The sequence below is a fragment of the Gossypium raimondii genome, chromosome 3, assembly GCF_025698545.1.
Source record: "Gossypium raimondii isolate GPD5lz chromosome 3, ASM2569854v1, whole genome shotgun sequence".
Classification (NCBI taxonomy): domain Eukaryota; kingdom Viridiplantae; phylum Streptophyta; class Magnoliopsida; order Malvales; family Malvaceae; genus Gossypium; species Gossypium raimondii.
In genome coordinates this window covers 20,670,144-20,742,232 of record NC_068567.1, presented here as the reverse complement: position 1 = coordinate 20,742,232, position 72,089 = coordinate 20,670,144, and the positions used below count along the sequence as shown (strand labels likewise).

Below are 72,089 nucleotides of genomic sequence, written 5' to 3'. Positions count from 1 at the left end.
AAAACATGTTAATAATTTGAAAGTTTTAATTTAGATGAAGTTTTATAACTCGGTTAAATACTTTTACAAGTGTATGTGTTCTAGTAATGCCTCATACCCTATTCCGGTGTTGAATACGGGTAAGGGGTGTTACATTGGGGGCGGGGATATTTTTCCTTTTGGTTCTTCTATGTTATTTGTGCTTTTCAATGTGGTCCCTTACCTTATTTTTATTTCCGATTCTCCCCAATTTTTTTCTTTTAAAAGTTCGATTTGGCCCCATTTTGTTGTTGCTTTTTTTTTTGCTCTTTTTGCTATTTTATTACTAAATTAATTAATTTAACATTATTGTTACTATCATTATATTTTCTTTTTTATTTTACTAACTTATTAGTATCATTATATTATTAAATTAATTAGTTTAATATTGTTATTACTACTATCATTTTCTTTTTATTTATTTATTTACTTATTATTATCATATTACTAAATCAATCAATTTTGCTTATTTCTATCACATTTCTTTTACATTTATTTATCTAAACTTTTTCTTATATACATTTATTTTATCATTTATTCATTTATGTCCTTTATATAATTTTAAAAAAACTTTAGATTGTTAATATTATATTATTATTAATATTATCATCGTTATTACTAATGTTATTCTTAAATTGTTTTACACAATACTTATTTATTTTCTCTAATATTAAGTCTTTTAACTTTAAATTTTTAGTTTGTTATCCTTATTATTTGTTTTGTTATTTTTAGCTTGTTTATTTTATTTTATTCTTTATATTGTCATCCATATAAACGCATTTATTATTATTCCATTATGTATATTAACACCGTAATTTATTTTTACACTTTTACTATCAATTCGTGTTATATTAATCTTTACCTGATACATACTTTTTTTTTAAAATAAAGGCAATATTTTGTATTTGAAAATTCAAGAAGTCGTGCCCTAACTTACTGGGTTTCGATTTTTCTCGCGTTGAACCTAAATGACCGAATATCCTTTTAAAATTAAAATACGCGAGTCTTAAAAAATAAAAGAAAAGTTTATTTTCTAGGATTCGAGGTGTTGTAACTTACTCGACATGACATTTTGTTATCTCAAGATAGAAGGGTCTTTAACATACAATTTGATTTATTTAAGAAATTTTGCATTTATTCTCGTATCGGGGTTTAAGAAATTGTGTCCTAACTTAAGGGACGTAATTTTCTTTCTCGATTAACGTGAAATATGCTCATTTCTCGAAAATTTTTAATATTTTAACAAGGGGTCATATTTTAAATTCTTTTTGAGTTTTTAGTTTTCGACATTAAGACATTAAGTAATCAATTAGGTACCAATTTTGGGCGTATCGAGGGTGCTAATCCTTCCTCGTGCATGATTGACTCCCGAACCCATTTTCTGGATTTTTGTAGGCCAAAAAAATAATGTTTTAATAAATCAAACTATTTATTAAAACGATCAAACTACGAGGTGATCCGATCACACCTAATAAAAAGGATTGGTGGCGACTCCTATTTTCGTTTTCAAAATAAAAGTCGACCCCCTTTTATCAAAAAAACGGTTTCGACAGCTTGACGACTCCACTGGGGACCCAAAATAAGAGAGTCAAGCCACGTGTTGATTATTTCTATCTTTTTGTCAAAAGTTGATAATTTGGTTTAATTTTACTATCCTTTCTTTGCATTCCATTTTTATAGTCCACATCATTTTGTTATGTCTGCTTTATTTGTTCAAATTTCGATATATTTTTTGGCATATTGCATATGCATAATCGTTCAATTTATCCTTTTAAGTGGGAGTGAGAAACTATGACTTCGTGAGGTTTTCACCGCCGCATGAGATAGTGAATCGCTTTCGGGATACATCCGTACCTATGTCTTCGTGAGATTTTCATCTTCGTGCAGCCATAGGGAAATGTATTCCCCTGAACTGAACTCAGTCCATATGAGCCTATAATGGGTGAAGATCGAGGAATCTGCTAGTTCGGTACCTTTACTTTAGAGCCAAACCGCATATAGTGAGCCCTAAGAGCCCGCATTAGGTAGGACCATACCAAACCCTAATGGTCAATCGAATAGGTGCTCTGTTTATTTTTTCTTGCTTGCTTTTTCCTTGTACTAATCTGTTTTGTTTTGGTTATGATTGAATTGCATTTTTATCATAAAAAAGAGGTGTTGATTAACGTTCAGTTACTAAATAGAGAGCTTGTCATGGAAAATGGATTTCTTGATAAAGTGAAAGACAATACAGTTGTCTGAATATGGTCCAAAAAAATGTGACAAGAGAAAGATGATAGTTTAATGGAGGACTACACAACTTTGCTTCTTTGCTCGAGGATTCAAGTTGATAGAGATTATTCGAGAGTCGTCAACGTCTCGACCTTTTAAAGAGGCTAACGAGCATCATGAGGATGAATGAGCAATAATCCGCGGCTCGGATCAAGCAAAAAGGAGCTAGTAGAGGCATCCATTGGAAAATTCGCGAGATTTATCCCAACATCCGGATGAAGAAAATGATTGATGTCTTCACCTGGAGTATGAAGGCGAAGCCGTATATATATCTGTTTTTTGTAAAGAGATTTGTTTTCTAGTAAAGTTGTTCTAATAGAATTGAATCAAAATCAACGCCTCTTTTTTCCATTCATCCATCTACATTACATTTCATCATATGCATTAAATTTCACAAAAGGATCCTAATTAATTAGAATTATGGCTGTTATCCTAGAATATCGATACACGAGAAAAAACTAAAGAAATGGACCAAAGGTTGGAGAGATTAGAGCAAAGGAAAATACAAATGCAAGAGAAATTGGAAAAAATTCAACAAGATATGAGGGATCAAATGCTAGAATTCTAAAGAAATGTGATGAGCCAGTTAACCCAGTTGCTGGCTAGAGGGTTAGAAAAAGGAAAGGGCCCTATGGTCAATTCCGGGGACGATAACGAGGACCCTGCTTATCCTCTAGGCTTTACCCCAAAAATCACCCAGGTACAAGAAAATAGGTATTCATAAAAGGTGTTTGTTGACATCAGACCCAAATACCAGACCGGTACCTCGACACAAATAAATTACCCGACAGGCTCAAATTCTAGCTTGGGGAACAAGCTAACCAATCCTGTGGTCCTTAATGATCTAACGAAAATAAAACAGGGGAGAATAGAGTTCCCAAAGCAATTTGAAGATCGTTACAAACAAAAAAGGCAAGAGTGGAGTTCCCAAGTCAATACTTTAAAAGCTCCGGGGAAGAGGAAGAATGAGGTAAATAACGCAAGCATGCATAACAAGGGATAACCAAAACTAATTACTGTAGGCCAACCAAAGATAGTAATCGCTAGTCATCATGGCCCTTCAAGGCAAGAATCTTACTCGAGGACAATCACAGAAAGGTCTCAGTTTACGCCTATACCAATGACGTGTACAAAGCTATATCAAAACCTATTTGAAGCACATATAGTATCCCCTTTCTACTTGAAACCAATGCAGCCCCCATTTCCTAAAGGGTATGACGTAAACGCCCAGTGTGAATACCATACAGGAATCACGGGGCATTCGATAGAAAACTACACTGCTTTCAAAAAGCTAGTTGAAAGACTCATCAATATGGGTATTGTCAAGTTCGATGACGTATCTAATCTGATACCCAATCATGTTGATAATGGGGTAAAAACGATGAGTGAAGATATGGGGAGAAGAATCAAGACAGACATTGGAGAAGTAAAAACTCTTTTGAGTTGGGTCTGGAAGGAGATGGCAAGAAAGGGATTAGTAATTTCTGATTTAGGAGGAAGCCATAGAAAGACAATGAACTATTGTGAGTTCCATCATGAGAAGGGGCATGAAATCCAAGAGTGAGAGGAATTCAGGGCCTTGGTTTAAAGCATGATGGACAATAAAGAGATGGAGTTCTGTGGAAAAATATGCACAATGTTGAGAAACATTCACAACTGAAAAGAAACATTGTTAGATATTCACCTTTATAAACCTGGGAGTGTTCTAAACAATCTGACTGTGGAAGAAATCTCTGTAGTATTTAGAGTCTACTTAGAGTAATATTCAGAACACACTTGTTGCTTTCAGCCTAGAGGCAATAAGAACTTCTTTATGAAATAGGCTCATGTCTGAACGTCATTATTTTAATGAAATACATCTTTGCGATCATTTTTGAGCCAACATTCTTTACGAATAATTATTTTTGATTCTTTCATTCTTTTGGATTTTCTTCCAAATAAATCTTTCATTCATTCATAATCATACTGTACAGATAATTATTCTTAAATTCATACATTCTTTGTATATTCTTTTGTACCTACAATAGGTCCCTGGATATCAACGACATGAGTGACGCTGCTACAGACTCAAAATATCCTTTTGAGCGAGACATGTGTTTAGAGGGATCTCATGACTTTGAAGATGACATAGATTATAGCCTATATTTGGACTTGTTGAGGATGCTAGAACAGGAAGAGAAACAAATTTTACCTTATTAAGAGACAATGGAGATTGTGACCTTGGAAGATGGAAAAGTAGTAAAAATCAGAACATGCATAACCAAAAAAATGAAGCAAGACCTTGTTAAGTTACTTCAAGAGTTCAAAGATGTCTTCGCATGGTCATGCCAAGGTTAAGCACTGACATTGTAATCTGAACAACAGCACGATATAAAAAATTTGTAGTATGTTCAAGATTAACATCATGAACGATGTAGTGAAAATTCTTTACCGGGGCAATGCCTTTCTCTTTGACTTATCATAGCTTTGCCCATTGAAGTCGAGTTTCCATCTCTCCGAATTTTTGTTGGATTTTATCCTGATTGAAGAGTAAGATCCAAAATTTTCTGTCATAGTTAAATTTCACCCCAAAAGGCTCTTTGAGAGAAATGTGATACCAAATAAGATCTTTAGCATACAAAATGAAAATGGAAGATCTTGTGTGGAAGACTTTATCTAGAAAAGCATTGATTCTAATCAAAAGGGATAACAAGGAATTGTCTAATCCTATGAATTTAGATCCGATCAAAAAATATTTCAAAAAAAATCAAAATAAAAATAAAAAAATATTTCAAAAAAATGAAAATAATGAAAATAATGAAAAAAGAAAAGAAAAAGAGAAGAAAAAGAAAAGGAAAAGAAAAAGGAGAGCCCAAGGTGAAAAATCGCAAAGGGCGCATTGAGACCAAAGGGGATTTAAGTTGAAAACCCGAAAAGGGTGTCTCAAATGTTGATCAGAATGGGGCATGAGGTGATCAGAGTAGCTCAAATTTCGATCAGATTGGGGCATGTGGTGATCTTGTTATACCTAAAACAATAGGAAAGGGTAGGCGACATCTTAGGGCATTGACAAAGAACTCTAGATCTCCTAAACACATGTCAAACATAAAATGATCTTCAGAAAGTTTGTACAGAGAAGTTTAAGCTGCGATATCTAGGGCACCTAGTCTTCATACTATTCATATTGAATTTGTTGTTCTTGGAATACTTCATTCTTTTTCAAGATATGTGTTCCCAATTAATTCATTTGTTATTCTTACTCTCTTTGATAATTTATCCATTTCGAGTCATGCTCCCAAATCAATCCTATTTTATCCATCGTTATGATCTTTTGCAAGCATGTTGCATTGGAATAATGATTAATGGACTAATGATACTTTCACAAGGGAAGTTTTTCATATTACTCTAGGAGTTTCTAAATTATATAGGAACCTGAAACAGGACTATTGTTTAGGACGCACCAAGTTCAAACATTGAAATATCTAATAAGGAAAAGTCTAAATTAAGACTATCCATTCGAATTTTATTGTCAAAATATCGATTGAACAAAATGACAAGATGTCATGTTGGTGACAAAACTTCAATGAACAAATAAGAAATGATCACTGAGTGATAAGAAGAGGTTTCTTGGAAGAGAAAGTTCTACAATTGTGCATAAACATTTGGTACGACACCCTGGGAATGGTGTAGGAGACCAAAGAGATTCAGATCCTGTATCTCTGAATTATAGTGGGAGAGGATTGAGAAAGAGTCAGATCTTATACTTAGTGAAAGGAAGATGGTTCAAATTTTATGTCCCAAAGGTACAGTGGATTGAACCTTAAAGATTACAGTGTTATCAGCCGAACAAGATAGCATTCTGACGTGTTTGTAATGAGGCCTTAATGAACAACGAGCAATAACAATTCAAACATTAAGATATCATTTTCATGACATTTTTTATTCATGCATACACATCTGGTTAGGAAATTTTGATTCATTCTGATCATAACATTCTAATCACTAGGCATAAATAGACTCATGAAATGGAACCTATAGGTTATGTTCCCCAGAACAGATCGGTGAAACCACAAACTCTATACCACTGAAGTTGTAGTGGAACGGATTGAAGAAGATGGCGAATCTTATCTCCCTGAAATTGTAGTGGAGTAAATTAAATCCAATAATCCTATCTCCCTAAAGTTGCAGTGGAACGGATTGAAGTTGCAAGTCTTATCTCCCTAAAGTTGTAGTGGAGCAAAGTGAAGATAACATATCTTGTCTTCTTGTATTGGCAGCGAAGCAGATCGAAGACACCAGCCTCGCCTCCCTAAGTTTACAGCGGAGTAGACTGAAAATAGCAGATCTTGTCTTCCTGTACTGGCAGTGAAATAGATCGAAAACACCAGCCCTGCCTCTCTAAGTTTGTAGTGAAGTAGGTTGAAGATTGTAGATCCTGTCTCCCTAAGTAGTAGTGAAGCAGATCAAAGACGGTGAATCTTATCTTCCCAATGTAGTAGGGAAGTAGATTTAAGCCACCAGTTATCTCTTTGAGCAACATTGGAGTAGGTTGAAGATTGTAGATCCTGTCTCCCTAAGCAGTAGTGGAGCAGATCAAAGATGAATCTTATCTTGCCAAGGTAGTAGGGAAGCAGATTTAAGCCACCAATCCTATCTCCCTGAGCAGCAAGGGAGTAGGTTGAAGATTGTAGATCCTGTCTCCCTAAGTAGTAGTGGAGCAGATCGAATACATCGAATCTTATTTCCCTGGCGTTGCAGTGGAACAGATTAAAGCTAAAGGTAGCGAATCTTGTTTCCCAGGCATTACAGTGGAATAGATTAAAACTGAAGTGGAGCGGATTAAAGCTGAAGGCGGCGAATCCTATCTCCTTGGCGTTGCAGTGGAAAAGATTAAAGCTGAAGGCAGCGAATCTTATTTTTCCTTGCATCGCACGGATTAAAGCTAAAGGTAGGGTATCTTGTTTCCCTGGCATTGCAACGAAGCAGATCAAAACTGAAGATAACAAACCTTATCTCCCTGAAGTTGTAGTAGGAGTAGGTTGAAGGTACCAACTTTAGCTCCCTAAAGTTGCAGTAGAGCAGATTGAAGCTATTAATCCTATCTCCCTGAAGTTGAAGTGGAGCGGATTAAAACGATGAATCCTATACCTCTGAAGTTGCAATAGGTCAGATTAAATCTACCATAACGAGTCTTATCTCCCTAAAGTTGTACTGGAGTAGACTGTAGATAGCGGATCTTATCATATCAAACATTATCTCCCTGAAGTCGCAGTGGAGCAGGTTGAAGCAACAAGTCTTATCTCCATGAAGTTGCACTTGAGCAGTCTAAAACCACAAATCTCATCCCCCTGAAGTTGCGGCAGAGTAGATTGAAGCTACAAGTCATATCTCTTTCTGAAGTAACAGTGGAGTATATCCAAGCACTAAGTCTTATACCCCTGAAGATGCAGTGGGATGGAATGAGGCTACTTGAAGAAGATGAGCACCAAGAAGTCAAGATTCGACAAGACCAGGCAAAATTGGTTCTCCTTAAGGTCTTTGCTCCATTCTTGTTACACGACAATGAGCAAAGAGGGGCAACTGTAGAGGCCTAAATTTGCCCGACCCGCTAGAAAATCAAAAAACAGAAAATAAACCAAAAAAACAAAACAAAGATAAAAATTAATAGTCCAGTCCATTTTCAACAGGCTCAAACGGCCAAAACCCAAATCAACCATAGCCCAACACTTAAACATTTTCAGTAAAATCAAAGAAAAACCTAGCCCCCAGAAACCCTAATACGTCGCACCTTCACTGCCACCCATGTGCCTCCGCAGTGCGCCCACCGCCCGAGGACTGACAACCTTGCACCAAAATGGCAAGACTTGAGTCCTGTCATCTCCATTAACCTCGCCAAGACCTGCAAACAAGGCAAAAAAAGAGACAGACACAGAAATAGCAATAGAAACAGTAGCAGAATGAAAGCAAATTGTAAAAAAAAAACAGTAAATATAGCATGTATCATTCGGCTATAAAATCCAGCATAACGTATCTTTGTGGTGGGGAGATTTTTAAAATAAAAAAAACAGAGAAAGAAGTTCATAAAATACAAGCAAAGAAATACAAAAAGAGAAATCGAATTAGAAACTAAAAGGTGGTTTTATTTTTATTTTCCTTTTTTTCGAATCTGTTTTTTTATACATATACATATATAATATATAAAAAATGAAGAAGGCTCACCAGTTTTCGATCGCCAAAAAAGAGGAAATTTTTAGTTTTTCGATTAGCCGTGAGCGGTGGTGTCGTCGTTAGCGACCAAGCAATTTAGGTAAGGTGACAAGCCGGTCGAGTTACGACCGGAACTCTGGAGACTGAGAGGGTTTCTCAGTTTTTTTTTTAAAAGTGAAGGCTGAATGATTTTTTTTTTTAAATTGAGCTTTTATAGACTCATTAAACGATGTCGTTTTAGGGCTAGCTTCCATAGCCCCAAAATGACGTCGTTTTGGCTTTTAACCCGAGATCCGACCCATAGACCCCAAGATCCGCGTGTTTTTTTTACTAAGGCTCTATTTACCCTTTTAGTCCTTCCACATTTTCCATCTTTTTAATACAGTTTATTTTTATTTTTAATTTTGCTCTATGATTTTTCTTTTATTTCAATTCGGCCCCGTGTAAAGCTCTGTGTTTTGGGGGGCGGGGATATTTTCCCTTTTGGTCCCTCTATGTTATTCACGCTTTTCAATGTGATCCCTTACCTTATTTTTATTTCCGATTCTCCCCAATTTTTTTTGTTGAAAAGTTCGATTTGGCCCTTTTTTGTTTTTTTTTTTCTGCTCTTTTTGCTATTTTATTACTAAATTAATTAATTTAACATTATTGTTACTATCATTATATTTTCTTTTTTATTTTACTAACTTATTAGTATCATTATATTATTAAATTAATTAGTTTAATATTGTTATTACTACTATCATTTTCTTATTTATTTATTTATTTACTTACTATTATCATATTATTAAATCAATCAATTTTGCGTTATTTCTGTCACATTTCTTTTACATTTATTTATCTAAACTTTTTCTTATATACATTTATTTTATCATTTATTCATTTATGTCCTTTTATATAATTTAAAAAAATCTTTAGATTGTTATTATTATATTATTATTAATATTATCATAGTTATTACTAATGTTATTCTTAAATTGTTTTACACAATACTTATTTATTTTCTCTAATATTAAGTCTTTTAACTTTAAATTTTTAGTTTGTTATCCTTATTATTTGTTTTGTTATTTTTAGCTTGTTTATTTTATTTTATTCTTTATATTGTCATCCATATAAACGCATTTATTATTATTCCGTTATGTATATTAACACCGTAATTTATTTTTACACTTTTACTATCAATTCGTGTTATATTAATCTTTACCCGATACATAATTTTTTTTAAAAATAAAGGTAATATTTTGTATTTGAAAATTCGAGAAGTCGTGCCCTAACTTACTGGGTTTCGATTTTTCTCGCGTTGAACCTAAATGACCGAATATCCTTTTAAAATTAAAATACGCGAGTCTTAAAAAATAAAAGAAAAGTTTATTTTCTAGGATTCGAGGTGTTGTATCCTAACTTACTCGACATGACATTTTGTTATCTCAAGATAGAAGGGTCTTTAACATACAATTTGATTTATTTAAGAAATTTTGCATTTATTCTCGTATCGGGGTTTAAGAAATTGTGTCCTAACTTACGGGACGTAATTTTCTTTCTCGATTAACGTGAAATATGCTCCTTACTCGAAATTTTTTAATATTTTAACAAGGGGCCATATTTTAAATTCTTTTTGAGTTTTTAGTTTTCAACATTAAGACATTAAGTAATCAATTAGGTACCAATTTTGGGCGTATTGAGGGTGCTAATCCTTCCTCGTGCGTAATTAACTCCCGAACCCATTTTTTCGATTTCTGTAGACTGAAAAATAATGTTTTGATAAATCAAACTATTTATTAACACGATCAAATTGCGAGACGATCCGATCACACCTAATAAAAAGGATTGGTGGCGACTCCTATTTTCATTTTCAAAATAAAAGTCTACCCCCTTTTATCAAAAAAATTGTTTCAACACGATTAACATAGATAAGCTACAAATTCTATGATGAGTGCATGAGGTATCCGCAAATGGGGTACTAGAGGTCGAGGTAGAGGCCAAAGATGGGTTCGAGTTGATCCTTGTCGTTAGGCAGCACGTCGAATCTGGATACGATTGAGACGTTGGTTTCACCTACTACAGAAACTGGGTCTCATGATCACATGACCAGGGACGACGCCTTGTCCTAGGCTATTCTGAGGATATTAGAGAGGGTCGCAAGGCCCAACACTAGATTTGGAGGCTGAGGGACGGTTATGGAACGACTCTGGTCTAATAAGGCTAAGCTATTCAGGGGTGTCACTGAAGTCGCCCCTAGCGTACCTGAGTACTGAATGGCGGCCACAGAAAGCATCATGGACAATCTGGACTTTACCCCTAAAAAAATTGAAATGGGCTGTTTCCTTGCTTCGTGATAAAGCATACCAATGGTGGCTGACCGTTAAGGAGGGCACTTAGCCCAAACAACTGACTTGGGATTTCTATAAGTCTGCTTTTCAAGGTAAATATGGGGGAAAGCTACATTGACACTAGAAGACGTGACTTTCTGAATCTCACGCAAGGGGATCGTTCAGTGGCAGAGTATGAGGCTGAGTTTTTGAGATTGAGCCCCTATGCGCGAGGCATGGTGGCGACTGAATATAAGTGTTGTGTCCAATTCGAGGATGGATCCATGAGGATGTGTATCGACTACCGACAACTAAATAAGTTGACTATTAAGAACAAGTATCCACTTCTGAGGATTGATTATTTTTTTGATGAGTTTCGAGGGGCGTCTGTGTTCTCCAAAATTAACTTGTGTTTTGGGTATCATCAGTTGAGGGTTAAGGAGGCCGATGTGCATAAGATGACATTTAGGACTCATTATGGTTACTACGAGTTCCTAGTGATGCCATTTGGACTGACTAATACACCGAAAGCTTTCATGGATCTGATGAACCAAGTGTTTCAACTCTACATGGATCGATTTGTAGTGGTTTTCATCGATGACATATTGGTTTATTCGAGAACTGAGGATAAGCATGATGAGCATCTTAGGATTGTTCTTTAGATTTTGAGGGAAATGCAGCTCTATGCTAAGTTCAGCAAGTGCAAGTTTTGGTTACATAAAGTAACATTTCTGGGTCATGTGGTGTCTGCTGAGGGGATTCAAGTCGATCCTCGAAAAATTAAGGCTGTATTGAACTGGAAGTAGCCTAAGTTTGTATCTGAGATCCGTAGCTTTTTGCAGCTGGTAGGTTATTATCGAAGGTTTGTGGAATGATTTTCACTGATTGCAGCACCCTTGACTAGGCTGTTACGTAAAGGTGTACCGTTTGACTGGACTAATGCGCAGTAAGAGAGCTTTGAGAAGCTTAAGATTGTACTGATTGAGGCTCCTATTTTTGTACAGCCTGAACCTAAAAAAGAGTTCACGATTTATAGTGATTCATCACATGTCGATTTGGGATGGTAAGGTGGTTGCATATGCATCTCATCAGCTTAAGACACACGAGATGAACTCTCCGATGCATGATTTGGAGTTGACAGTCGTAGTCTTTGCATTGAAAATCTGGAGGCATTATCTGTACGATGAGAAGTGTATTATCTACACTGATCATAAGAGCTTCAAGTATCTCTTCACTCAGAAGGAGTTAAATCTTAGTCAGCGTAGATGGGTTGAGATACTTAAGGATTATGATTGTACCATTGAGTACCATCTTTGTAAGGCCGATGTGGTGGTCGATGCGTTGAACTGTAAGGCTATGACCAATCTGAGAGCGATGTTTGCTCGACTTAGCCTATTTAATGATGGAAGTCTATTGACAGAACTTCAGGTCAAACCGACATGGATTGAACAGATTCGAGGTAAACAGTTAAGGGATAAGTCTCTTAGGTTTCATTTTCGTCAGGTTGAGAATGGTGGCACTATTGATTTTGGGATAAATAGTGATGGGGTACTTTGTTTCCGCAGTCAGATTTGTGTACCAAATGATAAGGATTTAAGGCAGTCAATTTTGAGAGAGGCGTATGGTAGTCCCTATACTATGCATCCCGACAGGAATAAGATGTACCGAGATCTTCGGGAATTGTACTGGTGGCCAAGGTTGAAGCGTGAGGTTACCGACTTTGTTGCTCACGGTTTAACTTGTCAGCAGGTTAAGGCTGAGCATCACTTACCTTCGAGTTTGCTGCAACCGGTTAAGATACCGTTATGGAAATGGGAGCGAGTAATGATGGACTTCGTTAGTGGGTTGCCTCTAACACCCACTAAGAAGGATTGTTTGGGTCATCATGAATCGATTGACAAAGTCTACTCACTTCATCCCAATAAGGACAAACTTTTCTCTTCAGAAATTAGCTAAGCTCTAGATATCGAAAATAGTGAGACTGCATGGGGTACCTATCTCGATCATTTTCGATCGGGATCCTTTTTTCATGTCTCAGTTCTGGAAGAAGCTTCATAAGGCTCTGGGTTCAAGATTAAACTCCAGTACTGTTTTCCATCCTCAGACAGATGGTCAGTCAGAGAGGGTGATTCAAATATTGGAGGACATGTTGAGGAGCTGTGTTATTGATTTCCAAGGTAGTTGGGAGGAGTACTTGTCGTTAGTGGAGTTTGCCTATAATAATAGCTTGCAGTCTAGCATCTTGATGGCACCTTATGAGGCACTGTACAGTCATAAGTATCTTTATGTTGGATTGAGTTGGGCGAGCGATATGTTCTGGGTCCTGAGTTGGTTTTTGAGACAGAGGATAAGGTTAGATACATTCGAGATCGTTTAAAAGTGGCTTTTGATATGCAGAAATTGTATGCTGATTTGAAGAGGCGTGAGATCGAGTATTCTGTGAGGGACTTAGTTTTTCTCAAGGTCCCGCCATAGAAAAAGGTTCTGAGGTTCGGTCGCAAGGGCAAGCTGAGCCCTTAGTTTATTGGACCTTACCGCATTCTAAAACGTGTGGGACCTGTCGCTTATCAGTTGGAGTTACGTCTAGATTTGGACCACATTCATGATGTTTTTCACGTCTCGATGTTGAGGCACTACCGATCTGATCCCACGCATGTTGTTTCTGTTGAGGTGATTGAGGTTAGACAAGACTTGACCATTGATGAGAAGCCGGTTTAGATTCTAGAGCGTGATGTAAAGGTCCTTCGGGAAAAGTCTATTCCCTTAGTGAAGGTTCTGTGGCGTAATCATAGCACTAAGGAGGCCACGTGGAAACCTGAGGATGCGATGCGTCAGCAATATCCTCATTTGTTCTGATCAGGTATAATTTCGAGGACGAAATTTTCTTTTAGGGGGTAGAGTTGTAACGCCCCAAAATTTTTTAATTTCATTATTGTTAAAATATGCCACAAATATCTGTCAATTTTAGTGGTTATGTGTTCTGGGAGTGTTTGGGACGTCCCAAGTTCAAGCTTTCGCTTGGGAAAATTTTGGTATTCTAAATGAATTAGGCCATACTCTTGGTTATTAGGCTTTTATTTGATTTTGGGTAAATTACATCAGAATGGGCCTACTGGTCTGGTGGTTAAATGGTGTGTTATTATGATGGAGGTCTTGTGTTCGAATCCCTATGCATGCAAGGGTATTATTTTTTTGCTCAGATTTAGAGATAGAGTTTTGTAATAGGGGGATTCTGAGTAGTGGATGTGTAGTGGGAATTAGGGGAGAAGATTAAGGGATTTTAGGGGTTATTGTGATTTTATTTTATTTTTCCCATAACCGAATTTTGACACTCTTTTCCAAAAAAATTCTGCTGTATATTCTTCTCCCTCTGCTCTTGCCAAAATTCTTTGAGTTTTTCCATCTTTCTCTTCTTTTTCTTATTCTTGATTTTTCCCTAATCCATTTATTTTACTTTGTTTTCGCACGTGGTTAGTGCTCGCTTAGTTTCGGTAAGTGTTTCTCTTTGTTTCTGTTATGAATCTCTTAACGACTGAAGTGGTAATGTTTTTTCTCTGCGATTTGGGCGTATCATTGGTGGTAAACGGAGGGTTATCGTTGGTGGTAAACGGAGGGTTATCGTTGGTGGTAAGTTGGGTTTCTGTTTTTTCTTGGTTGTCAATTTGATTGTAAATCCACTAAATTGATGTTAAGTATCTTGATTATAGTCTTTGAAGTGCTTGGGGACTATTTTAGCATAAAAAAAACCAGGTGTGTACCCGAAACGCAAAAAAAAAAGGATTCGGTGAAAGGCCGAAATTGCTTGCTGTTTGGACAGCAGTAGTAGGCTAATTTTGAAAAATCGCCATAAATTGTGGAAATCAAATTAGAGGATGAAAAAAATATGTAATTAAATCTTATTGAGTCTAGTTTCTCATAGAAGAAACAGTGTATGTAATGGAATTGTAAATATTGCTGTATAATAAACTTTGTGAGACAATGTCAGATTGAATTCGAGTTCCCCTGTTCTGATTTTGGAAAATTATCAAAAATTGGAGAACAATAATTAGGGGTTAAAATTTACATGTTTAAATTAATAATGAGTCTATTTTCAATAGAAACAAATGGAAACATCATCAACTTTTGTACTAAGAGATAATTAATATTTAGCAAAGAAGGAACAAAGCTGTCAGATAGTAGAACAAGGGTAAGTTTGAAGATTTTATTGTACTTATTGGCTTAACAAAAAATTCTTAAATTTTTATGATAGAAAGGTATTTGAGTCTATTTTCAAAAACATCAAGCGGATCTTAATTCAGAATTTTTTAGCTCAAGATATAAACTATTTAGTAACAATGACTCAAGTAGACAACTTTGAAGGAAGATATAAGTAAATAGTGAAAACATATATGAATAATTAACTAGCACGGGTTACATTAAAAATGGATCACGTGGCCAAGGCCAGTTTGGGTCAAGTGGGCCACATGGGCATGTGAGCCCATTTTTTTGAAAATTTCTATAAGGTTGCACAGGTCGCCCAAATTGACTGTGGACCTATTGTAGGGTCGGTAAGCTTTACTTAGACCCCTATATGTGTGATCTGTCTGTCCGATTTCTATACCGAGCATGACTTATGATATCTGAAGGTATGTAATATTAATTGCATAATGGCATGACATATTTTGTATGTTGCATTGCATCGGGGTGGGTTGATGGTATTTGGAGGACGTGTCTAAAATGCTATTACGCCTGTTATCTGGCAACTCAGCTGCAACCTTCTGATTATGTGCGGTATTTCGGTACAGCATGGTGTGTACGGATGAGTGGGTTGATTTAATCCCCACATGGTTTGTAGGGTTGGACGGAGATGGTCTGTAGAGGCTGGTGGGTAGGATTCTGATTTACTGTATCTGCATTCTATATCTGATATTGGCCAATGCCCTAATGTATTTTTGAGGCTGTATCTAAATGGGCTAAGACCTAAACTGATTCTGTAATTGGCACGAGCCCCAGACTTTATATAAATGAATTCTGTTGATTATCTGTATGCATGTTTTCTATGGGGATTACATACTGAGTTTGTGAAAACTCACCCTTTCTCTGTTTAATCTGTATAGGTAATCTTCAGACTTGACTGGTCAGTGCAGCAGAGGACTCGACGGTGGACACACGTAAATTTTAGACTGTTTTCCGTTAATTCCGAGAATTTATTACTTATTTGAGGTTTTTGATATATTTTCTGGACTATGGATTGGTTGGCTTTAAATTTGGGACTTTATACTGTTTTTTATTGATTTTTTTAAAAACTGCAATTCCACAAAACACGGTTTTTTTCTAAAAACTAAGGTTTTTCATAAATAGAAACGATTTTCCCTAAATTAATTAGTTACAAAAGCTTCCGCTAAGAGACAAGTTTTAAAGCAAATCAACTAGTTTTTTTTTAGAATTAAATAAAAGTTAACTTACTGTAACGGCTTTGAAACTCGACAATCTTGTCTTCAAATCCCTTTGCATGTGACATCGCCAGATTCGGGCATAACGTCTAAGCCGATTTTGGGGTGTGATAGAAGTGGTCAAAATAATCCTTCGAAGATTGTTGAGAATATATGCTACCAATGTGGTATGAAGGGGCATTGGTCACGTACCTGTCGTACGTCTGAGCATTTAGTGAAACTTTATCAAGCATTCATTAAAAATAAAGGAAAGCATATGGAGACAAATTGTATATCCCTAAATAATGAAATGGAGGCAAAAGATGAAGATATTCACTATAATACTAAAATTGACCATGCCTATGAGGGTGATAAATTTAATGACCTTAATAATATAACTCACTTAGATGTGGTAGATTTCTTTGAGAATCATTAGAAAAATTTATGTTATTTTGACATTTTTATGTTGTATTAATTATGTTTTATTTTCTTGCATAAAGAATAATTTATATATTTAATAAATATTTGCAATATTTCTCATATTATATTTTGTTTGTTTTTCTGAAGAATATGAATATTCAACAAAATTTCGATGGACCCAAAATCAATGGAGACACATGTCTTGCAGATAGTGCTACAACACATACGATAGTCAAAGATAAAAAATAATTTCCTCATTTGACAATGAGTAATGCCCATGTTAATACAATATTGGGTAGTTCAAAACTTATTGAAGGCTCTGGAAGAGCTATTATATTATTACCTAAATGTACAAAATTTGTCATTGAGGATGCTTTATATTCCACTAAGTCTCAAAGAAATTTATTGAGTTTTAAAGATATTCATTTTAATGGATATCATATTGATACTATGAATGAGAAAAATATTGAATATCTATATATTGCAAATGTTGAATGTGGAAAGAAATATGTTTTGGAAAGGCTGCCTACTTTTTCATCAGGTTTATATTATACACATATTAGTGCAATTGAGTCACATATTACTAAAAACAAGAGATTTGTAGAACCACATACTTCTACAATTTGGCATGACCGATTAGGCCATCCCAGATCTATTATGATGCGAAGAATCATCGAGAATTTACTTGGACAGGCATTAAAGAACCAAAAGATTCTTGAATTCAAGGATTTATCTTGTGCTGCTTGTTCTCAAGGAAAATTAATTATTAGACCATCACTAGCTAAAGTTGGGATTGAATCTCCCGCATTTCTAGAACTTATCCAAGGTGATATATGTGAGCCCATTCATCCACCATGTGAACCATTCAGATATTTTATGGTATTAATAGATGCATCTAGTAGGTCGTCACATGTGTGTTTATTATCGACTCACAACCTGGAGTTTGCGAGACTACTTTCTCAAATAATTCGATTACGAGCACAATTTCAAGATTATGCAATCAAAACTATTCGTCTTGATAATGCTAGTGAGTTTACATTCTAAGCTTTTAATGATTATTGAATGTCACTTGGGATAAAATTTGAACATCCTGTAGCTCATATTCACACACAAAACGGTTTAGCTGAATCATTTATCAAACGCCTCCAACTAATAGCTCGACCATTACTTATGATAACAAAACTCCCTATTACAGCTTGGGGATATGCTATTTTGCATGCAACAGCACTTGTGCGCTTAAGGCCAACAAGTTATAATAAGTACTCCTCATTACAATTGGTTTTTGGTCAAAAGCCAAATGTTTCCCATCTTAGAATTTTTGGGTGTGCAGTATATGTTCCAATTGCTCCACCACAATGCACAAAGATGGGTCCTCAAAGGAGGTTGGGAATATACATTGGTTATGAATCTCCTTCTATAATTAAATATGTTGAACCATTAACTGGAGATTTATTTACTGCACGATTTATTGATTGTCATTTTGATGAAACAACATTCCCAACATTAGGGGCAGAGAAAATACAACTGGTAAAAGAAATTATATGGAATGAATCATCATTATCTCAATTAGATCCTCGCACAAGTCAATATGAACAAGAAGTTCAAAGGATCATAAATTTGCAAAACATCGCCAATCAACTGTCAGATTCATTTACTAACCTAAAGAAAATTACAAAATCTCACATACCAGCTAAAAAATGCTCCAATATGAATTCATATCCCAATAGGGCAAATTGTTAGTGCAAAAGAAAGTAATCCACGCCTGAAGCGTGGAAGCCAATCAGTTCCAAAGATAAAAATCCTCGTAAAAGGAAATGAGCAATTATTCAAAATGGTAATATTGTGGAGGCAAGTTCCCAAGAAGAGGCCAAAGATATAAGTAATCAAAAAACCCCAGAAGAGGTTCAGGTACTTGAAAATGGTGATAACGAAGAAATCTCAATAAGTTATGTTACTTCAGGAAAAAGATGGAACCGAAAAAATTCAATTTTCGACAATAATTTTTCTTAAAACGTTGCTATTGAAATAAAAAATAAAATAAAGATCGTAAGCCTAAATCTATTGAGGAATGTAGAAATAGAAAAGATTGGCCAAAATAGAAAGACGCAATTCAAGCAGAATTAAATTCACTTTTTAAATGTGAGGTTTTTGGACCTATAGTCCAAACACCTAAATATGTAAAGCCGATAGGATATAAATGGATATTTCTTTGAAAATGAAATGAAAAAAACGACGTTGTAACATATAAAGCATGACTTGTAGAACAAGGATTTTCGCAAAGGCCCGACATTGATTATGAAGAGACATATTCTCCTGTGGTGGATGCAGTCATGTTTAGATACCTTATTAGTCTGGCAGTACGTGAAAAACATGACATGCGTCTAATGGATGTTGTTACAGCCTATTTGTGTGGTACACTTGATAGTGAAATTTGTATGAAAATCTCAGAAGGATTTAAAATTCCTGAAGGATATAGAGTTTCCTGGGAAAATTGCTCAATCAGATTAAAGAAAAGTTTATATGAATTAAAACAATCTGGATGTATGTGGTATAATCATCTTAGTGAATATTTGTTAAAAGAAGGTTATAAAAATGATCCAATCTACCCATGTGTTTTTATAAAAAGGTATGGATCAAACTTTATGATAATTTCTATTTATTTTGATGATCTAAATATTATTGGAACTCTTGAAGAGCTTCAAAATGTAGTAAATTATTTAAAGAAAGAATTTGAGATGAAAGATCTTGGAAAAACAAAGTTTTGTCTTGGCCTGCAGATCGAGCATTTAAAAGATGGAATTCATGTCCATCAGTCAAATTATATGAAAAAAATCTTAAAGAAATTTTATATGGATGAAGCACATCCATTGAGTACCCCGATGGTTGTACAACCGTTAGATGTGAATAAAGATCAATTTCGTCCTTGTGAGAATAATGAAGAGTTTCTTGGTCCTGAAGTACCATATCTAAGTGTCATAGGACCATTGATGTATCTTGCAAACAATACAAGACATGATATAGCTTTTGCTATAAACTTGTTAGCAAGATTTAGTTTTTCTCCAACATGTAGACATTGGAATGCAATTAAATATGTATTTAGATATCTCAAAGGAACCATTGATATGGGGTTATTTTATTCAAATGATTCAAAATCCCTATTAGTTGGTTATGCTGATGCTGGATATTTATCGGATCCACATAAAGGTTGATCTTAAACGGGATGCTTATTTACATGTGGAGATATTGTCATATCATGGTGTTCGACAAAGTAGACATTAGTTGTTGCCTCTTCAAATCATGCTGAAATAATTACAATGCACGAGGCAAGCCGAGAGTGTGTTTGGCTAAGGTTATTAACCCAACATATCCAGAAGATATGTATTTTGCCTTTACAGAAAAATATGCCAACTATCTTATACGAAGATAACGTAGCATGTATAGCTCAATTAAAAGGGTGGTTATATCAAAGGTGACAGAACGAAACATATTTCACCAAAATTATTCTTCACTCATAATCTTGAGAAGAAATGTGACATAGAAGTTTAACAAATTCGTTCTAGTGATAATTTAGCAGATCATTTTACCAAGGCATTGCCAAGTTCAACGTTCGAAAGAATACTACACAAGACTGGAATGCATCGACTAAAAGATGTAATGTAATATTGCCATTAGGGGGAGCCAAAAACACGTACTCTTTTCCTTTAACCAAGGTTTTGTCCCACTGAGTTTTCTTGGTAAAGGTTTTTAACAAGGCAACTTGCAATAGGAGATTGTGTACTCTTTTTCCTTGATTAGGTTTTTATCCCACAGGGTTTTTCCTAATAAAGGTTTTAATGAGACACATTTTTATTTAAAAGACATCCAAGGGGGAGTGTTGTAAATACATTAAATGGATGTCTATAACCTTTAAACATTTATGAAAGTAATAAGTTAAAATCCCCCATTCATTATTAAAAGATGCTTAATGTACGTGTTAATGAAGCAGTTAAATAAGCTTCATTCATTTATGTTGCATTGAATGTCAATGGCTTATATATAGCTCTTTTATAAATGAAAAGAGGAGACGAGAAAATTCTCTATTTATTTAAGTGTTCTTTTATTTAATTATTTTATAACATATAATGAGTTTTAACCACCACTCATATATATTCATATATAATGGTTTATTTAGTTTATAAGTTCTATATATTAATTTCTAATTGTAATTCTTTAATAATTCTTACTTTAATTACTTAAACGATTTAGTCCTGTACTCTAATTAAATCTTGTTTCGATGAAATTATCTATCTGAAATTTAATCCACTTCTAAAATAACTCCGTAAATATTTAATAAAAATATTTACGAATCTGGTTTACAGAAATGGGGTCTCGATACATGAATTTCCAAAAACACTGACTTTAGAACCGATACACTTGTACTTTTACTAATTGTTTAATTAGCAAATTTATTCGATCAAAATTTAATATAAAATTATAATTAACTCGTAAATATTATTTAATAATATTTACTGACTCAGTTTATGGAAACGAGATCTTGGAATCGTAATTTTGAACTCCACTAACTTTAGCATCATTACACTTGTACCTTAATTTACTATTAATTAAGAAAAAATGCTAGACCAACTTTAATATGTTTTCATACTAGTCTCATAAATATTAAATATTAATATCTACGAACACATTTTACAAAAATGACATTTTAGAACTGTAATTTTTGACACCACTAGAAACTGGGTCATTATAGTGCCCCTCTATATACATGAAACAACTGTCGCACCTGCCTCTGGAGTCTATCGGTATCTGGCTTGGTCTCTCCACTCAATTTTTGAGTCTTTATCTTCCATGCATACACGTAGTAAATCTTGTAGGATCTAAAGAATCTAGTGAGATCTGTACATGAGTAACCATGAAAACTGTATAAAAATTTAGGGAGAGGAGATTTTATGTGCCAAGTTTAAACTCCCTGAATTTCATGGGCAGATTAGTAAATTTTGTGGGTGTGGCCAAAGTCTTCCTCTCTCCTTTTCTCTGATTCAACCTTTGGCAGAGACAACCACTGGTCTGATTATAACCATGATCCATGTACAAATGCTCACTTACAGGCTTTGTTTATGTCTATCGTTGTTCCAAACTTTCGTTATACTCTTATTGATAGACCTCTTCACTGCGACACATATTCACCATTCCAGGCTGGTGATAACTATTGGTGTTTAACCAGTATTTTCCATAATCGCAGATCCTTACCTTAAACCCCTTACCTTACACTGAACTCTAAATGAAATCATCGAACCATTTCATTAATTACCTACTTTCTTTGACGTAGACTACGCTTGATTTCCTTTTTTTTAAGGTCACTTCTGGACTTAGTTACGATACTGTACTAACTAAGCATCACCCTATTTTCCCTTAGTAGACCCCATAGTACTTATACTTTTATTCCAATCCTTGAAGGTACTCCAATAGATAGGTAGTTCTCGATATATTACCTCCTATTCAAGTATCCCTTGACAGTTTCCACCATTGGTAGACCTACAAGATCTCCCCTATGATGCATAGCTCTAATAGACTCCTGTTTCAGACTATATTCTGATGGACTTTATTGGTCATTCAACCTTATATAGGCAATTTCTTCCATAAGGTCTCTTGACGGGCTATTCAGTCTTTCAGCTACCTCTTTGACAAATACCAAATTAATATTTTAACCTGTAATAATCCATTATATATCTGCTTAGCCAATGTGGGTTCTATAACTTCTCTGACGAACTTTTATTAGTGGGCACTATGTTGGTCAGCTCGTCTCAGGAATTTCTCACTCCTTTTCGCGCATACCTATGTTAAGATGCTTCCTTGGCTTCACTTGCCATTGCATTATGGCGAATCCCCTTATTATCCTGTTTGTTTGCATTTCCAAACACACACTGACCATTCAATTATACTATTTACGATCGAGTTATTCAACGATGTCCCCTTTTTATGCCCTGTAAGTTTACTGGTTCATCACCTTGGCAAACTTTATATGCTGCCACAACCTAGCTATGGTATTATGCAATATGATCCCATGTTTATTATCCTACTGGACTTTATATGTTTCCATAGTTGAGCTACGGTCTTACACAATATGATCTCTTGTTTATTTTCCCAGCGGACTACTGATTCCAAGGAATCAATAAACTATTTTGAGGTGTAGCCTTGAAGGACCTATAAATCATCATCATAGTCGCTCAATAGAGTCGAAAGACTATCATCACGATGTTGTTCTAGCAAGCTAGTCGATACCATTGCATGATGTCGCCTAAACTCTCTTGTATCCCTTTATCAATCCGCTAATCCCTCCGTTACGCCAAATACTCCTATCTTCTTCTACTCCATTAAGGTAAATTTCCTTCACACCCCCGCATACATTAAAAACATGTATTTCATGTAATTCATTATGCTAGCTATTTTAACATACAATATGGCATCCTTCTATTCGCCAAATCATAACTAAGTAAAATTCAACAAACAGATTTGCAAAAGTGTATACACTCACAATATCATGCATACATAGCTTACTCATTTTCCATGTTCATGCATAGTCATGGTCCTAGGATTTCACCTCAAGAAAGTTACTAAGTTAATTCTAAAGACTTAAACCTTCATACATGTCTATTTCTAAAGAAATAAAATTTTCATGGCAAATCCTACATTAGACTAAGATCACATACGAATAACTTAGATAAAATAAAAAATCATGCTTGCATTTGAAAATACTTATGAACAAAAATTCTTTCTAAACATTCATTTATTTCAACATACTTAAGTAAAAATATTGAAAAATACTTCAAAATTCATGCAAAATATCTTATTAAAAATTCATGCGAAATGCCTTACCCCCTTTAAAAAGAAGCAATGTTCTCATTGCGAAAACAAACTAATGTATAAAAACTGAACACCAAGTAAGGTTGCAAGAAAGAGAGGTGAGTCATAAAGACTGCTTAAATACCAAGTCCTTCTCACAATCCAATCCTAGACATGTGCATTTCCATTACCACATCACTTTATTTTCTTTCTATTGAAGAGGCATTGAGCTTATTTTATTCATGCTTGCTATTTTATTATGTGAAAGAAAAAATTCTAACTAGGAAATAAAAATAAACATATAAAAATAAATAAAAACTAAAGATAAGAAATTCCCCCTTTTATTTATTTGACTTATCCTCCTCGTCTTCCTCCTTTGGTGCTTTGTCCTCGCTTGCATTCTCATCTTCCTTCCATGACTTGAAGATATAATCTAGGAACTCGTGAACAAAATTTTTAGAGATATTTTTAAAAGTATTTCTTATAGAATCACCTCTAACTTTTGCATATTTCCAATAAGCCTGTTGTTGGTTATTGTAACGGATTTGTAACATGTTTACGTAAGTGTACGTAGTCCTTCAAGTAATAAGAAAGTAAAAATAAGTTATTGCCTCCATACGGACTGTATAAGCTTAAACAATTAATTGCAATCTTATAATTAACAATTTGATGTAAAAAAATCAATAAATTTGGATAATGATGATTAGATTAATTAAATGCAAGACTGGTCCCTAATGCAATTTCTAATCTAAATGGAATTTACCTAGATGTATGAATGAAGTCTTGAGGAACAAAAACAATCAACATTAAATGGGCTAGGACAATTATATTAATGAAATCAACTTACTTTCATCATGCTACATGTTCAAAATTATTTCTATGGCAACTCGATCTCTTATAGGTTTGGAAACCAAATTAAGTCGTCTCAAATCTTTTACTTAGTTAAATATGCATGTTACTGATCATATTAGACTAAGGGTTTCTTAGCATTTATGCAAGGTCACAGGGATATTTATGTTTGCAACAGTTTAATTACATAAATCTAAAAACCATGCAAGACAATAGAGCTAACCAAAGATATTATGAACTTGAACTTAGTCAGTTTTAATGACCTAAATTATGCATTGCACTTTTCAATTATGCGTCTACTAGCCATCGTCTAGTTAGGATCGCTCAGCTAATCTGAGTGCACGCAATCATGTATGAATGAAATGCATCATGATATTAATTGAAAACATAATCAACTAAGGCACAAAACATGTTAACATGAATTAAATAAATCTCATTAACTTAATAAAATTATCCCAACAAATAGGATTTCAAACTTCATAGTTCATGTCAAAAGCATAAAACTCAAAGAAAACATGTTAAAATAGATAATCAAGAGGAAATATTAGACTCAGTTCAGCAGCCTTTCGGATCTATTCTGACTAATGTGTTCAACTCTATTCCATTCAGCTGCCTTTCGGATCTATTATGACTGAAGCGCTCCTTTGTTCTAATTGAAGCTTCATTTGCTAAGGTTTTAGAAGGTAGCCGGCTAAATAGTGCTTTTGACAAAGCTTTTGAGGCTAAAGCAGAGAAAAGGGATGGACGGCTATGCAAGGGAAAAAAGGAAAAAAATTGAGGGAAAACTAAAGTGAGTGAGAGAGGAATGTTGAGGAATGAGGGATGATTTAGAAGTGAGGGATGACAAGGTATTTATAAGTGAAGGTGAGGGTTTGAGTTTACTAAAAATAGGTTTAAATTTCCTTCCTTCCCTCTCTCATGTGGCCAGCCATGCTTCAAGGAAAAGGGATGACCAAGTCTTCTCAATTTGGATTCAAATTTCAAGTTAAAAATAGCTATAGGGTGGACAATTTCAACAGGGAAGTTGTTGGGATGAATTCTAATTATTTTCCAACTACAAGGACCTTCAATTAAATATCCCAAAACACATTTTGGGCATCCAACATCAAGTGCCAAAATTGGGCTTTTAATTCCCCTTGTTGGATGGTTTTTAGCAAGCATATCCATCTTTTATCACCTTCTTTACTGGGTCAAGTAGTTAACCCCGTGCCCAAAATTGCATGGTCTTACCGTCCACATGGATAATTTGTGCATGGCCATCTTTTATTTATTTAAATCATGTCTTCAATGGACCTCCTACATAATGAAAAGTACATAGATTAATAAATTAACATGAATTAATACAAAATATGCATAAAAATCATGTAATTAAGCATAATTTCACATACTTTCCAAATTCATGTCTAAAATTACTAATTAACTAAAATTCACTTATTTCAATAATAATTACTTGAGATAAACATAATAATTAAGTAAAAAGGTGGTAAAAACATATAGAAAAACCCTATATAATTTCGAGTTTATAAGTTATGCATAAATTTGATCATATCATCATAGTTAACAATTTTGATTTCTTCGGCACGCATTGCACCGAACTTTCCCAAGAACTATCTAAGATGGGGTAACTAAGTCTTCTTTAAACATCAATCTTACCTTTTTCACCTTCCTCTAAAATAATTTTATGCATACAAAAAAAAGGGCATATACATCGTATATCAACTATAGTCCAACCAATTGCCTTTTTAAACTTTTTTTAAAATAGCAATCAATTACTCCTTTTGATGTTCTGTCAGGTCCGTTGAAATAATCACAGGCAAAGTAGAACTATTACTGAGATAAACGTATTTTAAGTGAGACGGGAGTACCTTTAGTTCAAGTTTAGGCGGTTCCTCAATTGACAATTTGGGTTGTGTAAATTTCTGAACTTCCACCTCTAGCGGTTCGAACCGCGACGGTTGAATATAACTCCTCGAATTGGCTTCCATCAAAGCCATGTCTTCATTACCTTTTTCATCTTCAAATGGTTCAGACTCTAAAACGTTCTCCAACAGTTCTTCTTCAAAATTGCTTCCCATAGAAACTAAGGTTTCTAATTCCTCCATTACTGAACACTCTTTCATTGAATCGGGAAATTTTATTGCCTTTAGAACGTTAAACATTACCTTATCATCTTGAACTCGCATAGTGAGTTTGCCTTTTTGCACAGCTATCAACATTCTTCCCGTGGCTAGGAAAGGTCTCCTCAAGATGATCAAAACTTTCCTTGTCTGGTTCAAAATCTAAAACAATGAAATTAGCAGGAAAAATAAATTTATCGAGTCTTACCAAACATCTTCAATTTTTCCTTCGAGATATACTAATGATCAATCTGCAAGTTGAAGTGTTACAGTAGTTGGTCTTACTTATCCTATTCCCAACATCTTGAAAATGGATTTGGGCATCAAGTTGATGATTGCTCCTATGTCACACAAAGCTTTACCGCAATATGATTCACTAATGTTGCAAGGTACCATAAAGCTTCTAGGATCCTTCAATTTTGGAGGTAGTTTGTTCTGTAAGAACACACTACACTCCTTCGTCAAAGCAATAATATCATATTCACTAAGTTGTTTCTTCTTGGACAAGATATCCTTTATAAATTTTATGTAATTGGGCATTTGTTCTATAGCCTCTACCAACGAAATGCTGATGTGTAATTGCTTTAAAACAACCAAGAACTTCTTGAATTCTACCTCTTATTTCTGCTTCTTCTGCTTCAGTTTTTAAGGATGTGGAACTCTAGGTTGATATCGACAACTTTTCTGATGAGGTAAATCTGTAAAAAGGGGTGTTAGCCTTTCAGAATTCACTAGTTTAGGGTTTAACTCATAAGGTTTTTCAGCATTTGATTTTTCTTTTGTAGGAACTTCAAATGTTGATTAACTTTCCTCCTTTCTAGTAGACTCATATTCAACCATAACCTTCTTAGGCTCCAAAGTCTTATCATTTTGTAACTCTACCACTTTGCAATATTCCTTACCAAATTTCTCTGATTTTTTATACTGCTCAACAAGGCTCCTTGTGGCCTACTACGAAGCTCATTAGCTAGGTTCTCTAGATTTTTCAGTGTTGTTGCTTGACTTTGGATCAAGGCGTCATTTTTCACCATGTACACCTTCAACAGGTTCTCCGAACTATTTGCTGATTCAATTTGAGGTGGTTTTGAGGCTTGTTCGTTAAACCCTTGGGTTTGGTTGGGTCTATGCTGCATTTGATTATTGTTTGATCCATTTCCTTGATTACTCCAGCAAAAGTTCAGACAGTTCCACCATGATGGAATATAGAAATTGGATAGCGATCCTTATCCACTTCTATTTTGATACTGGTTCATTACATAGCAAACTGATTCAGGATTAGAAGGGGAATTCTCGAAAGAATGGCCATCCCCACTGCATACACAGAAAACTACATCATATTGACTTGGTGATTGAGTGGCAGAATTATTCAAACCATTAATGGTAAATTGTTTTAACATAGAGGAAATAAAAGATACATGAGCAGAGAGTGAAGTCAGTGCGTCCACTTCATGCACTCTTGCTACACGTCTTCCTAAAACTACTCGATTCATCAGCCATTGGTAGTTATTGCTTGTAATCCTTTCAATGATCTCATAAGCCTCGTTATAAGACTTAGACAAAATCGCACCACTCGTAGAAGCATCCACCATTAATCTTGTGTGTGCATTGAGACTGTTATAAAACGTCTTCAATTGGATACAATGAGAAATCCCATGATAAGGACACTTACGAAATAATTCCTTGAATCTTTCCCAAGCCTCATACAAAGACTCATCATCCAATTGTCGAAATGCAATTATCTCATTACGTAATTTTGCGTTCTAACTCGGTGGAAATATTTAACCAAAAACCTTTCTGCTAATTCTTACCAAGTAGATATTGAACTTGGTGGTAATGAATTCAGTCATGCTCGTGCTCAATCTCACAACAAGTATAGAAACAGCTTCAACCTCAGTGCGTCTTTAGTCACACCAGCTAACTTAAAGGAATCGATTACCTCATGAATAATCGAAGGTGTACGTGTGGATCTTCTGCAGGCATACCATTGAATTGGCCCACCGTTTGGAGCATTTGAAACATCACTGGTTTCAATTCAAATTGGGGTGCCTCAATATCTAGCCTTCTAATTCCCAGATTTAACTCATTGAAGAGTGGCACAGCGTATTGTCTACTAGCACAATCCCTATCATTAACAATAAGGATTGGGTTGTGCACTTGATTGACTCCATTACCTTGTCCATCATTTTGATTTTCAAGGTCCATTTCGGCTTGTTTTTCAGCATATCTCTCATGTCTTCTTTTTCTAAAAGCCTGCTTGATTTCAAGGTCCACGGGTAATAGATTAATGATTCGATCTATGCTCATAAAACACCTAAAAATAAATCATAAAAAAGAATAAAGAATATATTAGTAGGGTTTAAAATAAAGAAATAAAAATAAAAACTGTAACGCCTCAAAATTCTTATTTTTTGTTATAGTGAAAATGTGACACAATTGTGTATCGACATTTGTTGTTAAGTGCTCCGAGTGAGTCTGGGAGGTCTTGAGTTCAAGCCCTAATTTTGGAAAATTCTAGTATTTTTCTAACTTAACCCCTATTTATGACTAGTAGGCTTTTAATTACAAGTTTGTAAGTACTTACTAGAATGGGCCTGCTAGTCTAGTGGTTAAGGGGAGTGTAGGTTGGCAGAGGGTCAGGAGTTCGAGTCCCTGTGTGAGTGTCAAGACAAATATATTTTTTATTTGCTCATCAGTTGGAGAGTTTGAGTTGTATTGGAAATCTGAGTAGTGGGAGTTTGGTAGAGAGAATTTAGGGGAGTGGATTTTGGGGTTATCACATTTTCTAAGCATTATCATTTCTTTTTTGTAAAATTTTGATTTTCCCAAAACTCCCCACCTTTCTAATGCCATCTCTTCTCCCTTTCTTCTTCACCTTTTATTTTTTTTTGTCAAACCAATTTTTTTTCTTTCCATTATTCTTTATGTTTCCATCTCTTTTGTTGGCTACCACACCTTCGTTCCGTTGGGTCAATTTTCGCCGCACGTTCTGGAAAGTGGAGGTTTTGCTCTCTTTAACTTACAATTTTTTTTCCAAATTTGATTCGGGGGTTTGTGGTGTTTGGAAGCAGCAACTCGCGTGGATTAGGGGTCTCATCATGCTATTGCGTAACCAACTATTTTAAGGTGCTAGGGTAAGCTTTTCATCACTTAAGGGATGCGTTTCTCGTTTCGGATTTAGTTTTAGTTTGATAGATTAAGTGATAAATTGAGTGTAATTGGTCAATTATAGGTTCTGGAGTGCTCGGGGATCATTGTAGCATCAATAGGTACCAGGTGTGTACCCGAAACACAAAAATAAGGGATTCGGCGAAAAGCCGATATTACTTGCTGTTTGGGCAGCAGCAATAGGATAATTTTAAAAAATCACCATAAATTGTGGGAATTGAGTTAGAGGGTGAAAAAAATTGGATTAAAGATATTTGAGTCTAGTTTCTCATAGATGAAATGAAGTAAGCAAAAGAATTTCATATTATGAGATAATGGAATTTTACTGAGACAGGGTCAGAATGATTTTGGAATCCCCTGTCCTGACTTCTGAAATTATTAAAAATTGTATAAAAATAACTGTGGGTTATATTTTATATTTTTAAAATCATAAATGAGTATATTTTCCAGATATACAAACGAGAACATCATCCAAAATTTGTATGAGAAGATAATTAATTTTTAGTGTAGAAAGGTTGAAACTACTAGACAGCAGAGTAGGGGAAAATTTAAAGAATAAACTGTACTTACTGGCTAAACCAAAAATTCTAAAAATTTTATGATAAGGAGATATGTGAGTCTAGTTTTAGGGAAAATTTGCAGACCTTAATTCGGAACTTTGTAGCTTAAGATACAAATAATTTAGTAACAGTGACTCAAGTAGACAACTTGGAAGGATTATAAGTAAATAGTGGAAACACATATGAATAATTATCTAGCATGGGTTACACTAAAATAGATCACGAGGCCAAGGCCAATTTGGTCATGTGGGCCACACTGGTGTGTGGGCCCACATGGGTGAACTTCTTGGGCTCGTAGGCCCCTTTTCACTCTTTGACTGATAAGGTTGCACGGGTCGCCCAAGTCAACTGTGAACCTACTGTAGGGACAGTAAGTTTACCTAGATCCCTAATTGACTGAAATGACTGTATGACTGATATGATGAAGCCTGATGATGTCCCAATGATTTGATACTGTATGCTCTGTTTACATGCATGATATTATGTTACAGCATGTCATATATACATATTGTATTACATCGGGTTGTGGAATTATAATGTTCGGAGGAAGTATACTGAAAGGCCTCAAGCCTAAGTTACTAGCAGCTCTGCTGCGAACTACTGTTTAGTGCCGCATTCGGTACTGTTTGGAGTGTAGGGATGGTGGGTTGATTATATCCCCACATGGAGTGTAGGGTTGGACGGAGTTGGAGTGTAGAGGCTGGTTGGGTAGGATTTGAAATCGTATATCTATTACTGCACTGAATATTGATATTGTAATGGGCCAAGGCACAAATGCATGACTACTTCTGTATTGTAATGGGCTAAGGCCCTATTTTGAAATTGAAACTGTACTAAAATTGGCTTAGGCCCAGATTGCGATTGCCTTCTGACTGTTTTCTTTATATGGGATTACACAATGAGTTTTCATAAACTCACTCTTTTGATTTTACTGTACAGGTAATCCCTAGACATAGGCAGATCGGTGCGACGGAGGACTCAACGGTGACCACACGACCTATTTAGCTCGACTTAGTAATTAATTATAATTTTGATCTTATTCTGGGGTATTTTACTGTAATAATGGCCTCTTTGGGTTTTTTTTTTAATTTGGGGTTTTTATTGTTTTAATTTACAACTTCTAGTAGTAGAGATAATTGAGTTTTCAAAACGGATCAAACATTTTAACAAAATTCGCACAAACATGCAAACTGTTTTGAAAAGCTTCCGCAATAAGTGACGTTTTTAAAATTAATAACGTTTTGGAAGAGAATAACTTCTGAATACGAATCATGTTGAAATTGATCGACACGTCTTGGAATTAAGCATAAGTGAGTGTAAAGAGAAAGAAAATTATTAAGGCAACAGTATCCTGCAATGGCGTCAAAAACTTGTATGATTTATAACGTGTTTAAGCAAGTGTACGTAATTGTTCAAGTAATAAGTAAGTAAAAATGAGTTATCGTGTCCACAAGGACTGTATAAGCTTAAACAATTAATTGCAAAATTGTAATTAACAATTTGATTTTAAAAAACTCAATAAATTTGGATAGTGATGATTAGATTAATTAAATGCAAGAGTCATCCCTAATGCAATATCTAATCTAAATGTAATTTACCTAAATATATGAATAAAGGCTTTAGCGACAAAAAAATCAACATTCAATGGGCTATGATAATTATATTAATCAAATCAACTTACTTTCATAATGCTAACATGCTCAAAATTACTTCCATGGCAACTCGATCTCTTATGGTTTTATAAACCAAATTAAGTCCTCTCAGAACCTTTACTTACTTAAATATGCATGTTACTAACCATATTAGACTAAGGGTTTCTTAGCATTTATGCAAGGTCACAGGGACATCTGTGTTTGCAACAATTTAATTACATAACTCGAAAAGCCATGCAACATAATAGAGCTAACTAAAGATATTCTGAACCTTAACTTAGTTGATTTGAATAACCTAGATTAAGCATTGCACTTTTCAATTATGTGTCTACTAGTCGTCGTCTGGTTGGGATTGCTCAGCTATTCTAAGTGCACCCAATCACATATGAATAAAATGCATCATGATATTAATTGAAAACATAATCGACTGAGGTAGAAAACATGTTAACAAGAATTTTAAATAAATCTCATTAACTTAATAAAATTATCCCAAGAAATAGGATTTAAAAATTCATAGTTGATGTCAAAAGCATAAAACTCAAAGCAAACATGTTAAAATAGATAATCAAGAGGAAAGAGTAGACTCAGTTCAACAACCTTTAAAATCTATTCTGACTGATGTGCTCAACTCTACTCAATTCAGCAACTTTTCGGATCTATTCTGACTGAAGCGCTCCTCCGTCCTGATTGAAGCTTCTTTTGCTAAGCTGGCTAAAGAGTGCTTTTGACAAGGCTTTTGAGGCTAAAGAAGGGAGAATGAATGGAAGGCTAAGCAAGGGAAAAAGGGAAAAAGAATTGAGAGAAAACTAGAGTGTGTGAAAGAGGAATGTTGAGGAATGAGGGGTGATTTAGAAGTGAGGGATAGCAGGGTATTTATAAGTGAAGGTGAGGGTTTGAGTTTACTAAAAATAGGTTTAAATTTCCTTCCCTCTATAACACCCCTTACCCGTGTCCGACGCCGGGATAGGATACGAGGCATTACCAGTCTTAAACACAAGCATCCATACAAAATCGGGCCATAAAATTTTCATTCAATTTAAAACTATTTATACATATGCATCATCAACAACTCTTATACGAGCATAATCATATCTAATTAACATACCATACCATTGAGAAAAACTTAGCCATTGGACATCAAGACTTCTAGCACATACAACCATTAGGAATTTAGGCCATACCCACAACTCATCATGTATCATGCAAACACAACTCACATCACAAGACGTTGGCATATAATTAATATATATATATATGCTTACAATCAATTAGCCAATATAAGCCAAGTTACATGGCTACACATAAATCAAACCTTTAACCATTACAAACAAAAACATAATAACTCATACACAAAATGACTGAGTCCTTATACATGCCATAAACTTAAAATGCTTGAATACGTTGATACCGATCAATAGCTTGATAGTGTGATAGAATCTTCGACGATCTCCAACCCGAGCTAGTATCTGTGACACTATAGGAAAAAGAAAGAAAAGGGGTAAGCTATATAGCTTAGTAAGTTGGTATGTGAATAATAAGCAATCTGTTAACATGTTTTTACCAATCCTCACAACAATCAAAATTGCACATAGTTCCACTATTTACTCATGTTCACATCAAGCTATCTACTCGAGTCATAGTCACTAAATTATTTATATCTTCCGTTAAAAAACTCAAAATTAAGATCTACTTAATTTTCCAAAAACTAGACTCACATATCTTCTTACCATAAAATTTTTAGAATTTTTGGTTTAGCCAATAAGTACAGTTAATTCTTCAAATTTTTCCCTATTCCGCTGTCTGACAGTTTCGACCCTTCTTCTCTAAAAATCAATTATCTCTTAGCACGGGAATTAGATGATATTCCCGTTTCTTTCTCCTAAAAATAGACTCATTAATAATTTTAATCATATAAATTATAACCCATAATTATTTTTATACAATTTTTAATGATTTTCCAAAATCAAAACAGGGGATTCTGAAATCATTCTTCCCTTATCTCACAAAAATTCAAATATCTCATAATATGATATTCTTTTGCCTACAACGTTTCTTCTATTTGAAACTAGACTCAATAATATTTAATTTCATGTCTTATTCAACCTCTAATGCAATTCCACAATTTTTGGTGATTTTTCAAAGTTATACAACTGTTGCTGTCCAAAACTGTTTTATTGCAAATTTTACTCTTTCATGATTGTTTTGTATTAACATTTATTTAAACACACATAACACCAACAAAATCCATAACTAGTCATTCCAATAGCTAATCATATCATATATTTACATGCCATTCATTGGTCAATTTCACCTAGACATCAACAACAAAGACTTAAACATATCATGTCTCAATTTAATTTGGCCTAAAAGCCTCACACAATCATCAATCAAATTTACCACATATTTATACCTCATAAGTATAGACCTATAATCACAAGGTCATCACAAGATCATTCTCATAAGTATGACTTACTCACTTTCATTCTTGCCAAATGTCCAATATACATCGAGTTCATTACTCTTGAATTTTTCGTACATACTTGTATCCTTTCAACATGATCATACCTTATATTTTCTTTGACATAATCTTTGGATTACCCGTTGAACCACTTGGAATACTAAGGATACTCAGGAAAAATCGTACATAATGTATCGTACAAATGCTATGTCCCAAATATGGTCTTACATAAAAATCTCATATCGATGCCAATAGCCCAACTATGGTCTTACACGAAGTCTCATATCGATGTCATATCCTTATATGGTCTTATACGAAATCTCAAATCAATGCCAATGTCATATCCCAGATATGGTCTTATATGGGATCTCAAATCAATGTCGATGCCATATCCCAGATATGGTCTTATACGATATCTCAAATCGATGCCAATGCCATACCCCAGATATGGTCTTATACGGGATCTCAAATCGATGCCGATGCCATATCCTAGATATGGTCTTATACGGGATCTCAAATCAATTCGACAATATATATACATATACAAATCAATTCAGTAATGTATATATCTACATATAAATCAATTCGGCAATATATAAAACATATACATTTGAATTCAAAAACATTTATTTACTTATGAACTTACCTCGTACGTAAACGAACAAATCGGATCAACTACTCGTCAACTTTCGATTTCACCCGATCTAAATCTGATTTCTTTATTTCTTGATCTATATGAATTAAAATTTAACTCATTTAATCACCTATTCATTCAATTTCATCCAAAAATACCTATTTGGACATTTTTGCACTTTAGCCCCTAAAGTTTCACATTTATTCAATTTAGTCCCTATTTCACAAATACAAAAAATTCACACAATTAAATATAACCCAAGCTTAGCCGAATTACTATAGTGCCCCTAAAAGCCCAAAACTTTCATTTATTTCACATTTCAACCACTCAATTTGCATATTTCACAATTTAATCCCTATTTGACATTTTTGTCGAAAATCACTTTACAAAACATATTAATCTATCAACAATTATTCATTTTCCATCATCAACATTCAAAAACATCAAGCTATTATCAATGGCAACTTCCAAATTCATCCAACAATTCAGAAATTAGGGCATGGGCTAGCTAGAACATGAAGCAACGATCTCAAAAATGTAAAAATTATCAAAAACGGGACAAATGATACTCACATCAAGCAAAATGGGGTTGGCCGAAAGTTCAAGCTTCCATGGCTTCTTTATCTTTTAATTTTCGGTTGAATAATGGTTAAAGATGATAACTTTGCCTTTTTGTTTTATTTGTTTTGTCATTTTTAACCAATTAACATAATTAACCTTTATAAACATTATTTATTACACAAAATGTCAAACCATCATATTCCACTATCTCTTTAATGGGCTAATTACCAAATAAGGACTTCCACTCTAAAGTTCTATAGTTATTTAATACATTTAGCTAATAGAACACAACTTTTACACTTTACACTTTACACGATTTAGTCTTTTTTACCGAATTAAGCATTCAAACAGTAAAATTTCTTTACAAAAATTTCACACATATATAATCACATGTTGTAAATACCAAAAATAATATTAAAATAATTTTTTGACCTCAAATTTGTGATTCCAAAACTATTGTTCTGATTTAACTAAAATTGGGCTGTTACACCCTCTCTCATGTGGCCAGTCATGCTTCAAGGAAAAGGGATGATCAGGTCTTCTTAATTTGAATTTGAATTGCAAGCTAAAAATAACTATAGAGTGGATAGTTTCAACATAGAAGTTGTTGGACTGAATTCTAATTATTTTGCAATTGTAAGGACATTCAATTAAATATCCCAAAACACATTTTGGGCATCCAACACCAAGTGCCAAAATTAGGCTTTTAATTCCCCTTGTTGGACATTTTTTCAATCCAATAACTTAGCAGACATGACCATCTTTTATCACCTTCTTTACTGAGTTAAGTGGCCAACCCCATGCCCAAAATTGCATGGTCTTACCGTCCACATGGACAATTTGTGCATGGCCATCTTTAATTTATTTAAATCATGTCTCCAATGGACCTCCTACATAGTGAAAAGTACATACATTAATAAATTAAAAGGAATTAATGCAAAATATTCATGAAAATCATGTAATTAAGTATAATTTCACATACTTTTCAAATTCATGTCTAAAATTACTAATTAAGTAAAATTCACTTATTTCAATGATAATTACTCGAGATAAGCATAATAATTAAGTAAAAAAAGTGGTAAAACATATAGAAAAACCCTATATAATTTCGAGTTTACACTGCTACAGTTTTTCAATGAGATAAATATTGATAGAGTGGAGAATGGAGCACCATGGATGTTCAATAACCATTTATTGGTTAGTCATCAGTTGAAGGACGAGGAAGATCTGATGTAAATCCCATTGGTATACGTCAATTTTTTGATCTAATTGCATGACTTGCCTCGTGACCTTTTTTTCAAAATTGGTGGCAAAATAGTTTGGAAACTTCATTGACTATGATACAAAATAGTTCAACAAGGGGCTGAGGAATTTCCTAATAATTCGGGTTCAATTGGATGTTCAAAAACCATTGAAAAGGAGGAAGAAACTGATGATCTCATTTTCAAAGTACATTTATGCCATTTTTAGGTATAAAAATTAACTCTATTTTGTTTCATTTGTGGTGTGTTGGGGCATGGATATAGCTTTTGTCCAGCTTGTCTTCATCAAAGGGGGAAGGAAATAGATTTGGGTTCAAATCTTTAATTGTGAGAGTAGCCATGGAGGGCGTGATTGGAAACAACATCTGGTTAAGGGAGGAAGGTGAAGAATGATTTTTGGGGGATAATTTGAGTGGGTAAAATTTGAGGCACAATTTGGGGGATGACATGTTGAATAATTATCGACAGCAAATAAATTCAGTTTTAGGATTTAATCGAAAGGCCAATCAAGTAGGAAAAATTCAAATAACAAAGGAATCTCAAATGGAATAGGCTAGAAGACAATGGATCAAGATCAGGAAGAAAATTCATTAGAGTTAATGGAAGGGAAAAAGATGCCTAGATTTGAGATGTTGTGTTCAAAAGGGCCAAATGATCCAATCCAGATAGAGGAGACCAAAAAATATGGAAATGACAAAACCCAAAAGATATCGGCAGCCGCCAGCTGGTAGGCCTACCAGATGCCATGGAAATGCTATGCTAGAACATTCTTAGTTTGGGGAATTTGCGGGCAGTTCGGCGACTTCAGCATTTGTTGAAAACTTATAATCCCCAACTAGTCTTCTTTATGGAGACAAATCTCGATAAAAAGAGGATGGAAAAAGTAAGAAGGCATTGTGGCTATTATTACGGAATTGACGTGTTGACTGAGGGCACAAGAAAAGGTTTATGTTTAAGGTGGAGAAAGGGTTTTTCGGTTACTCTTCAAAGTTTCTTAAAAATCACATTTATTTTGTAATAAAGGAAACTCCAGATATCTAGGAGTAGAGATGGACAGGGTTTTATGCTGCATCAAATAATAGAAATAAAGAAGAGGCTTGGAATCTATTAAAAAAATTGGGGAGGTCTCTGAATCTTCCATGGCTAGTAAGTGGGGATTTTAACAAAATTTTATTCGATTATAAGAAGAAAGGGATTGTTCCTATGGATGAAAGGTGAATAGAGGGGTTTTGGAAGGTACTAAAAGAGTATGATTTAATGGATATCGAATTTTTAGGTCCCTAGTTTACGTGGTAACAGGGCAATTTACCATAAACCAACATTAGAGAAAGACTTGACCGTGTTGTTGCTACAGACTTTCCCAAAATTTTCTTTGAGGCATTTTGCACTTTCGTTCTCTAATCACTACCCTTTATTCATCCAAACAGATCAAGGGGAATATGTAAGGGCTAAAAAGTAATTTAGATTTGAGGCATGGTGGTGCATGGAAGAGTCATGTGAGGTAGAAATTAAGCATTTATGGGAAACTAGCTCTAGTGATCTAATTGATAGGTTGGGGTGTATAAGTTCGAGGTTGATGATTTAGGCTAAAAGGGGTAACGTAAAAAAGAGAAAGGCGACTACGAGGTTGAGAATAAGATTGAAGGATTTGGATATTTAGGAAAGAACTGATGAAGTAATGGCTGAATTGATCGATGTCAAATTGCATTTTAATTTGGAGGCTGAAAAAGAGGAAAGGTACTAGGAACAAAGAGCGAGGGCAAACTGGCTAAAAAGGGGTGGTCAAAATACATTTTTCCACAATTTTGCTTCCCAAAGACGTCGAAAAAATCGAATCAATGAGTTTTAAAATGAGGATGGGATTTTAGTCACTGAATATGGCGAAATGGAAAGGGTGGCTAAAGCTTATTTTCTTGATCTCTTTTCGACTATAGGAGAAGATAATTCTGATCACTATTAGCAAAAGTTAAGACATGTTTTATTGATGATATAAATAATGAGTTGACGATTGAATACAAAGGGGAGGAAAATTTTTATGCTTTGAAGACAATGGAACCAACTAAAGCATCGGGAGATGATGGATTTCCAATTTTTTTTCTTCCAAAAGTACTGGCACATAATGGAGAGGGACATTTGTCAGTTTTGCCTCGACATTCTAAATAAAGATAAATTTTTGGAACCTTTGAATAAAACAAAGATTGTGTTAATTCCAAAAGTGAATCACCCTACAAATTTAAAAAATTTCAGACCTAGAAAGGTGATTTATAAAAAGTTTATATACGGTGCTTTATAAACTTATTGTGAAGACAGTTGAAAATAGATTACAAAAGACTCTAGAAAGGTGCATTGACGAAGCACAGAGTGCTTTTGTGTCTGGTAAACTAATCACAGATAATGTGCTCCTGGCTTATGAAGTTTTACATTCTTTTAGAAAAAAGAGGATAGGGAGGCAAGGATGTTTGTCTCTAAAACTGGATATAATCAAGGTTTATGATTGTGTGGAACAACATTTTCTTGAAAAAATGATACTAAAAATAGGTTTTACAATATCATGGGTACAGTTTTTAATGCACTATAGTAACTTAGTATCGTACTCAATCATCATTAATGGTGAATCAGGTGAAACTTTTAGGCCAAACAGAGGATTGAGACAGGGCAATCCATTAAGTCCATATTTATTCCTTTTTTGCATTGAGAGTCTTTCAACCTTGATAAGAAGGGCTTTACATCAGGGACAACTAAGGGGAGAAAGAGTGTGAAGGAGGCGATCGTTGATTACTCAGTTGATGATTGGAGATGATTGTATATTGTTTAGAGAGGATACTTGTAGAGGAGCAAATGTCATCAAAAACATTCTTCAGGAATATAAGAAAATTCAGGGAAATGTATAATTTTTGGTAAGTCCACTGCGTTCTTTAGTAATGTTTCTACTCAAGATAAAAAGGAGATTTCAAAAATTCTTAATGTTAAGGTATCAGAGGACTTAGAGAAATATTTTTACTTAAAATCAATTTGAACCCATGACCACATAACCACTACCAACTAAAAGCCCTATTTTTACTTGAAACCATGACTACATAACTATCAATTAGGAAATAAAATCTGCAGGTGATGATGCACTCCCCAAACGAAAAATGAAATTTTCCGGTGTTCGAGCTCCACTGAATCCCTGTTAAATAAAACATACCTTCAAACTATCAAATATTTTAACTAAAACACAAACACAAAAAATTTCTTCTTTCCCCATTTTCTCAACACTTAACACTATGTTTTGTTGGATGTAATCCCATAACTATTACTTATTTATTCGGTGGCCCCAGGTTATTACTTTGTTTGGTTAGGGGAGTAAGCAAAATTGACCCATAATGGAAACAGAAGCTATTACGGGGTGGCCCGTAATAGCCATTCCGTGAGATGGGCTAAGAATAAGGATTCCATTCTGGATGGAATGAAAATGAAATCAGGGCTGCACCAAAATATCCCCTTTTCAACTCGTTCGCTCACTCGCTTTCCCCAAATTGAAACATGCATTTGAAATCGGTGACTTGTAGAGGCTCTGTTCGCTTGCTTCCAGCTCATCCTAATTGAAAGGTAAGTTATGTTAAAATTTCCATATTATTCATTCCCCATCTTTATCTCTCTTCGAAAGATTTTTCTCTTTTTGGAGAACTTTTTATTTCCCTAAATTTGGCTTAATCTGGGTATGATCTTTTTTTCCCTAGATTAGCAAAGAAATTTGAAATTTTAAAAGATAATTTTTTTCTAGACTTTTTTTTCCTTCAACTGTTACTTTGCCAACATTTTTTTCTATTTCCCAGATGAACCAAAAAATTTGTAGAAAAAAATATGCTTTTATCATATCTTTTTCTTTTCGTTTCCCCCCGAGTTTTCATTAATCCGGCAATGTTATTTTTTCCTAGATTTAAAAAAATTCAAGATTTCTAGAAAAAGCTTTGATTTGTTTCAAGATTTATTTTTTGTTTCCCACTGAATTTTCCTTATATATTTTTTAATTTGGAAATTTAAATTTGGTTGCGGTTTTTTGTTTGCTTCCTCCCAACGGTTGCTTCATTGTTTTCTTTTGTTGAGAGTGTAAAACTGTTGTACCAGCATTTGTATAGTTAGTTAGAAATTAAGTAACAGTATGTAATTAGTTATAGTGTTAGTTACATTTTCTGTATATATTTACTGCATTTTTGCTCAAAGGAATTAACAGTTATTCATTCAACTCTTTAAGCTTCTTTTCTTAACATGGTATCAGGCTAAACCTTTTTTCTGATCATCTTTGATCTAGTTTTCTTCTTCATTCTTCTCTTCTCTTCTTTCGTTTTTTTCTTCATGGCTAATCCTTCCTCTTTCAATTTGCCATTTGGCCATCCTCTTTATTTGCATCCTTCGACATGCCAGAATACTTTTGGTTTCTCATCACTCACCGGGCCGAAAACTATTGCGTTTGGAGCAGGTCTATGCGTATCGCCTTCTTGCCAAGAATAAGCTTGGTTTTATTGATGGTTCATGTTCCGTCTTGACTTTGATCTTGATCTAATGCCTCATTGGGATAGATGCAATGCTTTGGTTCTTTCTTGGATCCTTAACACTGTTACTCAGGAACTTTCTGCTGGAATTGTTTTTACGTCCAATGCTGCCATTGTTTGGAAGGATCTTTAGGAACGATATGACAAGGTTGATGGTTCTCGTATTTACTATCTCCATCGTGCTATTTCCACTCACACTCAGGGAGCTTATTCTATTTCCACTTACTTTACTAAGCTTCGATTGTTTTGGGATGAATATGATGTTCTTGTTCCTTCATCTACCTGCGATTGTGATCTTATTCGCCGAAATGCTCAACTTCAGCAACAACGTCTTTTTCAGTTTTTGATGGGTTTAAATGAAACCTATTCTAATGTTCGATCCCAGATCCTTTTGATGCAACCTTTGCCCACAGTTAATCAGGCTTACTCGCTTGTCATGCGTGATGAAACTCAACAAGAACTTGCTTCTCCACTACCTGTCTCGGAACCTACTGCTCTTCTTAGTCAGCAATCATCAAATTCTTCGGTTTCCAAGAAGCGTTCTGATTTGTCTTGTAGTTATTGTCAAAAACGGGGTCACATTCGAACCGACTGCTATCGCCTCAATGGCTTTCCTGCTGATTTCAAGTTCACCAAGAAGAAATCACCAACTGTCAATCAAGTTGTTGTTCCTTCTTCTTATTCTTCTGCTATGCCTGCTTCTTCACCATCTATTGTTTCGGCTCCTACATTTACTGCTGAACAGTATCAACAGATCTTGGACCTATTACACAAGAACTCTTCTGTGCAAGCTATAGCTCACATGGCAGGTATATCTTATGCATCTGATCCGATTCATTGGATTCTTGATACTGGGGCTTCTAATCACATGACGCATGCTTTTCATGCTTTAATTCAACCTGTTGCATGTGCTAACAACTCTTTTGTTAAATTGCCTACTGGTAACACAGCCACCATCACTCATATTGGTACTCATAATCTTATACCTCATCACACTCTTAAAGATGTTATTTACATTCCCTCATTCAATTTTAACCTTCTCTCCATTTCTAAACTCACCAAAGATCTCAATTGTTTTGTTTCCTTTTATCCTACATTTTGTGTTTTACAGGACCTTTGCAGTGGAAAGATGATGGGGATTGGTAAGGAACAAGATGGTCTTTATCTACTCCTCCCTCAACCCTCCTCAACTCTCACTTCCCTACCCGTACCTCTTCCTGTACATTCTTCAAATGTTACTTCTTTATCTGTTTTTAAGCATGTTGATTACCCTCTGTGGCATGCTAGACTTGGTCACACATCTTTTTCAAAGATGAATAAAATACGCTTTTTACATAATGGCTCTATGCATTCTCATAACATTCAAACGTGCATTGTCTGTGCATTAGCAAAACAAACACGCTTACCCTTTCCACAAAGTACTTCAAGGGAATCAAAACCTTTTACTCTTGTCCATGTCGATCTTTGGGGTCCTTATCGCACTTCAACTCATTCTGGTCATTCTGTTCATAGATATTTTTTAACCATTGTTGATGACCATACTCGAATGACGTGGATATATCTTTTAAAACTTAAGAGTGATGCCCTTTTTTACCTTAAGCAGTTTATTATGTTAGCCAAAACATAATTTTCTGGAATTGTTAAACTGTTCATGATGACAATGGTCATGAATTTTTACTAAAGAAGGTACTTTCTTTTTCAATCCTTGGAATCATTCACCAATCATCTTGTGTCCACACACCTCAAAGAAATGGTGTGGCCGAAGCAAAACACCGCCATCTTTTAGATGTTGCCCGAGCATTAAAATTTCAATCGCATGTACACATTAAGTTTTGGGGAATGTGTTTTAACACTTGTTACTTAATTAATAGGTTACCTTCTGCAGATTTATTGGAAAACTCCTTTTGAGTCTTTGTATAATAGGCCACCAAATCTTTCTCACCTTAAAATTTTTGGTTGTCTTTGCTATGCCACAGTAACCAATCTGCATGATAAATTTTCTCCCAAAGCTACACCATCCATTTTTATGGGTTATTCTCAAGTCCAAAAAGGATATATCCTGTTCAATCCTGTTTCCCAAAAATTTTTTGTTAGTCGAGATGTTCTATTTCATGAATCTGTCTTTCCTTTTACAACACCCTCCAAAGATCAACCCCTCTTTCCCTTGGATGACAATACATTTGGTTCTTTGCATGATCCTGATTTTCTTTTTACCACTTCAACACCACCACCACCACCTTCCCTCCCTACTTCCTCTATTTCTTCTACCCTACCAACATCTTCCTTACCCTCTTATCCTTCTCGAAGAAGCACCCGAAACACCAAACCACCTGTCTGGATGCAAGATTACATTTGTCCTACTTCTTCATCATCTTCTACTACTACACAAGGTCAGTATTCAATCTCCAACTTTATAACATGTCATCACTTACCTTTACACACTCAATGTTTCGTTGCTTCCATCTCTACCACCTCTGAACCTCGAACCTACCAAGAGGCCATTCAACATGATTGTTGGAAAGTTGTGATGCAACAGGAAATTCAAGCTTTAGAAGCAAACTCAACTTAGGAGGTTGTTCCACTCCCACCAGGAAAACGTCCCATTGGCTGGAAATGGGTTTTTCGAATCAAATACCATTCAGACGGCACTATTGAATGCTATAAAGCCAGATTAGTGGCTAAAGGCTATAGTCAAAAGGAAGGTATTGATTTTCAGGACACGTTTTCCCCGGTTGTTAAGCAGGTTACAGTCTGAATTGTTATTGCTCTTGCTGCTTTATTTGACTGGCCTCTCATTCAAATGGATGTCTATAATGCATTTCTTCAAGGTGACCTTCATGAAGAAGTTTACATGCACTTACCTCAGGGATTTGGCACTCCAGGGGGCAATCATGTATGTAGACTGCTCAAATCCCTTTATGGATTAAAACAGGCCTCAAGACAATGGAATTTGAAGCTCAGTGAGGCTCTCATCAACACCGGTTATGTTCAAAGTAAGCATGACTACTCTATGTTCATCAAATCGTCTGGTAGCAAAGTTGTTATTTTTCTCATTTATGTTGATGATCTCTTGATCACTGGGAATGACAAATCCTTAATTGAAGACTTACAAGCAACTCTTCATCAGAATTTCAAAATGAAGAATTTGGGTACTCTCAAGTATTTCCTTGGCATAGAAATAGCAAGATCTAAAGAGGGTATCATTATGAATCAGAGAAAATATGTTCTTGAACTTATTAATGATCTTGGTTTGATAAATGCAAAGCCTGCAAATACACCCTTGGAGCAGAATCTAAAAATGACAAGTCTGGAATATGATGCAGCACTAGACATACACGATGCAGATACAGAATTAGAAGATGCAAGCATATATCAAAGATTAATAGGAAGACTCATATATCTCACCAATACTAGACCAGATATTGCATTTGGAGTACAGCACCTTAGTCAGTTTATGCAAAAACCGAAGAAGGAACATTATGAGGCTGCTTTGCGTATTGTGAGATACCTCAAGAAGAATCCTGGTCAATGTATTTTTCTCACAGCAGAAGGAACGACAGATATACATGCATATTGTGACTCTGACTGGACTTCATGCAACATGACTAGAAAGTCAGTTACAGGATATTGTGTCAAACTGGGAAATTCTTTGATTTCCTGGAAATCCAAGAAACACAATACGGTATCTAGATCATCTGCAGAAGCAGAATACAGAAGTATGGCTACCACAGTTGCAGAGCTAGTCTGGTTGAAAGGTTTATTAGCTGAGTTGGGAGTTAAAATTTCAAAACCAATGTTGTTACATTGTGACAATCAAGTCGCCTTCAAATAGCTTCAAATCCGGTCTTCCATGAAAGAACAAAGCACATTGAGATAGATTGTCATTTTATTCGAGAGAAAATTCAAAAGGTGACGTGGAAACAAAGCACATCTCAACAAATGAACAAATGGCGATTTACTCACTAAAGGATTAAGCATTCCTCAAGACAAATACTTAGTGAACAAGTTGGGGATGAAAGACATTTTCATCCTCCAACTTGAGGGGCATGTTGAGAGTGTAAAAGCTGTTGTACCAAAGATTTGTATAGTTAGTTAGAAATTAAGTAACGATATGTAATTAGTTATAGTGTTAGTTACATTTTCTCGATATATTTTCTTGCATTTTTACTCAAAGGAATTAACAGTTATTCATTCAACTCTTTAAGCTTCTTTTCTTAACATCTTTTTTGTATGACTTCTTAATCAGTAAAGAAATTCAAAAGCGGCTTATTGTTTATTCGAAATTACATTAATTTTTCATTTTTCTTTTATTTTGTAGGTAAGCAATCTGAAGTTTAAGATTTTTTTGGTTGTATCTCGAAAAACTTGTCTTTCGAATGTAAATTGAGAAATTGGATTTGGGTATTTGTAATTTTATTTCGATTTGGTTGAATTTGTCTTTTGTTCAATGTATTGGTTTAATAATTTGGTTATAATTTCTATTTAGCATAATTTTAAATGATTATTTTGATTTAGCATAAGTTAATTTCAAAATTTTCACATGCTAATCAAATGAATATAATTTATATTTAATGAAGTTTAATATGGTTAAAATGGTTGTAAATATAATGAGATAATGGATTTTTTGTCATGATTTTAACATTTTAGCAAAAGGTATTGGTTTGGTTGTTTGCCTGTAATTGTTTGGCTGTAATTTGCATTTCTATAATTGTTTTAACTAATTGCTTAGGTGCCAATTTGTTTTATGTTCAATTGTTGCCAATGTTATAAAGTGGAACTAAGTTGATTGTCAAATATGCCATGTTGTGTTGTGTTCAATTGTCTGCAATTGGTCTGTAAGACTAGCTTAATTACATTTGCAAATTGGTGTTCATTGAATGAAAATGGAAATGAACTGAAGATGCTAAATTTAATATGGTCAACATTACATGTTCGGAAATGAAAATGAAAATGCAGTTGGAACCTATATAACTTGATTTCCAAACATTTTAACATGCATATTGCAAAAGTAAAAAACAAACTGATTGTCGTCAATTGAAACTTTTCTTGCTAATTGAAAATTTCAGAATTGTTGAGGTCCGACTAACTTTATTTTGCACACTATTTTTTATTTATAATTTCATAATGTTTTCTTAATGTTTCAAACTTCTTTATTTATAATTAAAATATAACACATCAATTTATGTTGCAATAATGGCGAGTTAGCCTTTAATAGTAAAAAGTGATAGGCAAAAAAGAAAGGTCTTGCATTACAAGTATGGTTGCAAATGTGCATAGTTGCAAGTTGGTTTTTAGTTGTGTTGGGTGCCGTCTCTAGCCTACATACTTATAGACCAAGGATTAGATCATATATTTTAGATTTTTATGCCCAATGAGATTATATGAAAAGACTTATACATGCTAGTCATGAGACCTATATTGAACCAATTAGGATGAATAGAGTTGTTTTTTTTTTTTAAAAACTATATAAGATGTTACAAATTTTAAGAGGATTGAAGCCGACAAGGAACATGCTTGTTGATGAGCAAGTGGCAATGTTCTTACATATCATTTCTTATCACCTAAAAAATCAAGTTATCAAGCATCACTTTAATAGGTCCGGGAAAACTGTTAGCAGATCATTTCACAAGGTTTTAAATATTGTCATACGCTTACAATATGTGTTATTTAAAAAGATAGAGCCAATTACAATTAATCCTACAGACCCAAGGTGGAAATGGTTCAAGGTATTGGAGTGAGTTTCATATATAGCTTGTACATAATTAACTTGATTTAGATTTAAATATAGTATCCTAACCCGGGATTTTAAAACTATTTTTGTAAAATTGCTTAGGTGTTTTAGGAACCCACATCAAACACGAAAAGGTGACATAGCAACAAATAATAATAATTTTATTCGAACATATATGAGTCTTGATCCTATTGTAGAAGAGTTGGGAAAAGGATTTCCTAGTAATTTGATAGAGGACGATGAACTGAATATCATAAATATTCATCCATCGGATGCGTGGGATACTTAAAGGACGGGAGTAGCCAATCAAATGTTCTATGAATGGCAAACATCTAGAAATTAGTTAGGTTTATTAAAACATAGTAGAAGGTTAATTTTTTTCTGTTATTTTATGTATCTAGTTTTGTAACGCCCCAAAATTTCTAATTTCATTATTGTGAAAATATGACACAAATATCTGTTACTATGTGTTCTGGGAGTGTTTGAGAGATCCCAAGTTCAAGCCTTCGCTTGAGAAAATTTTGGTATTTTGAATGAATTAGGCTTTACGCTTGTTTAGTAGGCTTTTATTTGATTGTTGGGTAAATTACATCAGAATGAGTCTGCTGATCTGGTGGTTAAATAGTGTGTTATTATGGTGGAGGTCTTGTGTTCGAATCCCTATGCAGGCAAGGGTTTTTTTTTTGCTCAGATTTCGGGATAGAGTTGTGTAATAGAAGGATTCTGAGTAGTGGATGTGTAGTGGGAATTAGGGAAGAAGATTAAGGGATTCTGGGGGTAATCGGGATTTTATTTTATTTTTTTCCCATAACCGAATTTTGACTCTCTTTTCCAAAAAAATTATGTCGTCTATTCTTCTCCCTCTCCTCTTGCCAAAATTCTCTGAGTTTTTCCATCTTTCTCTTATTTTTTTTCTTCTTAATTTTTCCCTAATCCATTTATTTTCCTTCGTTTTCGCACGCGGTTAGTGCTCGCTTAGTTTCGAGTTTCTCTTCGTTTCTGTCATGAATCTCTTAATGACTGAAGTGGTAATATTTTTTCTCTGCGATATGGGTGTAGGGAGGCTTGGACTAGTGAATTCAGTGTTCTCGTCTTAACAATAGTTAAACTGAGGGTTATCATTGGTGGTAAGTTGGGTTTCGGTTCGTTCTTTGTTGTCAATTTGCTTGTAAATCCATTAAAATGATGTTGAGTGTCTTGATTATAGGCTTTGGAGTGCTCGGGGACAGTCTTAGCATCAAACAAAATCAGGTGTGTACCCAAAACGCAAAAAAAAAGGGATTTGACGAAAAGCTGAAATTGCTTGCTGTTTGGACAGCAACAGTAAGCTAAATTTGAAAAATCGTCATAAATTGTGAAAATAGAATTAGAGGATGTAACTAATGGAATTGTAAATCGTGAGGTATAATAAACTTTGTGAGACAGGGTCAAATTGAATTTGGGTTTCACTGTTCTGACTTTGGAAAATCATCAAAAATTAGAGAAAAATAATTAGGGGTTAAAATTTACATGTTTAAATTATTAATGAGTCTATTTTCAATAGAAACAAGTGGAAAAATCATCCAAATTTTGTACTAAGAGATAATTATTTTTTAGCAAAGAATGGACGAAGCTATCAGACAGCAGAACAGGGGTAAGTTTGAAGATTTTACTATACTTATTGGCTGAACCAACAATTCGGAAAATTTTATGGTAGAAAGGTATTTTAGTCTAGTTTCAAATACATTAAGCAGATCTTAATTCGGAATTCTGTAGCTCAAGATATAAATAATTTAGTAACAGTGACTCAAGTAGACAGCTTTGAAGGAACATATAAGTAAATAGTGAAAACATATATTAATAATTAACTAGCACGGGTTATATAACACCCCAAATCCGGTCTAAACGTTATGACCGAATTTGGTGATGTCACATTGTAACACCTCTTACCCGTATTCAATGCCGGAATAGGGTACGAGGCATTACCAGAACACATACACTTATCAACATGTTAAACCGAGTTAGAAAGTTTCATTCAAATTTAAACTCTTCAAATTTTTAACATGCTTTTATAAATCTTCACATTATAACTTCAAAATACTATATTTGTAACAAATAGGGTTTCTAAGACCCAATACATACTCATGCAATTCAATACTTCATTTCCATTTCATTTAATTCATGATTCTCATGTTCACGATTCAATTCAATTTCTCAATCCAATATACATTTCAATACCACAATAATTCATTTAATTCATATCATATCATTTGCAATTTCCATTTAATTCACGTACAATTCAATTTCATTAAGTTCAATACTAATACATATTTATCGTTTAACTTAACGTCCCCTTTTTGCATCATTTTACACTTCAAGCTTGAACCTAGTATTTCATTTCCTTTCCACTCTCGTTTCCTATGCATATCACACAAGATATAAACATTACACTCAACCATAGTCGCAAGCTAGTCTTTTTGAAGACTAACCACATGATAAACCATTTTAATAAAGATTACAATCTTTAAACCTTACCACCCTTTTATGATCACAAGCATATTTCCATCTAGAGATTTACCATCTCAACGCATAATTTTATAAATTTAATATGGCGTAATCCAGCCACAACTTGGGCAAAGCCTAAGCATACACACCAAACATGCTAGCCAAATAAACATATAGTATAAACATTATAACCATGGATAAACACCACATTTATTTATGTATCAAACTTATCAACATGAGTTAATTCATAAACCAGTTCTGACATTGCTACATACCAAATCATATACCAAGTATACCACATACACATACTATGAAACTTTATTTTCTCACATGAACTTTAACTATAACTAATAATGCACAATTATAAACATCATTTCTTCTCAATCGTTTATCGATTATAATCGAGCATATGGCCAATTATACACAAATAATTCATATGTTCTACCAATTTTCCCCATCCTTCTCTCCATTCCACATCCTTAATGTGTATAACACACTTAAACAACATTAACTACAATTTCACTATTCACTCACATGTATATTCAAAACTGTCTATTCGGGTCAGAGGCACTAAATTATTTGTACCCAGAGCTATAGAACTCCAAATTAAGGTCCGTAAATTTTCCCAAAACTAGATTCATATATCATCTTACCATAAAATTTTTAGAATTTTTGGCTTAGTCAAATAGTACAGTTTATTCTTTAAAGTTTCCCCTGTTTCACTGCACGACAGTTCTACCCTCTCTTCACTAAAAATTAGTTATCTCATTTTACAGAATTCAGATATTATTTTCGTTTATTTCTATTGAAAATAGATTCACTGAGGATTCTAAACATATAAAATTTATCCCATATTTTTAACAATTTTTAACAATTTTCCAAAGTCAGAACAGGGGATTCCGAACTCATTCTAACTCTTTCTAACTAAACTTCAAATATCTCAAAATATATAACTCTTTTACTTGATCTGTTTCTTTTATGTGAAAATAGACTCATTCAGCTTCAATTTAATATATTATTCAGCCTCTAATTCAATCTCCACCATTTTTGGTGATTTTTCAAATTCACACAACTGTTGCTGTCTGAACTGTTTTATTGCTAAATGTACTCTTTCATAATTTCACTTTTTCACTTTCAATCACAATTCAATTCAAAATTCACTTTTCCATTTCTAAGTCGATATTCAATTCAATTCCACACCTATATTCATTATTCAATTACACTTAGTCAATTTCCCGATGAACACTTCGGAATAATAACAGATACTCGGTGGATTCAGCACATAGAACCACCTTATTAATCAATGATGTCTGGTGAAATCTGCACATAGCAACCACTTTACTAATCAATTATGTTCGGTTCACATAGTAGCCTGCACATAGTACTACACATGTGACCATTACCATTCGATACACGTAGTAGCCTGCACATAGTACTACTTACGTGATCGAAACTATCCGGTACGCATAGTAGCCTGCATATAGTACTACACATGCGACCTATCATTCCTGTACACGTAGTAGCCTGCACATAGTACTACACACGTGACCATCACTTTCACTTTTACATAGTGGCCTACACACAATCCATGCCACACATGTGATCATTTTTGTCACTTCATTCGTATCCCTTTTTATTCCAAAGGTTCATTCGGGAATTTTTCACTTTTTCTCACTTTTTTTATCGATCAATTTCAATTTCTCGTCTTTATTGATTTACAACAATACATTTAACTTATATAACATTCACACTATTCATTCCAGTCCAAAAATCATACTTTGACAAAATTACTTTTTTGCCCCTAAAGTTTCATAAAATTATGATTTTGCCCCTAGGCTCGTAAAATAATTTTTATTCAATTTCCTTACATTTTAGGCCTAGATGAACCATTTTCATAACTATAGCAGTCCACAATACTCACTTATTCACACACTTGTGACATATTTTATAACTTTTACAAATTAATCCTTTTAGGCATTTTCATCGAAAACTACTTAGTACAAATCGTTTATCACACTCCAAACATTCATATTCTTCCATAAAATATCAAAATAAATGCATATCATTCATGGGTAAATTTTTAAACACAAACCCTAGTTCAAAACAATCGTAAAAATAGGTAAATCTTGTTACGAGGATTTCAAAAACATAAAAATCATTAAAAATAGGGATAGAACGGACTTACAATCGAGCTTGGAAGCTTGAAAACCCCCAACCATGGCTCCTCAATGATATTTTCAGCCTACGGGTTGAAGATGGACAAAAATTGGCTTTTAATTTTGTTTTTAATTCATTTTAATAACTAAATGACCAAAATGCCCTTAATGAAAAACTTTGGAAACATGCCTAACCATACCCATTTTTTTCCACCAACTTAACCAATGGTCTAATTACCATATAAAGACCTCCAATTTAAAATTTCATAACAATTGGACACCTCTAACATATAGAACTCAACTTTTGCACTTTTTACAATTTAGTTCTTTTGACTAAATTGAGTGCCCAAACGTCAAAATTTTCGAACAAATTTTCACGAAATTATTTTGTGAAATATTAGAACATAAAAATATAATGAAAATAAAATTTTTTTCTTGTCAAATTTGTGGTCCCGAAACCACTATTCCGACTAGCCCCAAATTCGGGATGTTACAACTCTCCCCCTTTAGGGATTTTCGTCCTCGAAAATCTTACCATATAGTAGATTAATGATTTGCTTCCACACAATACATTTCAAATTCACACATGATTTTGGGCTGTCATATCTTTTATAGATAATCACATATATTCATAAGATAATCAAGATAGCAATATTTTAGCATCTGAAGCTACACAAAGTATCAAAAAATTACAATCCATATAGAATGATATCCATTCTGATGATAAAAAAAATTCTAGAAAGATCAATGTCACTCATAACTAATGGAATCCAAAGTAACGGAAGCAATATAATCTTTACGTATATTCAATAGAACAATAACCAGTAGAAACAAAATATTAGCCTCACTCAGACTTTATCGTCGATTTTCATATTCACACAAGGGAATAAATACCAAAAAAAGACATGGCAATGTCGAACATAACCCAAACAAACCAATAATTCTTTCATCTATTAATATGTTTAGCTAATGTTTTCATACGATAAGAATTATTTTTGAAACTAAACAGTCACATATACCTCTCAGGATAATTGTACACACAGAATGTCTAAAAGGTACCATACTAATTACCCCATTATAGCTATTGTACTCAGCTATTAATACAATACAAACATTACTCAATTGTCTAATTCTGTCATCAGAATTTTCACATTATCTCTTTACTAACAGAAATCGATCCAGAAAACCTTCCGGTTAATTCTTTCTTTAAATAACATACCTGAATAAATCATTTAATTGGGTTTAACTTCTTTTGTGACAGTAACTTTACATAATCTGAGTAGTTTTCAGAACTATCCAATATCTCTCTTTTTATATTGTCTTCATTTGCTAACTCATTCACTTTTCTGACCACATTATTAATCTTCCGCACACAAACTTCTGTAACACTACACTCGTAAGCTTATTCAACCAAAATCTTACAAATTTCATTGTAACATTTTACTGATATGGGGGGTAAGTGTAGTAAAGCCTCAAATTTATCTTACACATAAATGCGCATAACATATACTATCACAAATAGCCAATTCATTACTAATTTCACATTCTCAAAGCATTTAATAAACATTTTCTTTTAATCACTTTTGTTCTCAACACATAATTCATATGCCAACTCAAATCACTAATTCACAATCGAAATTTCTATATAGCATCATAATCCAAATATCATTACTCATGTGCTCATATAATTATAACATTTATCAATAACAAAATGTTATACTCTTTGATCCATACCTTTATGAATTTCAACTCATAATCAATATATTTTCACTCAAACATTTAAGTGTTTACTTCTATACTATCAGAATCAACTCAGTTGAAAAACATATCTGTCTTATCAAGATAATTTTCGTCATAAAACAATACTGATAAGGGGGTGATGGTGAGGTCATAAAGCTTCTAACTTGCTCTCATAAATACATATATATATGACTTTGCATTCATCATCAATGTAATACCATCATAACCACGTAGTTCATTCCAAGCAAATTAACACCTCTATTTATTATGAATATTTTCTGTCACCCACAATTTCACACAATGAATTTACTTACTCGAGCTCAATATTAACATCTAATTAAATTCCAATACTTAGCTTCCATTTTACTTACCGACATTTATTCAATTAGAGAACGTCTTACAGAATTGAGTACTTCGTTTTCTCTATGCCATTGTCCAACTATGGTCTTACACATATTTATATATTGATTCCATAGCCCAGCTATGGTCTTACACAGTAGCACATATCACACTGATGCCATATCCCGGATATGGTCTTATACAGAAATCACATATCACATGTTGTCATGGTCCAACTATGGTCTTTTTCGTCAATTCATCACATATCACTAAACGAAAGTACTCATTCCTGCGTTCTACTCAATTTAACCTTCTAATTCAGTTTTCATAATATCATAATATTCATGGTTCAGTAAAAAAGACATAAAACAAAACATCATATTACCTCTAATTTAACAATTAAATATAAGATTCTATCATATGAACGTACTGATTTCACTTATTCAAGCAGATGTACATAAACACAAATTCCATTTATTTTAGTAAATTCGCTTACCATATTCACTTAATCAAATATGTTGAGCACATAGCATCATATAATTACCAACATACTTGGATGAGCTTATCACAACATAAACTTTCATTTCGTTTTTTTTCTTTTTTTCAACTTTTGATCATCTCTTTTCATACATGAACACATACATATCACGAATTTTTATTCTTACCTTTCCAAATTCCAACATAACGTAAGCATATTTCATTTATATTAATATCATTTTCAGCATTATCAAAAATAGCTCGGTTGAAAATCATCTCTGTCTTAACAAAACAATTTCGTTAGAGCCCAGAGATATCAAACCATCACGAGTCATAACATGGCATGTATAGCTGGACTCACATATGCTACGTTCGGTCTGAGAACCGACTAAATCGTAGCTCTGATACCACTAAATATAACACCCCAAATCCGGTCTAAATGTTATGACCAAATCATGCAATGTCACATTGTAACACCCCTTACCCATATTCGATGTCGGAATAGGGTACGAGGCATTACTAGAACACATACACTTATAAACATGTTAAACCGAGTTCTAAAGTTTCATTCAAATTTAAACTCTTCAAATTCTTAACATGTTTTTATAAATCTTCACGTTATAACTTCAAAATACTATATTTGTAACAAATAGGATTCTGAGACCCAATACATACTCATGCAATTCAATCCTTCATTTCCATTTCATTTAATTCACGATTCTCATGTTCACGATTCAATTCAATTTCTCAATCCAATATACATTTAAATACCACAATAATTCATTTAATTCAAATCATATCATTTCCAATTTCCATTTAATTCACGTACAATTCAATTTTATTAAGTTCAATACTAATACATATTTATCGTTTAACTTAATGTCCCCTTTTTGCATCATTTTACACTTCAAGCATGTACCTAGTATTTCATTTCCTTTCCACTCCCGTTTCCTATGCATATCACACAAGATATAAACATTACACTCAACCATAGTCGCAAGCTAGTCTTTTTGAAGACTAACCACATGATAAACCATTTTAATAAAGATTACAATCTTTAAACCTTACCACCCTTTTATGATCACAAGCATATTTTCATCTAGACATTTACCATCTCAACGCATACTTTTATAAATTTAATGTGGCGTAATCCAGCCACAACTTGGCCAAAGCCTAAGCATACACACCAAACATGCTAGCCAAATAAACATATAGTATAAGCATTATAACCATGGATAAACACCACATTTATTTATGTATCAAACTTATCAACATGAGTTAATTCATAAAACATTTCTGACATTGCTACATACCAAATCATATACCAAGTATACCACATACACATACTATGAAACTTTATTTTCTCACATGAACTTTAACTATAACTAATAATGCACAATTATAAATATCATTTCTTCTCAATCGTTTATCGATTATAATCGAGCATATGGCCAATTATACACAAATAATTCATATGTTCTTCCAATTTTCCGCATCCTTCTCTCCATTCCACATCCTTAATGTGTATAACACACTTAAACAACATTAACTACAATTTTACTATTCACTCACATGTATATTCAAAGCTGTCTATTCGGGTCAGAGGCACTAAATTATTTGTACCCAGAGCTATAGAACTCCAAATTAAGATCCGTAAATTTTCCCAAAACTAGATTCATATATCTTCTTACCATAAAATTTTTAGAATTTTTGGTTTAGTCAAATAGTACAGTTTATTCTTTAAAGTTTCCCCTGTTTCACTGCACGACAGTTCTACCCTCTCTTCACTAAAAATTAGTTATCTCATTTTACAGAATTCAGATATTATTTTCGTTTGTTTCTATTGAAAATAGATTCACTGAGGATTCTAAACATGCCATAATTATGTTTTTAAAATTTTTGAAAATTTTCCAAAGTCAAAACAGGTGATTCCGAACTCATTCTGACTCTGTCTAACTAAACTTTAGATATCTCAAAATATATAACTCTTTTTCTTACTCTGTTTCTTTTATTTGAAAATAGACTCATTCAGCTTCAATTTAATATATTATTCAGCCTCTAATTCAATCTCCACCATTTTTGGTGATTTTTTCAAAATCACAAAGCTGTTGCTGTCTAAACTGTTTTATTGCTAAATGTACTCTTTCATAATTTCACTTTTTCACTTTCAATCACAATTCAATTCAAAATTCACTTTTCCATTTCTAAGTCGATATTCAATTCAATTCCACACCTATATTCATTATTCAATTACAATTAGTCAATTTCCCGATGAACACTTTGAAATAATAACAGATAATCGGTGGATTCAGCACATATCAATCACCTTATTAATCAATGATGTCCGGTGAAATCAGCACATAACAACCACTTTACTAATCAATGATGTTCGGTTCACATAGTAGCCTGCACATAGTACTACACATGTGACCATTACCATTCGATACACGGAGCAGCCTGCACATAGTACTACTTACGTGATCGAAACTATCCGGTACGCATAGTAGCCTGCACATAGTACTACACATGCGACCTATCATTCCTGTACACGTAGTAGCCTGCACATAGTAATACACACGTGACCATCACTTTCACTTTTACATAGTGGCCTACACACAATCCGTGCCACACATGTGATCATTTTTGTCACTTCATTCGTATCCCTTTTTATTCCAAAGGTTCATTCGGGAGTTTTTCACTTTTTCTCTCTTTTTTTTATCGATCAATTTCAATTTCTCTTCTTTATTGATTTATAACAATACATTTAACTTATATAACCTTCACACTATTCATTCCAGTCCAAAAATCATACTTTGGAAAAATTACGTTTTGCCCCTAAAGTTTCATAAAATTATGATTTTGCCCCTAGGCTCGTAAAATAATTTTTATTCAATTTCCTTACATTTTAGGCCTAGATGAACCATTTTCATAACTATAGCAGTCCACAATACTCACTTATTCACACACTTGTGACATATTTTATAACTTTTACAAATTAATCCTTTTAGGCATTTTCATCGAAAATTACTTAGTACAAATCGTTTATCACACTCCAAACATTCATATTCTTCCATAAAACATCAAAATAAATGCATATAATTCATGGGTAAATTTTTAAACACAAACCCTAGTTCAAAACAATCGTAAAAATAGGTAAATCTTGTTACGAGGATTTCAAAAACATAAAAATCATTAAAAATAGGGATAGAACGGACTTACAATCGAGCTTGGAAGCTTGAAAACCCCCAGCCATGGCTCCTCAATGATATTTTCAGCCTATGGGTTGAAGATGGACAAAAATTGGCTTTTAATTTTGTTTTTAATTTTGTTTTTAATTCATTTTAATAACTAAATGACCAAAATGCCCTTAATGAAAAACTTTGGAAACATGCCTAACCATACCCATTTTTGTCCACCAACTTAACCAATGGTCTAATTACCATATAAAGACCTCCAATTTAAAATTTCATAACAATCGGACACCTCTAACATATAGAACTCAACTTTTGCACTTTTTACAATTTAGTCCTTTTGATAAATTGAGTGCCCAAACGTCAAAATCATGGACAATAAAAATATAATAAAAATAATTTTTTTTCTCGTCGAATTTGTGGTCCCGAAACCACTATTCTAACTAGCCCCAAATTCTGGCTGTTACAGGTTACATTAAAAATGGATCACGTGGCTAAGGCCAATTTTGGCCGAGTGGGCCACATGGGCGTGTTAGCCCCTTTTTTTGAAAAGTTCTGTAAGGTTACACGGGTCGCCCAAGTCAACTGTGGACCTACTATAAGGTCGGTAAGCTTTACTTCGACCCTTATATGTATGATATGTCTGTCTGATTTCTATGCTGAGCATGACTTATGATATCTGAATGTATGGACTATTAATTGCATAATGGCATGACATATTTTGTATGTTGTATTGCTTCGGAGTGGGTTGATGATATTTGGAGGAAATGTCTGAAAGGCTATTAAGCCTGTTATCTGGCAGCTCAGCTGCAGCCTTCTGATTATGTGCCGCATTTCGATACAGTATGGTGTGGAGGGATGGCTGGGTTGATTTAATCCCCACATGGTGTGTAGGGTTGGACGGAGATGGTGTGTAGAGGCTAGTGGGTAGGATTCTGATTTACTGTGTTTTCATTCTGTATCTGATATGGGCCAAGGCTCTAATGTGTTTCTGAGACTGTATCTGAATGGGCTAAGGCCCAAACTGATTCTGTGATGGGCACGGGCCCCAGACTATATCTAACTGAATTCTGTTGATTATCTGTATGCATGTTTTATGTGGGGATTACACACTGAGTTTGCAAAAACTCACCCTTTCTCTGTTTAATCTGTACAGGTAATTCCCAGACTTAACGGGTCGGTGCAGCGGAGGACTCAACGGTGGCCACACGTAAATTTTAGATTATTTTCCTTTAATGCCTAGAATTTATTACTTATTTGGGGTTTTTGATGTATCTTTTGGACTATGGAGTGATTGGATTTAAATTTGGACTTTATACTATTTTTTATGGATTTTTTTTAAAACTGCAACTCCTCAAAACATGATTTTTTCTAAAAACTATAATTTTTCGTAAATAAAAATGATTTTTTCTAAATTAATTGGTTACAAAAGCTTCCGCTAATAGACAAGTTTTAAAGCAAATCAACTAGTTTTTTTTTCGAATTAAATAAAAGCTAACTTACTGTAACGATTTTTAAACTCAACAATCTTGTCTTCAAATCCTTTTCCATGTGACATCGCCAAATTCGGCCATAACGTCTAGGCCGGGTTTGGGGTGTTACAAGTTTATGAAACTTTGGTGTTGTTTGTATTGTCTTTATATATTGCACTAGACTTGTTGAATTACAATTTTAATTTATTTTCTTTTGATTCATCATGTGTCATAATTTTATAAAATGTCTATATTCTTATTCATAATATCGAACCTAATTTTAATATGCATTTTTTCTTAAAATAGTTATGTTAGGCTTTTCAAAATCAACTGCAACTTCTTCCCAAAATTCTTAAGGAACCAAAAGTAAATTGGTTCCAGAAGAAGATGTTTTGTTGGTTGCTTATGTGGTCGACTTGTACAATGTTGGAACTTTTAACGCAAATATAAGATTCAAGGTCCTTTATTTAAATGAGCTAGAAAAAATGTTAGAAAAAGTTTTACCTCATTATATGCTGAAGGATAGAACTAATTTTCAATCGGGAATTAGGACATTGAAAAAGGAATAGGCAATCGTTTAAGACATGCTCAGAGGAACAGACAATAGTGACTTTGGCTGGGGTAAGCATATACAGATAGTCGTTGCTAAAGATGCTATGTGGAACTCATATATAAGTGTAAGAATTATTTCATGTCATTATTATCTTGCTTTGAACAAACTTATCTCTAATGTGTATTCCTTCTTTTTTATAGAGTCATAAAGAAGCTGGTCAATTCAGACATTGTAGTTTTCCTTATTATGACCAACTTAGTTCCATATACGCAAAAGATCGAGCCACTAGGAAAGATACTCAAATAGCTATTGATATTGTTGAAGAAATAGATACTGAGGATGTAGTTACTGCAAAGTATCCTGAATAAGCAATGACCATGGATGCAAACCTAATATTTACTTAGATGAGATGAATGTCTTGATTACACAATCACAACCGCCGAAGCCAAACTAAGATGATTCCACATTTTCAAAGAAGAAAAAAAAAGATTTCTGATGTAAGTGAACAAATTTCTTCTACTTCACTTATTGATGCTACCAGGTTATTGGGGGAAACCATACGAACTGTTGGCCTTAAATTAAGTAGGAGCATTACCTATAAAGTGCTAATTTCAAAGAAGTCAAAAATGACCATTCAAAAAAATGCTCAAAAATTATATCCGGCCTTAGGTGAAGTAAAAAGATTAACTGAGGATGAGGGCTTTCTTGTGTTGAGCAAAATTCCAAACTATCCAATGCAAATGCTCGTTTTCTTAAGTCTACCTTCTTTTGTACGATTGGAATGGGAGAGAAGATTTATTTTTACCCATTAAAAATCATGGTTGTGTTGGTGATGATTTGGTAACTTTTTGTATATGTAATATTTGGATGGTATAATGACACGATAGTATGTCACGGACTGTTGTAACTTTTTTATCCTGTAAAATTTAACATATAAGCTGATGACATCATGCAACTTTTTGTTAACGTATGAACATTATGTTTGGATGTAAAGTATAATTATCAAGCTATTTATTCGTTCTAATCTTTTACTTTTTAGTTTAGAGGATAATTAAATTATTTATTTTGCTAATAATATTCTAGCACATTAAATATACCTTTGAAGTTGAAAAATAATAAAGTATGCTATAAATTATTTTTCTAATATTATATATTTTATTTTATTAATTCATATTTTAATAAGAATTATATTAAGAATGTTATTAAATTATATATTATTTTTATTAAATTATATTTAATAATAATCCTATTAAAATTTAATAACAATAACAATAATCATCTACCTAAAAAATACGCTAATGGTACTCTAGTCATTTAAGCTTTTTCATTATTCTATTACAACATTTATTTCATTCAACCAAACACAAGAATACTATTACAGTTCTATTCCATTCCATTCAATCAAACAATTGAATTACTAATTACAGATCTATTCTATTACAGTGAACCAAACATAGTGTAATTTTTTTCCTTTTCTCTCCCCTACAACTAATCACAAAAATTTCTCTCTTTCTTTCATCTCTTCAATAGAAAAAAAAATTTTAAATCAATTATTTCAATATATACTGATCTTCCACCAAGTATGGGTATATATATAGTCTTTTCGTGTTGCCACACAACCTGATAGCACCAAAATAAATAAAAAAAATTCTAACATAGGTGCCGCCAACAAGAATGGCAGCACAAAAAAGTATACAATTTTTTTTCATTTTTCTAACACACGTTTTTTTTATTTGACACATTTTTTTAAAATTATTTGATGCCGCAAAAGAGAATGACGGCACCCATTAAATTTTTTTTTTGTTTTTTCTTTTTCCCCTAGAATACTCGCATTTTTTTACGGGTATGTAGAAAAATACATACTGGTCCCACAATGGGAATGGAAACTCCAAAAATATATTTTTTTTTAAAACCGGCAACCATTGGATAATGAATGATGGGTGGTGCCGCAAATGAGAATGACGACACCAAGAGTCACTGTAGAAAACAAATATTTTTGTACAAAATTTTGCACCTGGGTTATTTTCATAATTAATCCATTTTTTTGGACTAGTTTCAAAAAAAAACCCAATTATAATTTTTATTTCAATTTCAATTTTGATTTGTTTCGCCAGCAGTTGAATATTTCGAGTTGTTTGGCTTGTTCCAGCTAAAATATTATTTACATGTCGATAAAAAAAACTATACACTTCCATACAAATCAAAATAGAGATAAAACCCAATAAGGCCAGAGCTTGTTAGAGACAGAAGCGGATGGCTATGATGGGATATCTTGCTCTTGCACACTATTGATGACATCATTCTCTCAACTAACCAATATTTTTAAATCGAATTGGTGATCAAAACAATTAAGTTATTAATTTTTCGGTTTAGATAATTCAATTAAATAAATTATTAAAAAAATATAAAAATAAAAAATATTTAAAAATAATTCATCGATTTTTTAATTTAACTCATACTTGTTCATTACTCAACCAATTTAATACCGATCCGATTCCCATAACTATGCAAATAACTCCCTCCCCCTTTAGTTAATTTAACGTAAAAAAAAACAAAGGTTGGGGGTTTGTAGGGGTGACCGTGACTTACCTGTTTAGTTAATGAGAAATGCGATTCTTTCTAAAAGGAGTTGGTTTTGGGCTTTTTACTAATGGGCTGTGGAGAGTTATTTTTATCTTTGTCGAAACCAAGAGTCGTCACCAATCTTTTATTGAGGTGTGATTAGATAACCTAAAAAATAGTTTTGGTCTACGAGTTTTAGAAAAATAGATCCGGGAGTCAGTTACGTACGAGGAAGGATTAGCACCCTCGCAACGCCCAAAATTGGTACCTAGTTAATTAATTAGTGTCTTAATGTCGAAAATTTAAAAATATAATCCTTAATAAAAAAACTTAAAAAATGTTACTTATTAAAACTCTTATCATTTCGGAGAAAGAAAATGTCACACCCAATGCGTTAGGGCACGACATTCTAATTCCTCAAAAATGAATTAGTCCAAAATACTCGTGTAATAAAATTTAAAAGAATATTCATTTGTTTAAGATTTATAAAGAAATCGCGACCCAATATGTTAGGGCACAGTTTCTCAAAATCCTAAGCTTGGAATATTTCCTTTGTTATTTTTTTTTAAATCTTTGTCTCGAGAAATCAATACGTCACATCCAAAACGTTAGGATACAACATATTAAATTCCTGACAACAAGCTTTTCATTTTATTTTTTGATTAATGAGCAATTCTCGATTGTTAAATTTAACGAAGAAAATTGGAACTCAATACCTTAGGGCTCAATTTCCTTGAAAATCCTAAATACGAGTATTATCTCAATTTTGAAAATTTTAAAATCAAGTAAAAATGATGTAATGCTAAATTAAGTGTAAAATACAATAATAAATACAACAATGGCATAGAAATAAACGAAATTAATGTACATAAAAAACAACGACATGTAAAGTATCAAATGAACAAAATATAAATGAAAACATAAATCAATAAGCAAATGAAGGAAATAAACAAAAAAAATAAAGAGAAAAAAGGTACAAAATATATACATGAAATTATAAAGAATAAAAGACATATACATGGGTTTACATATAAAATTTTGGACTATAGAATTTATAACAAAATATATATAATGCATTTATGAAAATAAAGAAAAATATATAAATATACATATATATATATATATATATATATATAACATATGTGTTGAAAATATAAGTTTGTATTTAAGCAAATAAAAAACATAGACATGTGTATATATATATATAAAATATTCATTAGAAAATATATAAATACATACATGTACATATATACAAAAGTAAAAAAATTGAAACTAAATATAAAAGTATATATATGTATATAAAAGTTAGGAAGTAAAATAAAATAAAACATATGTATAAAATATATATAAGCATACATATGCTATATATAAAACAATATATATTACATAAAAACGATGCATGCATAAATAAAAAATAATAATAATAATAATAATGATACAAGATTAATGATGCCACATAATAGTATTAATAATATTAAAATAATTAATTTAATAATAAAAAACTAAAATAACAAATAGAGGATTAAATAGCATCAATAATCAAAGACCAATGAATTTAAAACAAAGAGTATAAAATAAATAAAAATATAAGGCCAAATAAAATGTAAACAAATTTGAAAATAATGAATTTGAAAATGAATAATAAAGGAAAAGAGATTTGAAATCAACAATATACAAATCAATAAATAAATTATACACAAATCAACAAAATAAAAACGCAAGAAAGAGAGAAATTTGAGTAAATACTCTTAAGAATTATTATTACTCTCTACTTCAAGCCTTTACAATGAAGGGAGAGGCATCTATTTATAGTTGAGCCTCCCCAAATCCAACGGTACAGATTAATTACATCAACGACTAAGATTAAAAGGTATCTACAAATTAAATCTCTAAGATTACAAAATCATATCTTCTAAGATTGCATATCATATCTAAGATTACATATCATATCTACATATCTAAGATTACATATCATATCTAAGATTTCATATCCTTGAAGATTATGTTTCCATATGCATCAAGCTTGTAGATAGACCTTCAACCTTTTCAAGTAATAGGCCATCCCGATCGGGCCAAATGATATAATTTTGGACTTTGTTTTATGATTTTGGGTTTTTTTTTTATGAGCCCGGGCTAAATTGGCCTATTACATCTGCCCCTCTATGCTCATTATCGTGTAACGAGAACAGAGCAAAGACTTTAGAAATGGACAATTTTGCCTGGCTGTGCTGGACTTTAGCGCTCTTCTTCTTCTTCAAATAGCCTCATTCCTTCCTACTGCATCTTCAGAGGTATAGGAACTGGTGCTTCAACCTACTCTACTGCAATGCCAGGGAGATAGGATTTGCACGTTGTAGTTTTTCAAAATTTTCTATCTTTAATCTGCTCTACTACAACTCCAGGGAGATAAGACTTATAGCTTCAACTTGATCTACTGCAACTTTAAAGATGAATTTGATGCGATCTGCTCTAATGTAATTTCAGAGAGATTCTAATCCACTCCACTACAACCTTAGGGAGATGGGATTTGTTTATTTAGTCTGCCCCACTGCAATTTCAGTGGGATAAGACTTGATTTCTTGAGTCTGCTCCACTGCAACTTCAGGGAGATAATACTCGCTTTCTTGGGTCTGCTCCACTGCAACTTTAGGGAGATAAGACCCGATGCGATATGCTTTCTGCAACTTCAGAGAGATAAGATCTGTGATTTTAATCCACTCCACTGCAAATTCAGGGAGATAGGATTATTGGCTTTAATCTGCTCCACTACAACTTCAGGGAGATAAGATTCGCCATCTTCAGTCTGTCTCACTACAACTTCAGGAGGATAAGGCTTGCTTACTTAGTCTGCTCCACTGCAACTTCAGGGAGATAAGACTAGATGCGATCTGCTCTCTGCAACTTCAGAGAGATAAGATCTGTGATTTTAATCCACTCCACTGCGACTTTAGGGAGATAGGATTATTGGCTTTAATCTGCTCCACTGCAACTTCAGGGAGATAAGATTCGCCATCTTCAGTCTTTTAAATTGCAATGTTGGGGAAACAAGATTTACCGTCGTAGCTTCAATCTATTCCACTAAACCGCCAGAGGAGTAAGATTCACCGTCGTGGTTTCAATCTGCTCCACTGTAATGCCAAAGAGATAGGATTCGCTGCCCACAGCTTCAATCCGCTCCACTTCAGCTAATCCAAGCCTTAACGCCAGAGAGATAAGATTCGTCGTCGTGGCTTCAATCTGCTCCGCTACAACACCAGGGAAATAAGATTCACCGTTGTGGCTTCAATCTTTTCCATTGCAACGTCAAGGCGATAAGACTGATGTCTTCGATCTGCTTCATTGCCAGTACAGGAAGGCAAGATCTGCTATTTTCAACCTACTCCACTATTGCTCAGGGAGATAGGATTCACAATCTTCAACCTATTCCACTGTTGACCAGGGAGATAGGACTTACAATCTTCAACCTATTCCACTACTGTCTAGGGAGATAGGGCTGGGGTCATCGATCTGCTTCGCTGTCGGTGCAGGAAGGCAAGATCTGCTATTTTTAACCTGCTCCGCTACAACCCAGGGAGGCAAAGCTGGTGTCTTTGATCTGCTTCGCTGTCGGTGCAGGAAGGCAAGATCTGCTATTTTTAACCAACTCCGCTACAACCCAAGGAGGCAAGGCTGGTGTCTTCGATCTGCTTCGCTGTCGGTGCAGGAAGGCAAGATCTACTATCTTCACTAATCTGCTCTCTGGGGAACATGACCTGTATAATGAACCTAATTATGCCTAATGATTAGGATGGCATAAAATGAATCAAATGCTCCTAACTAGACATGTGTGAATGGTGTTTGCACGAATGCATAATTTTTTAATAATTTTTTTCGAGAATAATCCCACTTAGGTTGTCATTGCTCGAAGTTTATTAAGGCCTTAACACTAATGTGCTACAACGTCTTCTTGCTTGGCTGGTTGTTCTGAAGAAACATTTAGTCAGGTTGCCCCCCACTGTAAACCTCAAAGTTCAATCCATTGGGGCGCAAAATTTGTACCATCATTCTCCCACTGTAACCCAAAGGTAGGAATATATGGCTTTTTCTCGATCCTCTCCTATCATAATTCATAGATACATGATCTAAATCTCTCTGGTCCCTTACACCATTCCCAGGGTATCGTACCAAAGGCTCATGCATAAATGAAGGCTTTCTTATCCGAGGAAACCTCTTCCTACTGTCTGGTGATCATTGTTTACTTGTTTATTTAAGCTTTGTCATTTTGTTCAATCAATGTTTTTAACAATAAAATCCAAAGTGAAAGTCCTAATTTAGACTCTTCCTTTTCAGATTTCCAACCTTTAAACATGGTGCGTTCTAAACAATAGTCCTGTTTCAGATTCCTGTATTATTTAGAAACTCCTATAGTAATATGCCAAACTTCCCTTGTAAAAGTTTTATTAGTCCATTAATCATTATTCCACTGCAACATGCTTGCAAAAAGGGTATAACAATGGATGAGAATACAATTGGTTCTGAGCATAGCTCGAAGGGAATAGATTATCAAAAATAGTAAATAAGGATAGAAAATAAATTGAGTGGGAATGTGTATCTTGGAAAAGAATGAAGTATTCCAAGAATAACAATTTCAATATAAAAATTGGATGCCCCAAATATCGCAGCTCGAACTTCTCTATACAAACTTTCTGAGTTTGACATGTGTTTAGGAGATCTACAGTATTTTGTCGATGTCCCAATATGTTGTCTACCCTTTCTTGTTGATTCAAGATCATCATATGCCCCAATCTGATCAAAATTTGAACTGCTCTGATCATCTCATGCCCCATTCTGGTCAATATTTGAGCCGCCCTTTTCGGGTTTTCAACTCAAATCCCCTTTGGTCTCAAGGCGCCCTTTGCGGGTTTTCACCTTGACCTCTCCATTTTCTTTCTTCTTTTCTCTCTTTCTTTTTTTTTTATTTTTTTATATTTTGAAATATTTTTGGTTGAATCTGAACTCATAGGATTAGGCATGTCCTTGTTATCCTTTTTGATCAAAATCGATACTTTTCCAAATAAGGCCTTCCACATAAGATCCTTCCCAGCTTGGGATGAAGTTCTTTTTGTATGGGAAGGATCTTCTTCAATACCAGGTCCCTCTCAAGGAATTCTCTAGGAGGACCTTTTTTTGTGAACTTGCATCATTTGCTTTTAACGCATTTGACCATGATGGACAACTTTGAATATTCCTCTTCAATCGAAATTGGATTCAAAAACTCAGAAAGAATTTTGTCCTCAATAGGCGAAACCGTGATGGGCCCAAGAGAAAGGCATTGCCCTGACAGAGTTTTTTTTTCGCGCCATCTTTTTTTTTGGCGATATGGCATTAATAGTGAACAGACTGCAAACTTTTGATATTATGCCGTTATTCAAATTTAGTACATTGTCAGATATGATCCTTTTGGCGTCCCATACTAACATATGATTTTTCACGAATTTGCTAACTGTCGACTTTTTGACATTGGCATATGAAGCAGCTTCCATTCATTTAGTAAAGTAACTGACGATCACAAAGATGAATCAATGACCGTCAGACTCTTTTGGCGAGATCGACCAAATGACCTTCATGCCCCATATAAGGAGAAGTCATGTATCCCAATGATTCTTTGTAAGGTAATATCCGTTTCTCGACTTATTCTACCATCCTTAACAAGTCTGAAAATAGGCTACAATCTATGTCATCTTTAAAGTCATGAAATCCCTCTAAACACATGCCTCGCTCAAAAGGAAATTCTGAGCATGTAGCAGCGTCACTCATGTTATTGATACCTGAAGACCCAATGTAAAAGAATATACAAAAGAATGTATTCATGAATAACTATTTGTACAATATAATTATGAATGAAAGAATGATGTGGAAGAAAATCCAAAAGAATAAAAGAATAATTATTTCAAAAAGAATGAAAAATATTGGCTCAAAAATGAATGCAAAGATGTATTTTATTAGAATAATGACGTTCAGACATGAGCCTATTTCATAAAGGAATTTCTATCATGTTTAGGCTAAAAACAACAAAAATGTTCTGAACATTACTCTAAATAAGTTCTAAAAATTACAGGGATTTCTTTCGCAGTTCAATTACTTAGAACACTCCCAGGTTTATAAGGGCGGATATCTAACAAGGTCCCCCTTTCATTTGTGTCTTCCTGTATGTCATTGATGTGAACACTTCCCAACATCTCCTCACATATTGCATTCACCCCATTGTCAATCATGATTGGTAGCGAATTTTCTGCATTAAATGAGCCATCCAACTTGACAATACCCATGTTGATGAATTTTTCAACTAGCTTTTTGAAGGTAATGCAATTCTCTATTGAGTGTCCCGTAATTCCCGCATGATAATCGCATTGTGCACTTGCGTCGTACCATTTGGGATACGGAGGCTGTGGAGGCTTCACATGTTAAGGAGAAACAACATGCGCATCGAATAAGCTTTGATATAGCTCTTTGTACGACATTGGAATTGGCGTGAACTGGAGTTTTTCAGTACCTTGCTTCACACATGATTCTTGTCTTGATGAACCCTGCTGATTAGCAATCGATTTGTTGTACATATTCACGTTGTTCACCCCATTTTCTCTTTCTTTTGAGGCTTGCCTTCTATTATTTCCTCCAGCATCAATCTTTCCGCTCCTTATGGCACTTTCAATCATTTCACCATTCATGATTATGTCAAAAAATCTTTTTGTGGCACTCCCTAACATATGTGTGATGAACGGAGCTTTCAATGTATTTATGAATAGCATTGTCATTTCCCTTTCCAAGAGTGGTGGCTGAACTTGGATGGCGACCTCCCTCCACCTTTATGCGTATTGCCTAAAACTTTCACCAGACTTCTTTTCCATGTTTTGTAGAGTGATTCTATCAGGTACCATGTCAGTTACATGATTGTACTGCTTTATGAATGTCTGTGCTAAATCTTTCCATGAATTAATCTTGGCACAACTTAATTGATTATACCACTTGGACGCTTCCCCTGTGAGGCTATCCTGGAAACAATGTATCAGCAACTGGTCATTACTAACATACCCAGTCATCCGCCTACAAAACATAATAATATGGGCTTCGGGACTACTAGTTCCATTATACTTCTCAAACTCTGACACTTTGAACTTGTAAGGGAGTACTAAATCTGGAACCAAACTTAATTCTTTAGCATCAATCCCATAGTAGCTCTCAGCATATTCCATCACTTTAAATTTCTCTTCCAGCCATTTGTACTTTTCCTCTAGCTGTTTTGGCAACTCATCCTTCACTTTTTCTTTTCCCGCTGTTTCATCGAAGTCAGGAATAGCCGTATTGACAAGGTTGCCTCCGGGGTTAGAGTCTGATCCAACTTGAAAATTCATTGGCATTGAAGCACTAGCCTGAAACTGCTGAGGCCTAATGGTGACAGAGGATTTACGCGGACATTCCTCAACTTGTTGAGGGGTAAACTAAAGGATAGACAGGTCCTTCACTGTCTCCTTCTTCAACATTAAGCACAGAGCTTTTTCTTTTATCAATTCCTCCAGTCAGCAACTGAGTCAACTTAGCCATCATATTCCCCTGAGATTTCATCATTTTGTCCATCAAATCCTGCTGAATCTTCTCAAGCTGTTTCTTCATTTGCTGCTGAAGCTGATCCTGCATTTCTTTTTGGAATTGTTCGAGCTTTTCTAATCTTTGGTCCATACTTCTTAATTTTGCCTGAGTACCGTAACGGTGTTTAGTTGATTGGTTGGTTTCCAGGTTAACTGAGGAATGATTTTAATCGATTAGGCTCTTTTAGTGGACTTTAATGTATATAATGTCATGTAATGCGAATGCATACAATGAATGCATAAAGAGACGTTGATTCTGATTCAATTCCATTTAGAAAAATTTACTAGAAAACAAATTTCTTTACATAAAATGGATATTTATACGGCCTTGCCCTCATAGACGGAGACATTCGATCCTCTTCTTTATTCGAGCGTTAAGATAAATCTCACAAACTCTTCAAAAAGACGTCTCTTCTATCTCCTTTTTGCTCGATTCGGGCCACAACTCGTTGCTCACTCATCCTCGTGATGCTCGTTGGCTTCTCTTTAAGAAAGTTCAGCGGCTCTCGAATAATCTTTGTCATCTTGAATCCATAGTCGTGTAGTCCTCCATTAAACTATCATCTTTCTCTTATCACGTTTTCTTGGACCATATTCGGACAACTATAATGTCTTCCGTTTTATCAAGAAACTCATTTTCTTATGACAAGCTCTCTATTTCACAACTGAACGTGAATCAACACCTCTTTTTTTATGATGAAAATGTAATGCAATCATAACAAAAAAAGAAATAGGTTAGTACATAGTAAAAGCAAACAAGAATAAATAGAACGTCTATTCGGGTGACCATTAGGGGTTTGAAATGGCTCTACCTAGGGTGAGCTCCTAAGGTCTTCTATATGTGGTTCAGTTCTGAAGTAAGGGTACCTGAACCAGTAGATTCCTCGATCCTCACCCATTATAGGCTCATACAGACCGAGTTCAGTTCAGGGGGATACATTTCCCTATGGCTACACAGAGATGAAAATCTCACGAAGACATAGGTACGGATGTATCCCGAAAGTGATCCACTATCCTGCACAGAGATGAAAACCTCACGAATGACTAGTTTCTCACTCCCACTTAGAGGGGTAAAATCATTCAACTCATGCAATGTATAATGCAAAGATCAATTAAGCAAGAAAATAATGAATACAAAAGGATCTCAAAAAATTTTCGACATAAGACAGAAATTAATCAATTTTTGGCTCGACTATCGTGTTTGTCCCCAGTGGAGTTGCCAAGCTGTCGAAACCAACTTTTATTTTGAAAAAACAAAAATTAGTTGTCGATGAAAATTGGAGTCGCCACTAATCTTTTATTGAGGAGTGATTGGATCACCTAAAAAATAGCTTTGGTCTACGAGTTTTAGAAAAATAGATCCAGGAGTCAGTTACGTACGAGGAAGGATTAGCACCCTCGTAACGCCCAAAATTGGTACCTAGTTAATTAATTTGTGTCTTAATGTCGAAAATTTAAAAATATGATCCTTAATAAAAACTTAAAAAATGTTACTTATTAAGACTCTTATCATTCGGAGAAATAAAATGTCACACCCAATGCGTTAGGGCACGACATTCTAATTTCTCAAAAATGAATTAGTCCAAAATACTCGTGTAATAAAATTTAAAAGAATATTCATTTTTTCAAGATTTATAAAGAAATCGCGGCCCAATACATTAGGGCACAATTTCTCAAAATCCTAAGCTTGGAATATTTCCTTTGTTATTATTTTTTTTTAAAAAAAATCTATGTCTCGAGAAATCAGTACGTCACATCCAATACGTTAAAATACAATATATTAAATTCCCGACAACAAGCTTTTCATTTTTTTTTTGATTAATGAGCAATTCTCGATTGTTAGATTTAACGAAGAAAATTGGAACCCAATACGTTAGGGCTCAATTTCCTTGAAATCCTAAATACGAGTATTATCTCAATTTTGAAAATTTTAAAATCGAGTAAAAAATGATGTAATGCTACATTAAGTGTAAAATACAATAATAAATCTGAAATTAATGTACATAAAATACAACGACATGTAAAGTATCAAATGAACAAAATATAAATGAAAACATAAATCAATAAACAAATGAAGGAAATAAACAAAAAAAATATAAAGAGAAAAAAGGTACAAAATATATGCATGAAATTATAAAGAATAAAAGACATATACATGGGTTTACATATAAAATTTTGGACTATAGAATTTATTACAAAATATATAATGCATTTATGAAAATAAATGAAAATATATAAATATACATATATATATATATTATAACATATGTGTTGAAAATATAAGTTTGTATTTAAGCAAATAAAAACATAGACATGTGCATATATATATATATATATATATAATTATTCATTAGAAAATATATAAATACATACATGTACATATATACAAAAGTAAAAAAATTGAAACTAAATATAAAAGTATATATATGTATATAAAAGTTAGGAAGTAAAATAAAAATAAAAACATATGTATAAAATATATATAAGCATACGTATACTATATATAAAACAATA

At 33.9% G+C, this 72,089-nt stretch overlaps 1 non-coding gene across 1 annotated transcript; it reads left to right on the top strand.

The window, feature by feature from the left end:
• Nucleotides 1-28,065: 28,065 nt before the first annotated feature.
• On the top strand, nt 28,066-28,173 carry LOC128040145 (small nucleolar RNA R71). The gene has a single exon (XR_008194805.1). It is a non-coding gene; the product is annotated as a small nucleolar RNA R71 (small nucleolar RNA).
• Nucleotides 28,174-72,089: the final 43,916 nt, after the last annotated feature.